Source organism: Marmota flaviventris, chromosome 4, assembly GCF_047511675.1.
Source record: "Marmota flaviventris isolate mMarFla1 chromosome 4, mMarFla1.hap1, whole genome shotgun sequence".
Taxonomy (NCBI): domain Eukaryota; kingdom Metazoa; phylum Chordata; class Mammalia; order Rodentia; family Sciuridae; genus Marmota; species Marmota flaviventris.
Window position 1 is genome coordinate 33,345,690 of NC_092501.1, and position 72,089 is coordinate 33,417,778.

Genomic DNA, 72,089 nt, shown 5'->3' on the forward strand with positions numbered 1-72,089 from the left:
TCTTTACTTGGACTAATGAAACCCTCCATGAGGCAGATGAGACACTCTGAAAGTTCCTTTTTTTTGCTCTTCAGTTGGACAAAAGAGTTTCTTAGAATCCTTTTTGCATACTTTCTGAGAGTTGCCTGATATACCCTGATTAATTCAATAGAAAGAAAGAGGGGGGGCATGGCCCAAAGAGAATTGTGGGTGCTACTTTGGCACATAAAATACATTAGAATCACATATTTATAGAAACCTGACCTGAATTTTTTTTTTTTTTTTTTTTTTTTTTTTTTTTTTTTTGGTGTTGGGGATTGAACTCAGGACATCACAATGCTATGCATGTGATCTATTACTGAGCTACATCCTTAACCCAGACCATTTTTTTGAGTTGAGTTGTGCCAATTTGCTAAGTACTCCATGTTCTCTTTTAGTTGGTAGATTCATATTTTTTCTGGAAAATCCTCTTATTTTCTTTAAAAAAATTAATTTAAAAAATATTCAATTTACATAAATAAAATTACCCATTTTAGTATATAGTTCAATAAAACTTTACCAGACATGTGCACTCATACCATCACCACAATCAACATAAAGTTCATCTTCTAAAAATATTCCTTCATGCCCCTTTGTTGTCATTTCCTGTACCCAAGCAATCCCTGCTAAGCTTCTGGCTGCTGTAGATTAGATTTACCCTTTGTAGAATTTCTTATAAATGAATTATAGAGTATGCTCTTGTTTGGGTCTGGCATCTCTGACTCAGAATAACCTTTGTGAGGTTCATCCTTGCAGGGTCATTGGTGTATTTTTATGCCACAATCTATTAATTCACTTTTTTTAACCTTTATTTTATTTATTTATTTTTTAAAATGTGGTGCTGAGGATCAAACCCAGTGCCTCACACATGTCAGGCAAGTGCTGTACCATTGAGCCACAACCTCAGTCCTCAATTCACTTTTTTAATTTTTTAGTTGTAGTTGGACACAATACCTTTATTTTATTTATGTGGTGCTGAGAATTGAAACCAGGGCCCCGCACAAGCTAGGGGAGCACTCTACCACTGAGCCACGACCCCAGCCCCCCCTCAATTCACTTTTGATGGATATTGGTTTGTTTCTAAATTTATACTATTATGAATAAAGTTCTATGAGAATTTGTTTTTAAGTCTTTTACATTTGTATATAATGTTTTCATTTTCCTTGAGTAAAACATAAGAGAGTGATTGCTGGATTGTATGATGAATGCGTGTTCACCTTTGTAAAGAAACAAACTATTTTCCAAAGTGATTGTACCATTTGACAGTCTCAAAGTAACAGTTCCAGTTGCTTCACATCCTTGCCAGAACTCAGCATCGTTGGTTTTTCAAAAATTTGCCATTCTTGTGCATTGTGGGTTTACTTTACATCTTCCTAGGACTAATAATGTTGAATGTATTTTCATGTGCCTATTAGACATTTATTGTTTTCCTTTGCAAAATATTCAAACATAATGCCAATTCTTAACATTGGGTAGTCTACCTTCTTATTTATTGAGTAGTAATAGTTCTTTGTATATTCTGAATGTAATCTTTGGTTCTATGTATGTATTGTGACTATTTTCTTCCATTATATTACTTGAATATTCCTTTTTTAAATGAGGTTTTTGAAATAGCAGTTTCTAAATTTGAAATCCAAATTGTTGATTTTCTGTTTTGTTTGCTTATCCCAGGACCATAAATATTTGTTGCTATGCTTTTTTTTAGAACAAGCTTTATGTCTTTAATGTTATATTAAGGATTATTCGTCTATTTATTTTGGTACTGGGAACTGAACCCAGGGAAACTTAACTACTGAGCCACATCCCCAGGCCTTTTTATTTTTTATTTTGCTTAGGGCCTCGTTAAGTTCCTGAGGATGGCTTTGAACTTGCAATCCTCCTGCCTCAGCCTCCTGAGCTACTAGGATTACAGGCATGTGCCACCATGCCCAACTTATGATTTATTTTAACTAAATTTTTGTACATCATGTAAAGTAAGAGTTGGGGCTCATTCTTTTCATGTGGAGATTCAGTTAGTCTTTCTAACATCTTTTGTTGAAAACACTATTATTCAATTGCCTTGGTACCTTTATAAAAACTTAATTAACCATTTATGTGCAGATACTTTGTTCCACTAATCAATTCTTAGGCCAATCCTTATACCAATACCACTATTTCTTGATTACTGGTCACTTTATTGTAACTCTTGAAATCAAGTAATACAGCCCTATGATTCTGCTGTTTATTTTGAATTTGTTTTGGTTCTTCTAGGCTCTTTGTATTTCTATGTAAATTTTAGAAATAGCTCACCTATTTCTACAGTAAATTTTTTTTTTGAGTTTTTGACTTGAAATGAGTCAAATTTATAGTTCAATTTGGGGAGAATTGACATCTCAACAATATTGTCTTTCAGTATACAAACATGGTGCAGTTCTCCACTGTAGGATAATAAGATTTAAATATGAGTTTTATTTCATTACTTGATGTCTTCTTAGGGATTTCCGTGATTGGTATCTTTAATTTTCTTTGCTTATCTTCCATTTTAACCACTTTATCTTTGAACCTTTTAACTTCTTTCTTTAGTCCATGTTTACTTTCCTGCCTCTCCTCTTTATTAAAATTTTATTTGGGTCTATTCTCCATGGGATACTTGTAATTTAGCCTTCGTTCCTAAGTAGATTTTGTCCCCCACTTTGGAGTTTAATCAATCAATCAATCAGTTTATCTCCTGTTGCTTTGTCCACATCTGTCTTTGCTTTTGACTTTTCAAGAAGAATTTTACTAAATAAAATGCTTTGATTTTCTCCTTTAAAGCGTGCTTTATAAGGATTTAGGAGCTTCGTTTCAATGCATTGCATTTCATTTTCATAGAATTTACCATTCCTAGTTCAAGATCACCCTCTTCTGTCAGTGTAGCAAAGTACAGTTCCTAAGGGACAATTTTTTTTTTTAAGTTGTAGGGTGAATAGGGGTTTGAGGCCATAAGTCCCCTCTCATGGCCTTGAAGAAGGGAGAAAGACCACTGGCGCCTGTGTAAACAAACATTATTACAAACTTCTTTATCTCCATTTCGATCTCTAAAACCCTGTGTCTTCCTAAGCTAAGGAAGTCTGTTCTCACTGGAGCCTTTTCTCCCTCTTCCTGTCCCTTACCATGTGTATAAACCCCAAATTCTAACACACTTTGAGCAAGCACATCATTTACTGAGCGCTCCTAGACCTGCCCACTGCATTCTTAAGTAAACTTTTGCCAATCTGTATTTTGTAAGTTTAAATTTTTAGGCCCCTAGTCAGAGGGTGAAAAAAATTTTCCCTACTTAATACCATGATAGAACTCAGCTTTGGACACTGATCCTGAGCAGAGGGAGCATTTCTGCCGGGGTCTAGGTGTGTGGAGGGAGCTCTGACACCCACTACTCTGGGAGGATGGCTCCTGTTGGCAGGAGACGCATTCCTTCCTCCCTAGGGGGTTTCTCACTCCAGCCTGTTGGCCTGTTTCCAGGCTGTTTGTCCTGTGGTTTTACATTTTGCTTATTGTGTAAGTTTTTAAAAACATTTTTTATTTGTTCCTTTTGGTACAACACCTTTATTTTATTTATTTATATTTATGTGGTACTGAGGATCAAACCCAGGGCCTCACATGTGCTAGGCAAGCACCCTACCGCTGAGCTACAGCCCCAGCCCTTATTGTTCTGCTCTGTTTTGAGCCACTGAAATTTTCTTATTATATTTTGAAAAAAGCATATAAATGTGTATTTAATATCCTACCTCACATTCCTATAAATTTAGAATGCAGGAAAAAGGTTTATGAAATCATTATTCTGAAACTTTTATCCTGAGGTTTTTCAAGTCTTTCAAAAAGTAAGGATGACACTATTTAAACTCAAAACATGTTCTTTGATCTGGTAATTCTGCCTCTGAAAATCTTACTTGAGGAAGTAAAGTAAAAAGTAAGGGGAAAAGGCTTCATGAACGAAGATGTTCATGGAAGTATTATTTTTGCTTATAAAGATTTGAATATATTATAAATACTTCCCACTTCCCAACAATAGAAATACTTATCAAATATATTCACACAGTGTGATATTATATAGCTATAAAATAATATTTTACAAAGAATGTATAATATAAAAATGCTTATTATAATGTGAAGGAGAAAATTGTTCTTTGCTTTTATTTTGGCGCTTGGGATTGAACCCAGGGCCTCTTGCATGTTAGGCAAGTGCTGTACCAATGAGCCATATCCCCAGCCCCCTTAGCCATTTTTTGTTGTTGTTGTTGCACACAACTGTGATTTTTTAAAAGGTCATGGAAGAAAAATATGTATAAATTTTTTTAAAAACTCACCAAATTGCTAAAAATTGTTGTCTCTTGGTGATTTTTTTTTTACTTTTTTCTTTACATTTTATTTATTTTTCAAAATTTCATTATGTGTAGGGATCCCTTTGATAATAGGAAAAGATCTAGATAAATACGTTGCCAAAAATCTGTCTGGTAGGAGAATGAAATTTTAAGATTAGGCATGTTTTCAATGATTCTGGAGAGCGGGTTGGCACGCTACACAGTGAGAGGCCACAAATGCCAGAGGAAGCTTTTATGTTATAGGCTTATTTGTGCTTAGATGGCATTTCAGCATCAGGGCAACCATGGCAGCAGTTTAGACATACAGGGCAAGGAGGCAGGGCTAGAAGTGACAGATGGCAAGAAGCTGCAGTCTGCAGGGAAATGGGCAGGAGCCAGGATCAGATGAGGAAGGAAGGGCAAGCCAGGATACGGGGCGAGGAGACCCTTGGCAGAGAGCATGATGGGAGCCAACAATTAATGAGAAGTTGCTGAGTTTGTTCCAGGCACTGTTGGGGACCTTGAGAAAAAATATGAGAAGACTGACACAGATCTTGCCTTCATGAGACTTACAGTCCAGGAAGGGGATTCAAGCTGTTTGTTTAAGTAGACAGAGTCCCGATGATGGTAAGGAGAAAGAGAGGAGAGAAAGAAAGAATGGAGAATTGATGGATAATTAGAAAAAATGACCATTTGCGGTTCAGGTCTTCCCTCCCTCCCTCCCTTCCTTCCTTTCTTTTTAAAATATGCAGAAGATGAGATAATAAGAAGAAATTTAACCAGTATGTGCTACTTTATTAGGGTTGTCATGGAACAAACACACACAACATCAGTATCCATTGTTCAGCTAATATTCAGATTCCACAGGGCACCCTGTGTGCTTATTTGCTAAATCTGCCCATCCCCCCAGCCATGGCTTTGCTTTTGCAGCATCAGCATCAGCAGGGAAATCTTCACTTGCTAATTGGGGACAGCTGCCACAAGGGGGCAGCCCGGTGTCATGGTCGATGAGATGAGGGTGGTCATGATTCTGGGGAGCTCTGGCCACCCTCCTCCTGCAAATCTCCTGATCACCCCCACCTCCCCGCCCACCCCCACTTCTAACCACAACTTTCCACTGCTCATTCATGATCTTGCTTTATTAAAATAGCTAAGCTCTAAAGACACATTTAAACTCCCTTTTAAATGGAAAAGGAATCCATAATATGCCATGCAGGCTGCCTTCCTATTAATTGCAGCTATAAATTAATTCTTCTTCCTTTAAAAGCCTGAATTTAGCTTCAACTACTCATAACTCCTGCCGTTTATCCCCTTGACCGGTGTCCCCTCCCCTCCCTGTTTCTCCCCTGTCCTCTATCTGTACCACCCTTTGCTTCCTCCCTCTCCGCCCCGCAAATCCATCACTATGGTTACGTGGGGACCTGTTTCTGTGGTGCTGTCTTCCATAGCCTGCTTCTGAGGTAATTTCCCCAGTGAATTCCGACTCTTCTCAGTTATCTCTGCCCTTATCCTCCATCAATGGAGAAAAAAATCAGAGAGAGGAAGAGGGAAAAGCGGGGGAGGGGGAGAGAGAGAGAGAGAGAGAGAGAGAGAGAGAGAGAAATATATGAATGTGAACATCCTAGCAGCTCAGATGTCAAAATTCTGTTTCCAGGAGACTTTCTATAGCTAAGGCTTCCTCTTTGTGTTTTCATTCTTTATGAAGAAAAGCTGCTCCTGACCCTGTGTCTCTTAATCTGGTGTGAACCTAAATCTACTTGTAATACTTACTAAGTAAACACCTCTTGGCTTTGTGGCTGTCATAACACTAAGCAACTATTTTATTTTTTAAGTGCTTTCTGGAAGTTAAAAGACTCCTTTTAGGACAGAAAAATGAACTGAACTAAGAACAGATTTTGTCCTAAGGGGGAGACATCAACATAGAAATTGTCTACCAAGTCAGTTCAGGCTACAGAGAGAGGTTAGAGGACAGCTTGGAGCCATATGACAAGACAAGGAACTTTCTCAGAGAGATGATGAGCAAGAATCGCCAACATTTTTCAAACAGCAAAGATGATTCTGGAAAGCTTTTGTTGCAATAACATGGATGCAAAGGTCAGAAACGTCAGTATCTTGGTTTATTTGGTTTCCGGTAACTTAATATTTGTGAGTTAGGTAGTTTTCCATGCTTCTGTTGAGGTATAAGGTGACCTGCTCAAATTATGCAAATGCTCATTCAAAGGAAGCAGCAGAATTATGTTAAACTCTTCCATAATTGAAACTATGATTCATAGGGTCCATTCTCAAAGAAGAGTTGCAAGAGATGAGTCCAGTCCAGCAACATTTGCTTAATGTCATAAAAGGGCTGTAAACCACAGAAACACGTCTTAAAATCCCCAGGTCCTCTTTCATCCTCTCTCCTTACAAGCCTCCTTCTGGGTCTCAGAAAACACGACTGACACCATCCTCCAGCCTAACCTGTGATTTACTTTGTGTTGTTCTTCACCCTCTTTTCTGGTTCTGCTCCACAGAAGTCCCTAAATAGAACTCTGCTGGGAGGGGTCCCAGAGAGGAAGATATTGAGAAGGAAGAGCCAGATCTTTAACTCAGAGGGCCCTGGAAGGGCTGGGAATACATTGACAGCAACAATTTGGCCTTGTTAGACCTGCATTTTGGGTGACAAAACTAGTCATAGTTTTCTTTAAGCACTGAGCATCTGTCTAGGCCAGTTGGGACAGTCATCTCAACTAGTGATGACCCTTGCTGTGTTTGAGGACAGTAAATTCAACCACATTCAGTCTCGGCCATAACCAAAGAAGAAAGGAAGGCATTTTAAGTTGACATATGAAGGGGCTCTCTCGTTTCATGTCCCAGGCTCACCATTACCTCAGCCAGAACATTCCCTTTCCTAACAGGAGGATGGAAGTCAGAGACCCGTGGGGAAGATGAGGACAAAGTTTTACATCATCCCCCTTATCGTGGACAGTGTGTACATTGGTGACCCCGATGATGACACAATGCATAGGCTGTGGCATGCAGGAGAGGCTGGGTGGCTGTTTCAGGCTGAATTGAACTAATTGTTCATATCTTGGCTGAGTCACGAGGAGCCTCTTCCAGTCTTCAGCTCTGTATGATTCAGATTGGATCCAAATCCAATCTCTCAAGTGGCAGGCCAGTGATGGATTTCAGAGAAGAACCTAAGCTTCAAAAGGGACTGAATAAGGGTGCTATGTTCCCATTGAGGAAAGCTGACAGAATAGCAAAGCAACTGGCTATTTAAATATTTTTTTCAGTCTCGTGTTCTACCTCGGGCCCCCACTGCCTTCCTTATCATGTTGGCAAGCCTCACTCAGCAAAACCAACTCTCATTCTAGTTCTTGAACTGTGGTAGCCCAACACTCTTCTTGGGGTCTCCAGAATTGTCCACTGGCCACTCCATGGGAAGGAAATCTCTTTCCTTAAACCTCCTCACCCATATTAGACAAACCTTTTCTGGGGTCCACCCTTTGTGGTCCCAGTTTCTGGGAGACATGGCCATCCACAGCAGCTGCCACATGGTCACTGTGGCCACCTGCAGGGACAGGCTCACTCTGCAGCTCTCTGCTGCATACAATGGACTCATTCTGCTTGTTAACCCTTGGATCATACCCCTCTCCCCAAAAGGCTGTGGTTCCTGCCCTGTGACTCTCCTTCTTCATGATTCCTTAACAGGTACCAAACCCTTCGATTTTATTAAGAAACATGGCACGAAGCCATGCTGCAGCTTCCAGGTAGAGTTTATCTGACACGCCTGGATGAGTGATTCTGGCATTTATCATAAGGGATAATGGGTTGTTTCTGGGAAGGGCAGAAATATGGGCAGAAAATGTCTGAGCTCATCAACTCTGCCCTGATTCTCATTTGATCTGTTATCAGCTAATAGAATCTCTTGACCTTATCCCCACATATTATGGTAGCTCCTATTTGGGGGCCTCTAAACACAAAGTCACTTGTTATAGCCTGACAATAACTGTTATTATCATGATCTCCTGCTCTAGCATCCTTAAAGTAGAAGCTGGGAATTGCAGAAATCTCGAACATCAGAATTAGATGAACTTTAAGCTGAAATAAAAAGATTTGGAAGATGCTGATGGGGGTGCATTTGGGCATTCTGAAGGTAAAGGAGACTGGGTTGAGATACCCAATGTGGTAGGTTATTAGACAACAGTTATACATGTCAAATTTTATTTTATGATGAACATCTCCTTGGAGTCTAATGTGGGTTGGTACATGGGGTCCAGAGTATACTTTTTTGGAAGGTCCACTTCTTCTTTGCCCTGGAAGAGCCTTTTAGCAGGTTAATATGATGCAAGTAATCTGTATAAGGTAAGAGTAAATATTACAAACATCAATATCTGGGCTCATATCGCTAATGACTTCAGGGCCTACTGACCTCAGTTTAGGAGGGTGAAACAGCAAAATCCTCCTCATTAAATCCCCAGGAAATGGTTGGCATGGGATGGGGAAGGGATTGTAGTCCCTTTTAATCTCTAGTGTGGGGAAATTTCTATTTTAAAAAGTTATCCAAGTATTACATAAAAATCATCTTTAAAAGTTAACAAAGGAATTTCAGGAATAACAGTAGTCCCTTGCCTCACCTCTCTCTAGTCTCATTTCCCAGGGACAAACACTCTGAGCTACTTTAGCTATTTCTAATAACATGTATTTCTGTATTCTGAATGGAGCAGTATGCACAGGCTAACATTTCTTGCTTTATCTGTTCTAGATATGCATCTGTTGATTTATTGTTAGGATGTATGAGGATTTAGCTTTTTTCCTGTTTTTATTTATTTATTTGTTCTAATTTGTTATACATGATAGCAGAATGCATTTTGATTCAGAGTACATTTTAGCTTTTTTTTCCCCTCCCCATAAATCTTCTACCTGAATCTCCAATTTCTCCTCTCTTCCACAGGGCTAGAGTGTGAGGTGGCATATTATAAACAGCAGGTGTTCCAGATCCAGACTGCTTAGGTTTGAATTCCAGCTGTGTGACCTTGGACCAAGTGCTTAAGCTGTCTGTTCTTTAGTTTCCTGTCTTTAAAATAGAACATTGACAATAATAGAACATAGGTTGAGAGGATGATTGGGTGAGACAGGCCATGGCACATAGTAAGTGCTCCATAAGTGTTAGCTTTTAATTAGAAATTTTTGGCTAATTCAAAATTCCATGTTTAAATTAACATAAATACATAAATGATATTCCCTGATGATAATTCTCACTTTTTCCTTCTTGTACAACTTCTGTTTTCCTGACTTTAATCACTGCATGGCTTTTTCACTTGCTTAGTTTTCTGGGTACCTATTAGAAATTCTCAATTTCTCCAAAAGCCTCTCAGTACAAAACCATGTCAAGTAATCTGTCACCTCTATTTTTCCCTACTGGGAACTCCTTCTAGAAAGTTTCCATCTGCCTGTGTCTTGTGATCCTCATGCTTTCTTTGCTAGAGACATAGCAATCATCTTAGAACTACTCTCCACAGCATAGTCACAATTCCTCTGCTTCTCATCCCTGTTGAATTCCATTTTCTCACTTCTATGTCTTCCTATTTCTTGTCTTACTCCCTCATTTTGGTGGAGTACATCCTATAGTGTGTTCCAGAGAAAGGCTCATGGAAGAAAATTTATGAGATTTTGTAAGCTGAAAAATGTCAACTATTACTCAACAGCAGGTTAGAAAAGAGAACTGGGGATTCCACTATTTGTTTTGCAGGGTTTTAGAAAAACCACTTGTTTTAAGATTTGTACTTTATGCTGATCTCTACTATGCTTTGCATTCTCAGGCCTGGAATCTTCTTCAATTCTTTCTCTGGAAAGTATAGCTAATAATAGCATCATTGTAAGAATTAAATGATTAAATGCATGTAAAATATTCAGTAGGTGTCCTGCACATAGTGAAATTCAACTCAGAAAATGCTATTATAATTTCTTTCAATCCTTAGCATTGAGTATAACTCAAGTCATCTACAGACAGGAAGAAGATATAAGAGCCAGCAGAATTATTGCACTAACTGGAATATTGCTTTTTAGGAGACAAAAAAAAAAAAAAAAAAAAAAAGAAAAGAAAAGCTACCTGGGAAGTTGAGATGGGGGATTGCAAGTTTGAGCCCAGCCTGGAAAACATAGTGAGATCCTATTGAAAGAAAGAAAGAGTGTAAGCAAATAAATAAGTAAATTAGTTCTTCAGACCTTGAGGTGAGAATGAGTGCACAAATGACTATCTTGTAATAGTGGATATTTGTGTTTTTTAATAGAGTGTCTCTGCTTATTCACATCATTCAGAATGTTAGTCCCTTTTTCCTAAATCTTTGGTGAATTCTGTGCTAAAAATACTCCTTTCCCATTTGGTGCAGTGAAATGTCATATCCATTAAACACCAACATACCAAATGCTGCGTGCAGATCCTCAACCCAGCATACCCAAATCAACAGGAAATTGTGATCTTCTTCAGCTTGTTTGTCCTGCACATCTCAACAGATTAGTCTGAGGGGTAATTTAAATTTTAATTGTTATCTTAGAGCTACCTTATAATATATGAGGACAAAGAACTCATCTTCTATAAAGAAGGGTCAAGATCTCCAAACTTTGAAGTTGGAGTTTTTCCCTTATTGCAATAGAGAGCTACAGAATTTTCAGAGCTGAAAAGGGCCTTTGGGGCAATCTGATCTATTTCCAATGTTTTATAGAAAATTGGGCCCAAAGAAATTCAAATGTCTTACCTACAGTAATAGTTAACACTAGTATGTCCTGAACCTTTGGCCAAATTTTTCTAACCAAAGGCTTGATGCCTTGACACATCACCTGTCAGTCTAATGTAATTGCTTATGCCAGAGGCTCCCAAATCTCAGTTATTGGGCTGGTGATGGATTATCAACTCCAGAATAAGTTAAAAAATAAAAGTTTCTGGGTCTCATTCTTTGAAGATTCAGGGGCCCCAACAATCTGTTCATGTAGTTAGCATTGTGATTCTGGAAGGCACCCAGATTGGGGAGCCAATATTAACAGAAGTCAATGTTTTACGTGTACTATTTTCTGCTGAGATTGTCCTATCATGATTTACAGCTAATGCCTAGACACCTGCAGTCAATCTAAATCAGAAGAAGTCCTGGGCCACTAAGGAGCCTCTAAGAGTCTAATCTGCAAAGCCAACCTCAAGGTGATGAGAGCAAAAAGCGGGGTAGCTGGGCCACTATTGCCAGATGGAGATTGATCTGAAATGGAAGCAAGTCCAGGAAGAGAACAGAAAATCATCTAGGAACACTGGGTCTCTTGTCTCCCAGGCATGGAAGACCACTAAATTAGAATTGGCAGCTTGACTTTACTTGGGAAAACATCATTTTGAAACAAAGGCTATCAGTTTAAATATTTTAAAACAGAATATTTGAGAGAATACAATTTTAAAATGTATATAGAAAATGTAACAGTGAATCATCATGAATAATAGACCAAGACAGGAGATTGCATTTTGTCATGTTTTGCAAAATAAGAGCTGGAAGGGATCTTTGAAACCTTTTAGTGAAGGGATTTTAGATGCATCTAGGGGTGTGGCCCTTCCTGAGTAACTCTAGCTCTCTGATAGAGGTTGTCAATAGAGACCAGAACTCCTGCAGATGACATCTGTTGTTTTGTTTAGCATTCTTTTTTTTAAAAAAATATAGTGCTATAGTTTTTACTTTAGGGAATCACTCTTACCTCACTCTACTGAAGTGAGACAGTTCTCTTATTTGGTTCCCATCCATGGGTTCCAGAAGTAGGCAGGGGGCGCTAAAGGTGATCAATCAGAATTTTCTATCCTTAGCCACAACAATTGTAGCAGGGCTAGGTGCTGGGCCAACAAGCATCAGCCCTGAACTTTTGCTAGGAAAAACTGGAAAAGAGTAGTTTCCAGTCTTTCTGCAGGGTATGGCTAACTGGTAGGACTAATGTTGGAGCTGTTAGTGGGCATCTTTCCACCATGGAAAGGGAGACTGACTAGGAGGAAGTCAACACCGAGGAAAGAGCTAAGAGTTAGAGAATGACAGAACGGAAATATAGTGTGAGTCTCCAGGCCAGTACCTCTAAAGGTATATGCACTATATATTTCAATTAGTACAGTTAAGTTTTAGTAACTTACCACCAAAAGAACCTTGACCACCATGACTCCTCAGGGATCAGAACCTGGGGTAGAGAAATGGTCATGTGTTTTGGGGAAAATCCTGATAATTATAATACATCCATGAAGAATGGACAGGGCTTGGGAACAAGAAATAGGAATATGTTTTTTTCCCACTGGAACATTTCTAGTTGAGAATAACATAAGCTAGTCTAGGGAAGTCGGCCAAAGTCACATGTGTAGAACATACTAAAATTCTTCTGAGTTCAATTCTGTCTTCTTTTAGAAAAAAAATGTTCAATTAATTTTTTTTTTAAGTTAACAGGACTGGGGATGTGGCTCATTGGTAGAGCACTGGCCTCGCATGTGCAAGGCCCCAGGTTTGAGCCCCAGTGTGTGTCTCCCCCAGCCCCTGCTGCAAAAGTTAAGGTACACATCACTTGTTAATACAACTTTGCTAATGGATACAGTGTGGTAGGATTGCTTTATTTTATCTTTCAGGAACATCTGGCTTTTATTGACACAAAAGTCAGACAGAAATTTGAAGAGCCTGTTATTCACATTGTTCCCTCCTCTGATATAAACACTGACCACATTTCAATAAAAGCAAGTCTTATTAAAATATAGGTGATTTTCTAGAGGCTGAAGTCCCTCCATTGTTTCTCAGTAAGAACGTGCGCCTTCCGTAGCACCTGACTCCTGCCATCTTCCTTCTGTGTTGGAGCACAGACACACAGCTGGATGGTCTGTTCACTTGACCCTGGACACCTACCTGCCCCTCTTTTTGTGGAGTAGCTTTGTCTACTGATGGAACCACCTGGGGTTTTGCTCCACTTCTTCTTCGAGAAGTCCACAGGCATCCTCAACTCTCATAGAGATGCATGCACAGTATACAGCAGTCTCCTTCATAGAACTTGGATGCAGGCTCTCAGTCAGACTGGCTTAACTGTGTGTATGAGGGTAAATAATTAACCTCATCAGTAAAATGGAGGTATTTGAAGTAACCACCTTCTGGGATAGTTGTGAGGCTTAGCAGGATAGTTGTGCCTGCTCTATGACTCATTATTCACATTTTACAGAATGACTTTGATTAACTTGCCCAAGGTCATAAAGCAAGTAAGTGATCAAACTGAAAGGCAAAGCCAGACTGACACTAAAGCACATGACACTACTATGTCTGCTGACCCAGAGAGAAATACTGGGGGTGCCAACAGGATCCATCTATAGGCAAAATCATGGATCATGATGTTATACCCCTATAGAATAGACTTTGCCTCTTTAAAGCCCATGTTTTGCATGTTTTTTATCTTCAATGCAATTGAGTTTCTTGTGTCAATAGGTACAAATACCCACCAGTGGCCCTATGCTACTAGAGACACTTCAGGCTCCAGAGTGGGGTTTCTGTCTACCTGGCAGTGTACACAGTTTTGAACTTTTAAAATATATTTGTCATTAGGCACAAATGTCAGGTGCCACTGACAGAAAACCATCAAAATGAATCTTTTTTTGCTTCTTAACGGGCTACACAATTATGGATCAGTTATTTTAGCTTTCTCATCTGTAAAATAATATTATTGTCATAGAATTATACAGGAAAGGGTAACAATACAGAGAAAGCACTTAGTATAGTGATTGGCTTATAATAAATGCTCAGTAAATGTCATTTATTATGCTTAAAATATTATAGGATATGTCCTCTTAAAGATATTTTATTTAATGTTAATTAGATATATATGGATATATAGGATCAAGGGAATGAAAGATATAGGACCCAGTGCCTGGGATCTGTTACTATTAAAAGGACTGATTTCTGGGACACAGTTTTGCTGGGAATTATTGTTTAAAGCCTCAGTCAGGGAGGATGCTCCCCCTGGGGCATCTCTGAGCAGTGCTGACTGTGATAGATCTGCATTCTTCTCTGGGGATAAACATTTCAAAGGGCATAGACTTTCTGAAAGTGCTGGTGCTAAGTTTCTTGCCCTTTTATTTTTTATTTTTAGGTGGACACAATATCTTTATTTTTTATTTTTATGTGGTGTTGAGGATCAAATCCAGTGCCTCATGCATGCTAGGCGAGCACTCTACCACTGAGCCACAACCTCAGCCCATTTCTTGCCCTTTTTGATCTCCTCATAGTCATTAAGTTAGTTTCCATTCTTAGGTAATCCATATCCAGGATTCTTTGTAGGGCTAGGAACTTCTGGTAGAGGATGTGACTGCTTCTCAGGAATGTTGAAGCTGCTGGGCTTTAGCTATTTGATTTACATCACTCCTATGGACCCTCTACAAGGTAGGACTGTTCAGAAACTTTGCAGTCTGTGGAATAGAAGAGTCATTAATTTATGTCTAGGACACAGTCCTGACCCTCAAGTGTATGTCCCAGCAAAAGAGATGGACATCAATAACCAGCCACAATACAAGGCAGAATGAGTTATGAGCCTTGCTCAATGTAAAAACAACAGGCTGGGAAAGCTGGAAGAGAAATCACATCTAATTGGCTGGATGAGGAATCAAACTTCAAAACATAGAAAAGTAGGGGGAGGGCATTAAAGGTGGTGGAGCAGCCTGGGCCTAGGAGCATGTAGGTTCTTGGATGATCAGGGACTAGCAAACTACAAGGGTAACTACACTGTGGGCAGAGTGGAGGATGTTGGAGTAGAAGGGCCATTTAAGTCTTCAAAATGTGGCATCCCTGGAGGCCTAGATGCCTTTGGCACCAGTCATATTAAAATGCCTTTACAATCTACATTATGAGTGACATATGAAAGCTGAGTTGAATGCACTGAGTTGTAATTAGCTAGTTCACTGCATGCATAGATATGGTCCTCGACCAATGCCAATCCAGGAAGAGTTTGGAATCAACTTGTGCCGAGATAAATATAGAACTTGAGACATTGTCACCACAACTAAGCATATAATCATTTACCTAGTTATTCCTTCTTATTTTAATTTCAAAACTATTGGTTCACAACACAATCAGAAATACGTTAACCCAAAATATATCAGATATCTTTTAATTTCCATAGTTCAAAACTTTTTTTTAATACACTGGAGTTTTTTTTTTTAATTGAGAAGCTCTGATCTGGTTGAAATAATATGTTTAGAAAAAATTCTAGGTTGAGATAGAGAAAAGAGTAAACTTGAAGATGAAGCAATAGAAAGGAGTCTAAAAACTGCAGACAAAAAAAAAGAGAGATTGAAATAGCTAACACATACCGTCATATCTATAATACAGTAAATTGGGCTTAAACTTTCTGACTTGGAGATAGTTTTTAAATTTTTTTGGAAATGTTATTTATTTTATTTTTAATTCATGAGTGCATTTAAATCACAGAGCATAATGGTTTTCATTGTGGCATATTTGTATATGCATATCACATACTTTGCCCATATCCACTCCCGCCACCCCCCAACCTTCCCTTACCCCCACTCCATTCCCCACTTGAAGATAATTCTTTGGCAAGTATAGCTTCTCCTCTTTTTTATCTTCCAACCCTATACCCCGCCCTCTCTCTCTGCCCCTCTGTGATGGATGTGTTGCACTGCCCAGGTCCCCATTTAGGAATAAGGGTTATCTTCCCAGCTGCTGGGAGTGCTGCCAGAAGATGGTCCTCGGCGTTCTGCCATCTTTGAGGATTGCCTTGGCTAACACCCACCTCACACAAGGCCATGCTTCTTTCCAGGGACAAGTTGCAGCTGATGACTAACCAACAAGAGGGTTAGGTATCTATGAAGGCTGGTCTCCTTGCTCTAACTTGGGGTATCTGGGAAGAGACCTCCCAGTTCCAGAGCTCCTTTCAGGGTTTCCTGAGGCTCCAGTTGGAATTGTGTCACAGCTGAGCTTCTCCCTCTGCCCAGTCCTGCTTCCCACTCCTCCTTCCCGGATGTGGACCTCAAGAATGCTTCCTAGAGAGCCACCCCCTCCCCCTGCGCCCGGCAAGGTAGAGGGAATTGTGACCACCCACAGAGCAGGCCCAGCGGCCTGCTGAGGGGCAGAGCCGCCCCCCACCCTCGCGCCTGCCAGGTAGGTGGAACTGTGACCACTGACAGAAAAGGCCCAGTGGCCCGCAGCGGGACAGAGCTTCCAATCACTCCTGCAAGGTAGGCGGGCCTGCGACCCACCGGCAGAAGAGGAGCAGCAGCCTGCTGAGAGGCAGAGCCGCCCCCTCCCCCCGCGCCTGCAAGGTAGACGGAACTGTGACCACCATCAGAACAGGCCAGACCTGCAACCGACAGACAGAACAGGCCCAGTGGCCTGAGGAAGGGTAGAGCCGCCCCCCCCCCCCGCGCCTGCAAGGTAGGCGGACCTGCGACCCACTGGCAGAACAGCCCCAGAGGCCTGCAGAGGGGCAGTGCCGCTGCCTGCGCCTGCAAAGTAGGCAGAACTGCGACCACCGACAGAACAAGCCTAGCGGCCCGCAGAGGGACAGAGCCGCCGCCCGCGCCTGCAAGATAGGCGGACCTGCTACCGACCGGCAGAGCAGGCCCAGCGGCCTGCCGGCGTGGTAGGCACATTGCCCCAATTGGAGGAGGGGCAGAGCCGCCGCCCGCGCCTGCGAGGGAGACTTTGCAACTATACAAGACCAATATAAATATATAGGGGGAAAATTCAATAGCACAACAGTTTCACCAAGTAGAAAGGAACGCGAACAGTATGAAGAGACAAGGAAAAAAAGGACCACAAGCAATGCAGGTCAACTCAACGTTAGAAGAGGTAATAGCTGCAGCAGATGGAATGTCAGATAAAGAATTCAGGATATACATGCTTCAGATGATCAGGAGTCTCAAGGAAGACATCAGACAGCAAAATCAGACAATGAAAGATCACTTCAACAATGAATTACATAAACAAATCCAAGAAGCAAAAGATCAACTATACAGGGAGATAGAGGTCATAAAAAACAAACAAACAGAAATCCTAGAAATGCAGGAAGCAATAAACCAACTTAAAAACTCAATTGAGAATACTACCAGCAGAGTAGAACACTTAGAAGATAGAACATCAGACAATGAAGATAAAGTATTTCAACTTGAAAAGAACATAGACAGCTCAGCAAGACCGTTAAGAAACCATGAGCAGAACATCCAAGAAATATGGGATAACATCAAGAGACCAAATTTAAGAGTCATTGGGATACAGGAAGGGACAGAGTTTCAAACCAAAGAAATGAGCAATCTATTCAATGAAATAATATGAGAAAACTTCCCAGACTTGAAGAATGAGACAGAATCCCAAATCCTAGAAGCCTACAGGACGCCGAATGTGCAAAATCATAAGAGACCCACACCTAGACACATTATAATGAAGATGCCCAACATACAGAATAAGGAGAGAATTTTAAAAGCTACAAGAGAAAGGAAGCAGATCACATTTAGGGGTAAGCCAATCAGGATAACAGTTGATCTTTCAACACAGACTCTGAAAGCTAGAAGATCCTGGAATAACATATTTCAAACACTGAAAGAAAATGGGTTCCAACCAAGAATTGTGTTTCCAGCGAAATTAAGCTTCAGGATGGAAGATGAAATTAAAACCTTCCATGATAAACAAAAGTTAAAAGAATTTGCAGCTAGAAAACCATCTCTTCAAAACATCCTTGGCAAAACATTACAGGAAGAGGAAATGGAAAATAACAATGAAAACCAACAGTGGGAGGTAGGACAGTAAAGGGGGGAAAAATAATCAAAGAGGAAAACAAACCATGTTTAGTAACATAAATAAACAAATATGGCTGGAAGAACAACCCATATCTCAATAATAACCCTAAATGTTAATGGCTTAAACTCACCAATCAAGAGACACAGGCTAGTAGAATGGATCACAAAACAAGACCCAACAATATGCTGCCTACAGGAGACGCATTTGATAGGAAAAGACATACATAGGCTGAAGGTGAAAGGTTGGGAAAAATCATATCACTCATATGGACTTCGGAAACAAGCAGGAGTGTCCATACTCATATCAAATAAAATAGATTTCAAGCCAAAGTTAATCAAAAGGGATAAAGAGGGACACTACATACTGCTTAAGGGAACCATACACCAACAAGACATAACAATCATAAATATATATGCCCCAAACAATGGTGCAGCTATGTTCATCAAACAAACTCTTCTCAAGTTCAAGAGTCTAATAGACCACCATACAATAATCATGGGAGACTTCAACACACCTCTCTCGCCACCAGACAGATCTTCCAAACAAAAGTTGAATAAGGAAACTATAGAACTCAATAACACAGTTAATAACCTAGACTTAATTGACATATATAGAATATACCACCCAACAATAAGCAGTTACACTTTTTTCTCAGCAGCACATGGATCCTTCTCAAAAATAGATCATATATTATGTCACAGGGAAACTCTTAGACAATACAAAGGAGTAGAGATAATACCATGCATCCTATCTGATCATAATGGAATGGAACTGAAAATCAACGATAAAAGAAGGAAGGAAAAAGAATACATCACTTGGAGAATGAACAATAGGTTACTGAATGATCAATGGGTTATAGAAGACATCAAGGAGGAAATTAAAAAATTCTTAGAGATTAATGAAAACACTGACAAAACATATCGGAATCTATGGGACACATTGAAAGCAGTTCTAAGAGGAAAATTCATTGCTTGGAGTTCATTCCTTAAAAAAAGAAAAAACCAACAAATAAATGATCTCATACTTCATCTCAAAATCCTAGAAAAAGAAGAGCAAAACAACAGCAAAAGAAGTAGAAGGCAAGAAATAATTAAAATCAGAGCTGAAATTAATGAAATCGAAACAAAAGAAACAATTGAAAAAATTGACAAAACTAAAAGTTGGTTCTTTGAAAAAATAAACAAAATCGACAGACCCTTAGCCATGCTAGCGAAGAGAAGAAGAGAGAGAACTCAAATTACTAGCATACGGGATGAAAAAGGCAATATCACAACAGACACTTCAGATATACAAAAGATAATCAAAAATTATTTTGAATCCTTATACTCCAATAAATTAGAAGATAGTGAAGGCATCGATAAATTTCTTAAGTCATATGATCTGCCTAGATTGAGTCAGGAGGATATAGACAACCTAAACAGACCAATATCAATTGAGGAAATAGAAGAAACCATCAAAAGACTACCAACTAAGAAAAGCCCAGGACCGGATGGGTATACAGCAGAGTTTTACAAAACCTTTAAAGAGGAACTAATACCAATACTTTTCAAGCTACTTCAGGAAATAGAAAAAGAGGGAGAACTTCCAAATTCATTCTACGAGGCCAACATCACCCTGATACCTAAACCAGACAAAGACACTTCAAAGAAAGAAAACTACAGACCAATATCTCTAATGAACCTAGATGCAAAAATCCTCAATAAAATTCTGGCGAATCGGATACAAAAACATATCAAAAAAATTGTACACCATGATCAAGTAGGATTCATCCCTGGGATGCAAGGCTGGTTCAATATACGGAAATCAATAAATGTTATTCACCACATCAATAGACTTAAAAATAAGAACCATATGATCATCTCAATAGATGCAGAAAAAGCATTCGACAAAGTACAGCATCCCTTTATGTTCAAAACTCTAGAAAAACTAGGGATAACAGGAACATACCTCAATATTGTAAAAGCAATCTATGCTAAGCCTCAGGCTAGCATCATTCTGAATGGAGAAAAACTGAAGGCATTCCCTCTAAAATCTGGAACTAGACAGGGATGCCCTCTCTCTCCACTTCTGTTCAACATAGTCTGATAGAAGAAAAAGTTGGCTACGATCTACAGTCGGTGGGGTCGGGCTCCAAATTCCTCAATAGGACACCCATAGCACAAAAGTTAATAACTAGAATCAACAAATGGGACTTACTCAAACTAAAAAGTTTTTTCTCAGCAAAAGAAACAATAAGAGAGGTAAATAGAGAGCCTACATCCTGGGAACAAATCTTTACTCCTCACACTTCAGATAGAGCCCTAATATCCAGAGTATACAAAGAACTCAAAAAATTAGACAATAAGAGAACAAACAACCCAATCAACAAATGGGACAAGGACCTAAACAGACACTTCTCAGAGGAGGACATACAATCAATCAACAAGTACATGAAAAAATGCTCACCATCTCTAGCAGTCAGAGAAATGCAAATCAAAACCACCCTAAGATACCATCTCACTCCAGTTAGATTGGCAGCCATTATGAAGTCAAACAACAACAAGTGCTGGCGAGGATGTGGGGAAAAGGGTACACTTGTACATTGCTGGTGGGACTGCAAATTGGTGCAGCCAATTTGGAAAGCAGTATGGAGATTTCTTGGAAAGCTGGGAATGGAGCCACCATTTGACCCAGCTATTCCCCTTCTCGGTCTATTCCCTAAAGACCTAAAAAGAGCATGCTACAGGGACACTGCTACATCGATGTTCATAGCAGCACAATTCACAATAGCAAGACTGTGGAACCAACCTAGATGCCCTTCAATAGATGAATGGATAAAAAAAATGTGGCATTTATACACAATGGAGTATTACTCTGCATTAAAAAATGACAAAATCATAGAATTTACAGGGAAATGGATGGCATTAGAGCAGATTATGCTAAGTGAAGCTAGCCAATCCCTAAAAAACAAATGCCGAATGTCTTCTTTGATATAAGGAGAGTAACTAAGAACAGAGTAGGGTCGAAGAGCATGAGAAGAAGATTAACATTAAACAGGGATGAGAGGTGGGAGGGAAAGGGAGAGAGAAGGGAAATTGCATGGAAATGGAAGGAGACCCTCAGAGTTATACAAAAGTACATACAAGAGGAAATGAGGGGAAAGGGAAAAATAATACAAGGGCGACAAATGAATGTCAGTAGAGGGGGCAGAGAGAGAAGAGGGGAGGGGAGGGGAGGGGAGGGGGATAGTAGAGGATGGGAAAGGCAGCAGAACACAACAGACACTAGTATGGCAATATGTAAATCAATGGATGTGTAACTGATGTGATTCTGCAATCTGTATATGGGGTAAAAATGGGAGCTCATAACCCACTTGAATCAAAGTGTGAAATATGATATATCAAGAACTATGTAATGTTTTGAACAGCCAACAATAAAAAATTCAAAAAAAAAAAAAGAATGCTTCCTAATGAATGTTTGTACATTAACGTCTCAGAATCTGGCTCTCAAGCAGCCCAACCTGGAACACCACACCCCCAGTCTTCCTATCACAGTCCCTCCCTGCTTGCCTCTCCTTCCTTCGTGTTCTCCCTTCTCCTGTTCCTTCTTTCCACTTACTCCTTCCTTCCTTTCTTTCTGTTCTCTCTCTTAGACTATGTCGTTTCTCACCTGGGCTTCTTTCTCAGCTTCTACATCAGATTCTTCTCACTTTTCCTACCAGTTTCCTCTGCTTCTGCAGCACATGTCCACCATGGCTGCTCCAAAATGGTGTCTTCAGCTCCTCGGTCACCATCATAGTAGCATATGCTCTTGGCACCCCACCCAGATGCCCTTTTCTGGGCTGGGTACTCATCCTGCAGCTATTATGGGTATTGGTCAATGACAGTTCATGTGCACCCTTCTCTGGAGGATTGTCTCCCCTGGAGCTGCCTGGGAGGTTATGCCCTGCACCCTTTGTTTGGCCAGGGATGGTCCGATGAGGGGGTACACCAGACCATCCTCCATTCTTAATGTGGGACACACTCTGTGGTCCAATTCATGCTCAAGTCTCCTTAGGATCAGTCTAAGACCAGCCTTTTCCTGACTGTTCAGCATCTTCCCCTGCCCCATTCAGTTCTCACTCCCTTATGGCTCTATCCTGAGAGTATTCCCTCAACAAACCCCTCTGCTTTTAGGGAGGCTGATTTAAGATCAACACCTTTCAAATCTGGTACCTGGCTAATTGACCCAGCCTCTGCTGGCCTAATTTTAAATATCCAGGAGAGAGAACTAGTGGGGTTCAGGTTAACGCAGCCCAACTTCTTGACTGAATATCTGGACTAGGAGTTCACTCCAGCTCCAGTCATTTGCAGCTAGAGTGGGGAATGGAGTTATAAGACAGGGTGGATGGAGGAAAGGGAGAGGGGGCAACTCATAGAAAAGGGTGGCCAATTCATATGAAAGCTGACCTACCACATGCCATCTTCTTCAGTCTGCCTTAGCTCTGTTTTCTCTGTTTGTCTCCTCACTTTTCCTCTCTCTACTTGTCTATAGTGCCATGTTGGGGTTGGAGAATGACTTTTCAAAAGGTAGCACTGTGTGATGGAGCGAGAACTGGGCTGAGAATCAGGCTGAGAATCAGAAGGCCTAAATGATAGGCCTAACTCAACCAGCAGCTCTGGGCCTCAGGATTTCGGTAAATTAGAGTCAGTTTGCTGAATTCGATGTTAATGCTTCTCTGAAAACTTAACAGGGTAGAATATACGTTTTAATCTCTGGATCCCTAAATTCGGCACAATGCCTGGTACAGGGTAAGAACACTGATATATTGTTAAGGAGTTACCCTTTAAAATGAAATGAATTACATTAAAACATAAGGTACAGTGTGACCCAGAAGTGCAATATTCTAGATGTGGAGACAATTAGCAGTAACCATCACTTGATGAGTACTCACATGTACCAGTTCTCTGGTAAACATTTTATGTGCTTTTTTACTGCTATTGTGTAACAAATCACCACAAAACTTAGCCATTTAAAGCAACCATTTTATTATGCTCATAGAGTCTATGGTCAGGAATTTGGACAGGGTACCATGGGGATGGCTTGTCTCTGCTCCATAATGTTTGTGGCCTCAGTTGGGAATGTCTAAGTAGGATCTTGATGTTGGGGGTAGGGGATGCTGGAATCAGGAGGTATCCACTCTCAGGACTGGTGGTCCATGATGTCTGTTGGCCGAGACATCAGCTGGGACAATAGACCAAAGCACCAACATGTGATTTCTCCATGGGGCTTGAGCTTCCACAAAGAATGGTGGCCCCAGGCGAGAAGGACTTCTTACATAGCTGCTCAGGGCTCCATAAGCAAGTGTCCCAGTTTACCAGGCAGACGCTTCATTATTTTATGACCTACTCTCAAGATTCAAACTGTATCATTTCCAGCACATTGTACAGATTGGAAGCAAACCTCAAACCCATGCAGATTGAGAACAGGTGAATTAGGCCACACCTCGCAAGATCCTCACAGAGCTTGGGTGAGAGACATATTTGAAAATACAATCTACTGCACATATACTTGCTCATTTAACCTCTCCCTTGTCCTCAGAAATAGGTATTATTGTCCTTCTTTCAAAATAAAGAAACAGGCTCAGATGGGTTAAGTAGCTTGTTGGTGGACAAAACCAGAACATGGCACAGCTGGACTTAAACCCACTCTTTACAAATCAAGGGTTCCTCCATGGAACAGAATGAATTAAGACATTCCAAGGCCAGTTCTCCCTAAGTGCAGGATCAGGAATGGGTAAGTATTCCCCTCTATAACTCTGATATCAGAACTCATGTCCAGTCTATATGGATGAAGGAATCTGGTCTTGTGTGTACCTTTCCAGGGTGTTGCTTCCAGAGGCTGTGTAATTATTTTGTTGACCCTCGATGCCTCAGCCTGCAAGATACATGCAAAGCAGAGGAGATGCTCCCTGACGGCTCCTACCTGGTAATATGACTAAAGAGTCTGAGGAACAATGAGCAGAATCAGGTTCTGATGCCCTCCATAAAGACAGCATGCACACAACCAGTTTGTGCCAGGAGTGTCTTCTCTGCCATGACCACCCCTCATCATTTTTTTTTTTTTTGTACTAGGGTGCTTTATCATTGAGCTACGTGCCCAGCACTCCCCTCCTTTTTTTGATATAAGGACTCATTAAGTTACTTAAGGCCTCACTAAATTGCTGAGGCTGGCTGTGAACTTGCAATCTTCCTGCCTTATCCTCCCAAATCAGTGGGATCACAGGAAAAAAGCACCATGCCCAGGCACAATCCTCTTTTGAAATCACATCTTCTCTTTAATTTCAAACAAGGACTACATCTTCCCAAAAGACATCCTTGATGCTCCTATAATACTTAATCTGGAATGTTCAAATACTTCTTGGCACTCACTGCTTGCTCTGCAGTCTTCTCAGGCCCCAGAGGATTAGGACTGTACCCTACCCTTCCTTAGTAGCTGCCCCCACCAACCATATTCCATTCTTAAAAAGTACTCAAGAAATGCTGACCGATTAAGTCGAAGGGCCTTATAAAGTTTATAATAAGAGGAGGACCCACATGCTTCTTCAAAAGTGTTTTTGAGAGCCTACACAGGCATTATGCTAGGTGTTAATAACTCATGTAATCCAAAAGCAGGAATTTAGAAAATCAAATATGAGCCTTCCGGGCACTGTGCAGCAGGTCGGTAAGATCAAAATTAGTTTCTAGAAGCAAAGCATCCTTGATATTAAGAGGGCTTCCTAGCAGGTACATTTGAAGCAAGTGCTATAAGGTTACAATCTCTTTCAGCAGTCAGATGATTCTGAGTCAAATATTTAGAAAGTCCCTGAATAGGGATTTTTAAATCCTAAATATTAATTTTAATTTCTCTATAAATTGCCTGAGTAGTGTTCTTAGCTGGGGCTAACAGACAGGAAAGGATTTATTTCAAATTATTTTTCTTATAACAGGTAACACTTCTCTATTTTTCTTTTAATTTGTCACCATGTCACCTCAAAGTGTCCCTAAAAGCCATGACCTCTGGAAACACCTTTGACTATTCAGAATCAGCCAATACAGCCGCAGACAAACATGTTCATAAATTACGGGTATTCAATTTCCATGTTTTATCTTCATTCATTATTCATACCATAAATCCTCCATCCAAATATAATCCTATTGTATAAAACTACTTCCTCAATATACCATCAACAAGAATAAAACGACTCCTGTAAATAATTACCTTTGGGATATGAAAGAAAATGTAAACATTTTATTTGGCAGTTGTTTCTGAACACATGAATAAATAAATGGAAAAGTACATATTAATATTTCTTTTTGGAGTAACAGATACCATTAAATGCTTATTTACACATCTTCACTGCAAAGAACAGTTACACAATTTAAGTTTTGTCTTATAAAAGGTAACTTCCCACACCACTGGACTGGACAGTTAAGGATGGAGATACTGATAGTGCTTGGTTCTAGCAGTCTCAATGTTTGAAAGGCATTCATTTGCGAGAGTGATAAGAGTCATCATGCATTGCGTTCATCCAGATCATGTACTGTAGAAAGTTTCTGATGGCAGCCACAGGATTTGGTGTCTCATGCGCTTAAGTCAACTATGACATGTTTGTAAATCTGCGTATTTCCCTTAAAACTGGAAGCAAAAAGAAAATTACGCTTATTAATGGACACGTGTGTGAATGATCTTGGTGCCTGAACGTTTAATTCCTGAAATTTCACAAATTTGGCTTTCTCTGCATCCCAGTTATACACTTGAGTAAAGGAGTAATCACTTCCAAGAATGGCATATTGGTAATTATTTATCTGAAGAGGCTGGAACACCATGGATCCTCGAGACGGCATTCTCTGAATATCCTGGAAGGAGGAGCCTCCCCATTTCATGACTTTGGAGTCACCAATGAACCTTGTCAAGCAGATGTACACGTCACCTTTCACTGAGAAGTGCTTGACAGCATATACATCCTCCATGTTAGGGATGTCAGTCTGGTTAGTGAATAGTTGTGTTGCTTTGTTCCACTGATAAATTACAGGACGCTGGGAACTACTGGACAGGATTAGATGAGGCGTTCTGAGGGTCAGAGGTGTTCTGGCAATTTCTAGGTATTCCACATCGGTGTCCCTGTACCACGCATGTAAGGATTGATGGGAGTAGAATCCATTTCCATTCCATTTATAAATGGTAGTAAAACCAGCTTTTGAGCTGTCAGCAACGACAAAGTACCAGTTGTTTTCGATCTTGAATGTTTCAATGTCATTGGGTTTTCGAATTTTGAGAATTTCAATATCCTGGATTTTTATGAATTTGTTTGCAAAACCATCTCGCTTATAGATATGAGAGCCACCAAACAGCTGGGCCACAATAACATAGAGCTGAGTTTCAATGACTATAGGCTTGCACACTACAGTGGACGTGCCTGGGAAAAGATAAGCAAGAGATTAGTTGTGTGGCCATCCTCTTTGGAACGTGTTGCTGAGGCTGGCCTTGAACTTTCAATTCTCCTGCAGGCTGGGGCCATACAACAAAATCAGCCTAAAACAAGAGATTTCCTTGGCTGATTAAGCAAGACCAGTCTCCAAGGCCAATGTCCCCAGTGTTCTGGAATTCTGTACCTTTTCACCTCACAGGGCTGTGTTCCCAGCAGCAAAACTGTCATGTCACATCTAGCCTGCTCTAGATGTTCAGGACACACAGGTATAGTCTGAGTTTTTTCCTCTTACCTCTTACAGAACAGAACTATTGTTTTCCTGGACATGTCAGAAGTTAAGCAGAGTAATTCTAATTAAAAACCGCCATTTATTGAGAGTTTAACTGTGCTTTATCAAATCATATCATTACATTTTCCTAACAACCTTAAGAGAAAAATTTCATCTTCCTTTTCCAGATGAGAAAACTGAAGCTTAGAGTAGCTAAGTCCTACTACCACAAGGGAGAATTGGAATTCAAACCAAGTCCCACCAGTAGATTCCCAGTCCCTCCCCGACACCTATTACCTCAACTCCTGAATGAGGGTTTATTTCCCAAATACTTTTTTGGGGGGAGAGAGCATTGGGGATTGAACCCTGGGTACTCTACTACTGAACTACACCCCCAGCCTTTTTATTTTATTTTGACACAAGGTCTCACTAAGTTGCTGAGGCTGGCCTTGAACTTGCAATTCTCCTGACTCAGCCTTCCAAGTCAATGGGATTATAGGCTATGCCAACTGTGACTGCCTAACCCAATTTGAAGCCAGGTTAGCTGTTTCAGGACTTATAACTTGGGCTAGGATTCCTCAAGGTTCCAGAACTACTCTACAAAGCCTAGAGCAATGGTTTGGTCAAACCCCAGCTCTACCTGTAATTGGTTTGCTTTAAATGTGAACTGCTCCCTGCTCTAGAAAAACTGCTTCATGCTCTAGAATCCCCCAAGGAAGGAGGGAGATGATAATCGTAACTTTTTTGGAGCTTTAGGTCACTGGTTGCAGGAGAGAAAAGGAAGAATCCTTGAGAAAGTGAAAGAGGGATACCATCTCTAGTGAGGCTCCTGAAAGTTATTTTGGGAAAGGTAAGGAGACATATCTTATTAACAACCCTGTATGTTAGGTACTATTCTCAGTTTACAAGTGAAGGAATTAAGTCTTGGAGGATAATTCTTAGTTATCTAATAAAAGGTAGCGTTGAGATTTGAATGACTCTGGCCCTGCTCAGAGCCTGCCCTCATACCTCTCATCTTCTCCTGTTACCCTTGGCTAAAGCAGTTTAACTTCCCGTTCAAATTTTTATTAGGGTTTTCATACCTGTAATATTGTCATAATTCCGGAAGGTCTTTTCTACATGGTCCCATTCAAGGAAAATGCATTTTCCAGTAAAAGGCTGAGCAATCACCACATATTCATCATTCATATAAGAAAAAGTATCTATGGACAGTGATTGATAAGGCAGGTCTTGAGACTTTGCAAATTCTGCAAAAATAGGAAATGATGATGAGTAACGGTAACTTAATAGTAATACTTCTTTCCTTGGCTAAATCTCAAATATCCATAAGAAATACTGTTATTTTAGAAAAACAGCAAAATGACAATTTTACTTTGCTTTTAAGCACATGAAGTTTTAATGGCTCATAGTTTAAATTGCTCAAGTGGTTTTTTTAAGATGTAAAAATATGAGTTCTTGTACATTAAAAAACCACAGCGCTTATTTTAATTTTATGATGCAAAATAATTTTGCATATATTACCTGTAATGATGCAATCAAAATCTTTGGAGGAGAGGCTATTGATTTTGCGTTTCTTGTATTCTGGGGGGCCTTCGCAGTAGATGTCTTCCACAGTTGCATTGGTGTGGCCGAGCCATTCCACCAGCCACTTCAGTTTACAGTCACAGTTAAATGAATTCCCTCTCAGGTCCCTGAAAGACAAACCTCTGCTACTTTTGCAGTACAAAGGCCCTACTTGGCATGACATATGCCCCATGATCTGCCTTGAACTTGCCTGACCATTCAATTTGGGCTCAGAGAATGACCACAGAGCAGCCTTAAAGGCCACCCCAGTCAATGGAACCTCATCACTTGCTCTCTTTTGGATTTAAAGGTAGCTTAGACTACAGCAGTGCTGTCAATAGAAATAGTATATGAACCACACACGTAGCTTAATTTTTTAAGAGCCGCACTTAAAAAAGTAAAAAGAAACAGGTATAATCAATTTTAATAGTATGTTTTATTTAATCCAATACATTGAAAAATATTATCATTCAGGCATGCAGTCAATATAAATATTATTGAGATATCCTGCAGTCTTGTTTATACTAAATCTTTGGAAGGCCACTGTGTATTTTATGCTTATAGTATATCTCAATTCAGATGCTAAATTCTCATTAGAAACGTGTGATCTGTATTTAGATTTTATAAAATTTGCAGTTGAAAAAATAGTTTCACATACTCAAGTGTTCCAAATGTACTTAAAAGTCTTCCTAATACTGGAACTGAGAAATAGTTTTTACACTTTTTTTTCCCCCAGTTTTGGGAATCAAACCCAGAATTTTGTGCTGAGTAAGCACTACACCACTGAGCTATGTCCCTGGCCAACAGTCTTTAAATTTAAACTTGAAAAAATTAAGGGACTTGGAGTGGAGTACCTCAGTGGTAGAGGAATTACTTAGCATATTCAAAGCCCTGGCTTTAATCTCCACACCAAAAAAAAAAAAAAGAAGTAAAATTTTTAAATTCAGTTCTTCAATTACTCTAGCAGCACATTTTAAGTGCTCAGTAACACAAGTGTCTAGCAGACACCATATTGGACAGCACAGGTCTAGAGGATAAAACGTAGGACAGAATTAAATTGAGTAAGCTGTCTGCTTTTCTTCTTTCTCATAGACATAATTAATCCTGATCCTATTCCATAGTCTATAAATTCAGTTTTAATAGGAAATGACTGTGCCACAGCTGAGTTAATGCAGACATACAATAGCTCATGCCTGTAATCACTTAAATTTCCACATGTGACCCTAATTAACCAAGGTCTTTGTTTATTTGTACTGCTTCTGTTCAGGAATTCCATTTCCTTTTTTGATCACATAGAATTTCAAGATAGGTGCTGTCTACTCTTCATGCAACATAAATAAATAAAGGCTTCATGCCAAGCATTTTAAAAATGCTTTTTAGGGGATACATTCAAGAAACCAAGAAATTCACTAAAAGGTAGGTTGGCATGGATCCTTGGATTTCTAAGATAATTCTTGATTTGGACGTATCAGACTAGGTCCAAAAGACCAAACACATTATGGAATTCCCTAGAGAGACTAAGACAATTTCAAGTGTTAGAGTAACACAAGGATGGTACAGAGGACCCCGCCCCCCAAACATGAGCTACATCTCAATTCTGCCAGGGAGCATCATCCAACTTTCAAGACCTTCCCAGAACCGACCTCATATCTTCAAGAGCATTTTGACCCAGAATAATGAGTGTCAACCCTTCTGACCTATTGTAAACCAGAGCAGATAACTGATCTGTCCAGCACGTTCTTGGAAGTGACTTGATTCTGTCCCTCTCTTGGAAATAAACCATCATTCAGGAATTAGGGTAATGGTGTGGAGGAGGGGCTGGGGCCTACTGCAAGGAACAAAGAAAGTTTTTCATGAGCTTCCTGACCTGAAGTTAAATACTGGGCTTAGAAGAAAATATTTCACTCAGATTTTTTTTGTTATTGAAGAAAAGTTGTTTTGAATATATATTCTATGGCAAAGTACCTGAACAGTAAAAAATCGTTTATTTTCACATATCCTTTCATTTGTCCCTATATTTTTATCTTATGACATTTAAATACCCTGCTAATGTTATGGAAGGCACTTAATGAAACTAAATTGCTTTTGAGAGGGTTAGGCATATAGTACTCGCTTTGCTTACAGCAAAATATACAAATTCCTTGCAAAGATCTTTCACTCTGAGGCTTAAAAGTCAAAGTTTGAAAGCTCTTTTGTTTGAAAAGGGGTCAAAAATAATTAAGTTCATTCCCTTCCTGGGGCTTAAGCCAAATTCCTGGGGATTAAGCCTAGAGTTGTTGTTCTGTCTAATGAGAGAAAAGGCAAATGTTCCTCCCTTCCCCCATTTCCTGCTCCATTTCTCTGTTGACTGACCAACCCATGGGTGTAACCTTTCATCTTACTCTGTCAGTTTCCCAGACTCCTTTATGTTTTTTCTTTGCAGCTGCATTTCCTGGATCTCATAAGAAAAAAACAAAAGGGATCTTGAAATTTCTATCTGGGTCTCTTCTTCCCACCCACTCGAAGACATTTATCAGTACTCTTCTTAGAAAGACACATGCTGTCAAAGTAATGCCTGGGTACTGTGGATTCAGAATTGCCAATAGTAAATACCTTAGAAGATTCATTTGCTAGTCTATATAAGTTTAAAATTAAAATCTTATAATTTTCATTTAATTTCAAAGCCAGTTAAAAATTTTAGTAACCAATATCTGGTTTCCTTTTAATTACTCCAAATGAATTGATTAATCATTGACTTCTTAGGTCCTCTTACACATTTGTTAAAGAATCCAGGCCTTTGAAAATATCTTTTGGGAGTGTCTGAAGATTGTTGTTTGCAAGGCTCCTGGAAAAAAAAAAAAGAGTGATATAAACTGTAGTGATACATAAATGCATTTAATGATACAGCTTGGTTATAAATCATGTCTACCACTAAATTACTTCAGTACTTTTTTTTTTCTTTTTCCTTCTAGGGCATCCCTCAGATCCCTGCTGTTGTATTTTCAATTGCTGACCACCCACTCAGTATTTAGGTAACATTTTGTGTTGCTTCAAGGCAACAACAACAAGGAATTAACAACAGGGCACCACTCATTGCATCCAGAGCAGAGCAGGAGATTCACACCCTCAGATGCTTGGTCTAGGAGATATATCTCAACTGATGGTTCCCTAAACTGGCGATGGTGACCATCTCCAATGCCCTCTCTCCTCTCGCTCAGGCTTTTTCTTCTTTTCTCCTCCTCATGACTTGCTCCACAGCTCAGCAGAGCCTCCAATCAACAGTACCAACAACTCTGTCTCTTGGCCAGTACATCCTTTCTTTTCTCTAGAGTATGTCTTCTTTTTCTGTGTTTTAAAAAAAACCTTTTAGTCTCATACATTCTATCTCAGAAAAAAAATTTTTTTTTTCTCACAAATACCCATCCAACCATCTTCTTTAATTATTTTGGTGGGTGCTTGCCCTATCATGGGAATTGTTTTCCCTTTCTCGTTATTCTTCCCTGGATCACTACAATGATTCTAATCAAGGTTAATGAAGAGGTAGGAGTCCCAATAGTATCAAAGAGAGAGAAATGTGTACATATTCCCAAAATGCAGACATAATAAAGTGCTGCTGTTGTATGATCATCAAAGGGCACCAGGTACTGGAATTTTGCATTTTTAGTCAGGACATGTTATATTTTTTTCTATTTTTCCCCTCACAAGCAAAATAAAAGAGTCTGTGCTGTTGGTCTCCAAAGCCCTTGACAAAACTCTCAACTTTCTTTTAAAAACACTTACTTTAATGAAAAACTGACACATCTAGCTGCTTTTAAAGGAGGGAAGGGGAGGGATCATGGGGGTAAGAAAGGTGTTGGAATGAGATGGACATCGTTACCCTAGGTACCCATATGAGTGCACGTGTGTAACTCTACATCGTGTACAACCAGAAAAATGAAAAGTTGTGCTTCATTTGTGTACAATAAATCGAAATGCATTCTGCTATCATGTATAACTAATTAGAACAAATGAAATTTTTTTTTTAAAAAAAAAGGAGATAGGATGCGCCGGCTGGGGTTATGGCTCAGCGGTAGAGCGCTTGCCTCGCAGGTGCAAGGCTCTCAGCACCACATAAAAATGAATAAATAAATAAAATAAAATTATTTTAAAAAGTAGAACGTGTGTTTAAAAAAAAGGAGATAGGATGCACCTTCATGTCTAGATTTGATGAATGGCTGGCCTGAGAAGGATATCAATAAAGAAACAGAAATAAGAGGAATTAAAGACCCAGGAATGAAAAGGAGGTTTCCCCAGTGCCTAAGGCCTGGGAATTGAAGTCAGCTGGCTTATGGAACTCTCAGGGAGGCCCCAGTGACATCAGGTCACATTTGGATAGATGGAAAGCAGGCAGAGGGACTTGGGTAGAGAATGACTTAGGGAAGCAATACCAAGTGTTGGAATTATTCTGCAAAAAAAAAAAAAAAACTAATTACCAGGGCCCTGAAATAAAGCAACCTTCTAGTGCAAGCTGACTGGGGGGGTTGAAGGATGCCTCCAACATATGGAAGGGGATCAGCAGAATCTGCAAAGGTAAGATGAGAAATACAAAATGGCCCTAGAGAGAAGGAACTCTATCTTAGCTATAGTCAGTTCAGAGTGCTTACAGTTCCTGAGCGAGGAGAAATTGGAAATATTATCCACCCAGTGCCTACGTGGGAAAAGTGATTTGTTCTAGTATTGTCTATAGCAGCAAAGAATTGGAAATAACTTAGGTGTCCACTAATGAGAGATTGTGTAATAAATAATGGTTCATACTTAATGTGGAATATTTTGTAGACTTTTTTAAAAAATGAGGTAGAACTCTATGATTTAACATGAAGTGGTGCCTAGGTAAAAAGAGATAGGGAGAAGATTATGTAGAGTGCAATCCCCTGGAGGAGAGAAGATACACATCTGTAGATACATGAAGCTCTGCATCTTTATATATAAAAAACTGTTAAATGAGGTCGCACAACAAAGTGGGTTTACTGGAATCATTCACTTTGCTATGGTAACTATCTGGGCTGTGAGAAGTTTTACTAGAAAGCACGTATTATTATTTTATCATCAAAAGAAATAAAGAATGAGGTTGACTTTTTAGAAAGACCCTATTGCTCTGTGTGTGTGTGTTCTGTCCAGTGAGGATTCAGTCCTTCTAAATCAATCATTCAGCTGCATTCATCAGGTTCCAAAACTTTGCAGCTATCCTGGGAATAACCGTGATGGTCAGCATTGGGGGCCTGAGTGGTCAGATCATGCAAATGTTTTTCACGAGACCTCCTGCAGGATGAAACTGGCTTGTTTCTTCCAAAATTCCCACACATTTCAGGCCCTCTCTGTCTCTGGGGAGGTTTGGGACTACTGTCAACTCAGGCTCACAGTCACTGTTATGAATTCCCTGCACTGGGTCAAACCAGCAGTCTGGGAGGCCAGGAGCCTCCCAAATCCATCATGAGCATGGAGGGCTTTGGGAAGATTCTCCACAGGAAGAGATGCTAAGGGCCAGAGTTACCAGGAAGCAAAAGGCTTCAGGAAGGCTGCTCAGCGTTACCAAAAGGGTGATAAGAAGGAGACCTGGAGCCTGCTAGTTGCTCCAATGGCTAGAGATAGTGACACAGCACTTTGAGGTTAAGATTAGGATTACTTTAGTTTTGGTATTTGGATGATTCGATTCTTCAAATTCCAACTCTGCCTTGAGTTTTGCCACCATAAAGCAAAATATCTGGAATGAATTTTCTTAGTTTCCTCCTCCTACTCCTCTACTTCCAGCCTCACAGAGCAAAACAATATTATTATTCCCTTTCCTCAATAGAAGCTCTGTGTGAAGTCCGTGCTCTATCTTTGGTAAACTGCTTGTGGTTGTTCTCTTCTCCATCACTTCGTGTGGTGAAGTGCAGTGAAGCTGCCAGCTTTGTCAGGGATGCAACTTGAACTTCATTGCTCTGGGGTCGTGTGCACTTAACCCACTTAATTTAGTAGAGAGAAGTCTGTGCCTTGGTCCGTCCTCTCTTTTACTAGCACATGCATGTGCCACATATACACATATATCTACTACTACATGTGCACACACATAATCATAATTATTATTTCTCTACTTCAAGAAAATCTGAAGGGGCTGGGGATGTGGCTCAAGCGGTAGCATGCTTGCCTGGCAGGTGCGGAGCGCTGGGTTCGATCCTCGGCATCACATAAAAATAAAATAAAGATGTTGTGTCCACCGAAAAACTAAAAAATAAATATTAAAAATTCTCTCTCTCTCTCTCAAAAAAAAAGTTAAAAAAAAGAAAATTTGAAAATACAAAAATTATTTTTCTTTTTTAAAGGAAAAAATGACAATCATCCTGGTAGAAGTCACCACTATTAAGATTTGGTCACATCTTCTTCCAGTCATTAATACAGAGCCAATCAAGAGAAAGTGGTTTTGGAGAGCCATGTCACTGTTCCTGGTCCCCAGGTCTCTCATCCTTCTCTCTTCTCAAGATGTGATGGCACAGCTGGGTGTGGGGGCCCATGCCTGTAATTCTAGCAGCTCAGGAGGCTGAGGTAAGAGGATCACAAGTTCAAAGCCAGCCTCAGAAATGGTGAGATGCTAAGCAATCAGTGAGACCCTGTCTTTTAAAAAAAAATACAAAATAGGGCTAGGGAAGTGGCTCAGTGGTTGAGTGCCCCTGAGTTCAATCTCTGGTACTCCCCTTCTAAAAAAAGAAGAAAGAAGAAAGAAGAAGGAAGAAGAAGGAAGAAGAAGGAAGAAGAAGGAAGAAGAAGGAAGAAGAAGGAAGAAGAAGAAGAAGAAGAAGAAGAAGAAGAAGAAGAAGAAGAAGAAGAAGAAGAAGAAGGAGAAAAAGATGTGGTACCCATGAGGGAGGTGTAAATATAAGAATTCCTCATTGTTAGGAGTAAGAGAAGAGAAATGAGAAGGATGAAGGAGGAAAGGTCAAGGTGTCTGAGAGGTCATGGTATGGCTGAAGGAAAGCCAGGCTGCTGCTGGGCCCAAGACAACCCCTCATGTATCAGACTTGCCCTAGGGCTCCCTGAATCAGCCATAGGAAACATGGGAATGGCGTGGGTCAGGAAGGGGAGATCTGGGTTTGAGCTTTTGGGTGTTTCCTTTTCCATAAAGCGAATGATCACTTGGTCAGAATGATCTCTATGTTCTATTCTTGTCCTTAAATCATGCCTTTATAACTTTCACTGTGAGAGGCTATGGCTTCATGTTTAGTAATCATATGACACCAGGAAATCCTTTAGGAGCCAATACAGTTGATGACGGGTTTCTCTGGGAGTAAAGAGCGCACTGGAATATCCAACAGGGACAGGGTAGAGCTGATTGAAGGCAAGGGCAGAAAGAGGTTTGAGGAAATGTTTTATTACTGTGAATTCCTTCTAGGAGGATTCTGCCACAGTACTGGAAGAATGCTTTTTCTTTCCACTATATCCCCAGTGCCTAGCACAGTGCCTGGCACAAAGTAGGCCCTCAGTAGATACTTTTGAACTGAATGAAAAAATAAGGCAGACTGGAGTGGATGAGAGGAAGGGCACCAATCTCGTTAAAGAGCAGCAGGTGCTTCTCTCAGGCCCCTGTGCCAAGAGACCGCATTAGGGAGAAAGTGCGTAGCCCTGTCAATCAACCTGGCAGATCACCTCATCATGTGAACCTGCTCTCACAGAGTGCCCTGCTTCTCCTCAGCCTCACTGTGGTGATAATTCACAGCCATATGGAGGCTCTTGAAATATCCTTTAAACACCCAGGAAAACTGGGTGTGGTGGCATATGTCTGTAGTGTCAGCAATTGGGAAGACTGAGACAGGAGGATACAAGTTTGAAGCCAGCCTCATCAACTTTGCGAGACCCTGAGTTACTTACTGAGACCCTGTCTCAAAAAAATCAATACATAAAAAAGGACTGGGGATATAGATCAGTGCTACAGTATCCCTGCATTCACTCCCCAGTACCCAAAATAAATAAATAAAAGTAAAAATTAAATTACACACCCAGGGTATCGCCCAATGGAATATCTAGTTGCCTTGAAACTCCGGAGTGGAGTCAAGCATTTTCCAACACAGCCAGCCAGCCACTCCTTTCCAGCAGTTCTGACAAAGCAGAACACCATTCCACTTTGGTGTTTGCTGGTTTACCTGAGAAAACCTCTGATGATGACTATGGAACCTACTGGAAAGTCTTCTCTCCAAGGCAGACCACACTGGCTCAGACAGCACGTTTGTTTCAGTGCCATGGGGCTGTGCTGCTAAGAAAGCAACGCCCACAGCCATCTGGGGTGCTCCCAGCCCCCCTGCAATGCGGATTCTCAGCTTGGGTTTGTGTCTCACTGAACCTGCAGCACTTCAAGTGCAGTTATTTTAACTTCACAGGAAATGTTTAAAGGGGATAAGTACACTGCGGCACTTGAAATCCTGATGTAGGACTAATAGAGGTTAGATGGTGAATTTGAGTTTCTTCCTGTACAATGGTGCTTACTGCACACCAGGCTCTTCTCTAGGCATTTTGTAGATATTAACTCATTTAATCTCAAAACAACCCTAGGAGCCTGATGCTCCTGTGTACCTTGTTATCCCTCACCTTCATTTTAACAGATTATGATCACCTTTCCTTTTACACATCAGCAATCTGAGGCACAATAAGGCTAAATTACCTGGGCAAGGTCTCCTAGGCTTTGAACCCAGGCAGTCTGGTGACTGAGAATCCTCTGACAGCCACTACCTCTTTATACATGCACGTCAATGTGAAAGCTAAAATGAAGACATCCTGCCTACCTAACAGGGGATACACAGGCCTCCTGAGTTTTGGGACTGTTACCTATGGTCTTTGCAACCACAGAGGTGAGCAATAGTTGCTACCCCACAACATGGAAAGATTGAGGGCAATTTTCCCTCAAATATTATGCATTCATGCAAACACTCCTGGCTCCACGGGGCCTTAGTCACAGTGACACTTATGTGGTACCCAAGGGGAAAAAGCTCGGTAAGTATAATGGAAATCAATAATAATGTTTAGAGATTTTGTCATCATTGGCCATAAACTAGTTTTTATTGATTTTTTTCCCTGATAAAAAAAATGTAATACATAGTCATCAGAAAAACTAATTCAAACATTAAACTATTAAAACATTAAAATTAAATATGCTGCTATGGTTTGTCCCAGAACTCATGAAGGAGTTTAATTCTCAAAATCATAGACTGTTGGTATTAAGAAGATGGAAACTTAATCAGACAATGGTGTTTGGAGACAGGGCCTTTAGGTGAGGTCATTAGGGTGAAGCCCCCATGATTGATTCCTGGTGGCTTTATAGGAAGAGAGACAGATACCAGACACAGACATGCATGCTCCCAGTGTCTTGCCATGTGATGCCATGTGCTACCTCAGGACTCTGCCAGCAAGAAGGCCAACACCAGAACTAAGCCAATGCCAGTACCACACAGTTGAACCTTCCAAAACTGAGTTAAACAAATCTCTTTTCCTTACAAAGTTAGCCTTCTTCAGGTAATTCACTATAGTAATGAAAAACTGACTAATACACAAACATGGTATTAGGACAGTGATTCACAATAAAGGAATTGAGAGAGGGTCCTAGGATTTCATACATTTTATAGGGACTTTATAGAAAACTCAAGGGCAGGTCTCTTATCTTCAGGTTTGATTTTTTTTCTGTCATATTCATTCCTCAAATCATACCCCATGGAAGGATCCAGTGAGTTCAATGAGAACTTTCTGGTACTGCTCTACCTGAAGTGGTAGAGATATCTCAAGATATCTTGCTGAAGACCTTGGGAAATTTCTGGCTTTGGTGCTCCTATCTGGGAAGTAGCTTCAACTGAACACATTCCCCCATGTTCACATTCACTGGGGGAGGGTAGTGTTACTGTCTCATTAGGTCATCAGGAGACTGCAACAATTCAAGAATATGAAATAGCTTTGCAAACTCTTTGCAGCAGGTTCAGGTCGGAGGGCAAGGTGTTAAATCCTTGCTGTTTGAATATTTGCCTTTCAGTGGGGAAGACTTGGCCAAAAGTAGAGAAAAGTGTATTTTTGAGGCCTAAAATCTTAAAAAGGAAGTTAAAGGCTCAAGCCAGATTTATTTATAAGCAGTTAAATAGTGGAAAGTGAACTTGCAGGCAGAGGGACATTTGGAATTCAAATGCTACCTACTCATCTCTCCTTAAAAGGAAGAAAGGAAGGAAGAAAATATACCTTGAAGAACAATATAATAATAATAAGAAGAAGAAAGCTTGGAGACAAAGGCATTTGTTGAGAAAATATTTGTTTTGTCTAATTTCTCTTGCTAGAATGAGCTCCTCTAGGGTGGGACTGGATCTTGTTTTTCTTTGTGGCTCATACCTCTTGTAAAGTATAAGTCACATCCTAAAAACTGTTTAGAACTAACCATATGGCACTCTATTCTTCTAGATCCTGACAGTGTAATACTGGAAATGGCATGAGTCAACCTCCTACATGTTAGATAAAGACCTGAGGGTCATCCTGGTTCAGTCAAGCATTCCCCCCTAACCTGTTACCACACCTCCTTCCCACCTGCAGCACTAGCTTAGATCAAGACTTCCATTTCACTTGTATTCACATGACCCTTGAGATTCATGCGCCTTTCTTGGGAGGCTGCCCCCTTGGTGTTCCCTTGAGCTTAAAAGTTCCTAGATAGTAAATTCACTGCTCTTTTTTTCTTTTTTTTTTGGTACTGGGGGTTGAATCCAGGGGTATTAGGTTCAATCCTCACTAACTTAGCTGCTTAGTGGTACTAAATTATATCCCCTTTTTATTTTTTATTTTGAGACAGGGTCTCAATAAGTCGCCCAGGCTGGCCTTGAACTTGTGATCCTCCTGCCTCAGTGTACAGAGTAGCTGGGATTACAGGCATGAGCCACTATGCCCAGCCAATTTCCCTTATAGTTTCTATACCATCATAAAAGCGTTTTGATCATCACCCAAATATAAATTTTCACCTCGTCTGATAGATACAATAGCTTCTGGTCAAGCAAAATGTGTATCCAATATGGTGTTATACAGACTTTTCTCCTTCTTCCCTCCTCTTCTTTCCTTCTTGGTGAGGGAGGGAGAATATTTTCTCTGTTCCAAGTGAAGGTCTAGGTCTTTAGGCTGAAGAGGAGATGCACCTGGGCAAACTCATCTCAGGTTGCTAGAGAGGTCACTGGGTTTATTTCTCTCCTGCAGCGCCCCTACTCCCATGTTGACCATGGGCATGGGCTGTGTTGAATAGTATTTATGTGAATCAAGTGGATCTCAATTTGAAGTCATGAATTTCCATTTCTCCTTCCACAAATTTGTTTTTTATTTATTTTTGTCTGAAAATGAAGTTTGGAAAAGTTGAACTCTGATACAATTGCATAACATTCATTCTGTTTCCCAGCCATTTTTGCATCGTATCATTGACATGAACAGCAGCATTACAGAGGCTGTTTTTATTGTTATCACTATATATGGACATGATTTTATAAAATAAATCTGGCTGGGCACAGTGGCGCACGCCTGTAATTCCAGCTCCTCAGGAGACCAAGGCTGGAGGATCACGAGTTTGAGACCTGCCTTGGTAACTGAACAAGACCCTGTCTCAAAACAAAAAAAATAATAAGGGCCAGGGATGGAGCTCAGAGGCAGAGTGCCCTTGAGTTCAATTCTAGGTACCAATAAACAAAAAACTAACAAAATCTGGCCATCAATACTCTCTTGCTGCAAACCAAACTGCAGGAAAGAATGGCTCCTGGTACCAAGAAGACCACACAGACAAACTAGAAAGCAGAGGCAAAGAGCAGGCATTTTTATCTGCTTTGTTCTTGCTACCCCCAGGGCCTAGAACAGAAGTGGAATTGAGGTGCTATGAGGGAACAGGTTAAGGATGACAGGATGACATTTACACATGTATCTCTTGCATCTTTACCTAAAACTGATAAGACACATACTGGAATGACTTGAGAATCAGTCATGGAAAGGATGAATAGCCAGGGCAATTCAACTGTTGAGTTAATGTTCTTATAACTGTACAACTAAACCGTCCACTAGTCATATACACCCTTCAAGACTCAGTTCCTTCATCTCTAAATGGAGATTATTATGCTTATTTGGCAGGATTATCGACCGGGCTCAGTGAAAAATGTTGTAAAGCATATTAACTGACACAATAAATGTTAATGCCTTTTCCTCCTATGCTCTACTAGTTTCCTTAAAAATATGTCTGTGTGTGTCTGTGTGCGTGTGTGCGTGTATGTGTGCGCACATGTGTAGAAGTGCACAAGTGTAGAAGATGGAAGAAGCTAGAAGAAACAAGTTGTATAATTTGTTGTTCAGTGTTTCACAACCTCCCCACTCTGTCATTTTAGGCCAATAATTCTTGGCTCGGGGGACTGTCCTTTGCACTGTAGATTGTTTAGGACCAACCCTGCCCTCTATCCATCAGATTTCAATTACATCCCCTACTCGTGACCAGCAAGCATATCTCTAGATGTTGCTAAATGTTCCCTGGAAGAAAAAATTGCTCCCTATTAAGAATGACTGCTCTAGACCTATGGAATAACTACTTCATATGTAAACAAGTTGCTCAGGTACTCTGTAGACATTGCCTATGGCTATATTAGGTTTAAATGAATATAAAGTCAGAGCTTATGCAGAAAAAGAAAAATAGCCAATATCAAATTAAAGTACATAGTCAACCCATAATTATTCATGAAGTGAGTAATGATGTAGATAATAATAAAGTTATTTTAGTCATGTAATTTCTCTGCATTAGACCACTTTTCTAATTATGGTCGATTTAGGCTAGAAATATTAACAGTAATCAATTTCCTGAACACTTGCTGACAGATGACAGAGAGATGGCAAGTGTGCATAGAGGGAGATCATTTGGGTTCTTAAATTTTCATGGACGCTCATAAAGTGGGTGCTTTAACCACAAGGGATTGACTGCAATGTCCATCAGCAAGCTTAAAAAGTAACAGCAACATTCATACTTACAGGTGAATTAAAGATTTTAGTCCCCGGAAGGTATGTCTTGAAATAGACTTGATGTTGTTGTTTTCTATGAATCTGCAATAGGTTACAAAATTTTTGGTCAGATAGCTACGGGAACTTGAGAGTTCTTGTCCTGCATCATCATGTGAGAGAACATTTTTTTTTTTTTTTTTACTTACAAATACTCTAGATGTGGAAGACCAATAAAAGCATCATCACTGATCACATCAAAGGAGTTCGATGTGAATAGCCTGCCCAGAAAAAGCACACAATGAAAAGAGTTTAACTGACAGATTGTCAATCTTTGCTGCTTTTATCTCCCAGAGAGAAATGAGTGGTGTTTGTACACAGAGAAACATCTAGATGTTTGTCTTCTACAGTTTTATTTATGCGGATAACCTTCACAGCTTTTCTTACTCTTAATTGTCTCCTCATCAAATGCTCATGGAAGGGGTGCTTTGTGTCCCACTCCTCACAACGACGACTGTCACTTGCCCTGGGTAACATATTGAGATACAAGCAGAGCAGGTATGACAACAGATGCAGCCAAGTCAACATTTTGCACATTTCCATCACAAAGACACTGAAAATCTTTTGCACTTGCTCTGTAAACCTTTGGAACTCTCTGATGGCTCAAAACAATGGTGGTTTGGTGTTTTAATCATAGGAAACTTAGAAAAATTAATGTCTATACTCAGCGATGCTGTGATATCTCATGGCAGCCAGGCCACTGACACTGAATTGATGAACAGCCTTATTTGAAAATAGGACAGGCTGAAAGTGGGAGAAGGGAGGCTTAGAAAAGTTAGACCATTTTATGATTAAATAGTTGGAAGAAACAATTTCACTTGAATGAATTTATTTGCAATTTTAAAATCCATGGGGATCTGGTTTGGAAATCACTGATGAAGAAGGACTTCAGTCCACTGACCCCACCCCTGAAGAACTTTTTTGGAAAGTTTGCTTTCAGTTTTCTGAACAAAGGGCTTTTAAGAGGTATGTTTTGGCCAAATAATAGGATTGTGCATTGCACAACATAACAATAATACAATGTATAATCATTACGCTGTTAGTAAACCTGGTGATATTTACTTTTGGATATTTAGGGATTAAAAATAAGTGTCACTAATTCATTAAGTGACTTCAACTCTGAGTTTGTTAACCAAAGGGGTTCGAATTAAGAGAGCTCACTTTCTGAACATTCATGAGTAATTTATCTAGGCATTAAATTATCTAAGCATCTAGCATTGCTTCAAAATAATCAGAGGAAAAGGACAGCAGGAAGTTAGAAATGAACTGGGCACATGTTTATCATTTTTGAAGCTGAAAGGTGGTCCATGGCATTTACTGCTCCCTCTGCTTCTATATGAACTTGAAATTTTCCATAAAGATGGGAAACAAAATGAAATGCTCACTTGCATTTCTTCCTAAACTGTCAATCCTGGGGTGGTGTTGGATTCTCTTCTAATCCCTTCTTCTGATGTCACAACTTTTATGCTCAAATAATTTGCTAGGTTCTGAAAAGTAAATATGAATCAATTGGATGTATATTGCAGCCTACAGTTATCAAACAAATCTGAAGGTTTAGTACCCATCACTACTTTGGTAATTGTCTCTTCTCAATTTATGGTTCTGAAAAACAACATGACTGATGTTCAGCCTTGCTCCAAAGTGAGCTAACATCTCAAGGCTTTCACAGCCTCCAGGTCTTTGTTGTGTCCCATATAAACAGCACCAGAGATGTGGACAATGGAACAAAGCAGAAGGAGGTCTAGGGAAGTGCCTTCCACACTCAGGGGTCTGCAAAGGGCCGGCCGTGTGGTTGACCAAAGATTTCATCATCGCCTGCCCCAAGTTGCCAGAATAAACAGCTTTCATCGCTCCTTTCCCCTTATGTTAAATTGGGTGAAAGACAGTGGGAAAGGATGTTAGTGGGCATAACTTGCCCACACATGTCAGTGAAATAAAAGAGAGGATTTCCACTAGAATTTTTGTCTGCTTGTTCACTGCTTGTCCCTGGCACCTGTGATAGTGCCTGCCCATGGCAGATACTGAACAAATATTTGTGGAACAAAGAGGATTTCACTTTACATTAAATTCCGATCATTACTAGATTACTAGATTGAATGTTCTTTAGAGCGGGGACTTACCCTTATTTATTTTTGTGTCCCTAGCTCGGAGCACAGTTCCTGGTTGAAAAAATGTTTGTTGATCTAGATTTCAAACTAAAACCTCTGGCTTAAACTACAACTTTTTGCTAAAAAAAAAAGGAAAGAAGCCAGAAGACAAAGAAGTTCATTGTTCATGATTGCAATTACATATAGAACAAAAACTAAAAAATTAAATTATGCTGGTAGAAGTCAAGACAGTGATTAAACTTGGAGGCCAGTTGTAACTGGAAGATCATCATTGGTGTCTTTGGGATAATGATAATGTTTCTTGATCTGGGTACTGGTTACAAATCATTGAGAAGTACACTTGTGATATATATATATATATATATATATATATATATATATATATATATATATATATATATATGCTTTTCTTTATGCAGATTATACTTTAATTAAAAAAATTCCTTGTAAAAGCTAAAAACAATCCCTCTGCTAAGATGAGAATCATAGTTCTTTAATTCTAAATTCAATGGTAGTTTCTATGGATAAGGATGTGTAAAATTATATAGGCATTCCAAATATAATTGAGTAAGCTATCCATTTTATTATCCTACACATACTTGAAAAGACTCATAATGTCATGTTCTATAAAGAGGATAAAATGCTAATCCTTAATTTTTTAATGGATTCCAGGAAATATGTTTGATTATGATTTGTAATTGAGACAGCTATGTTCAAGCATTGTAGTTCCTATTGAGTCCCACCTAGTACCTATCCCAGTCCCACCCCACATTCACATACAGCAGACCTGGGGCAGACCCAGGTGGCTGTATTCTTTATGATACAACCCCCATCCCTTCCAATGGATCAATAGGGCAAGAGAGCTCAGCTCTTCCACCTGAGTAGCCAATCCCTAGGTCAGGCGGTATCTCATGGCCCGCAGTGAGTTGAGCTAAGATGGTACCTTTCTTGGAGATGTGGAATAGCAAGCTAAAAATGGAGCCAACCTGCAGAGAAGCTGGAGGAGAAAGGATGCCTTAGGGCTCAGTTGGATCCACAGCAGGGAAGAGGTGCGGTCCAGGAACACTTCAAAGTGATCAGATGTGGAGGAGACCTCACAAAGGGAAATGTGTTGGTGGCAGGGAGATGCCTAGAACTGGATCAGATCCTAAGCCAGAGTTTCTTGTTCTCTGTTGCACTTGAAATCACCTGGAGAGCTTTAAAAATACTGGACACCTGATTCCCAGTTGCAAGGACTCTGGTTAAATTCTGCACCTGGAGTGTGGCCCAGGCTATTTAAAAGCTCCCCAGGTGACATATACAGCCAGGGTGCATATGGTAAGCTTTCCAGGTCACTTAAATACCTCCCCCGCTTTGCCTGTGGTGGCAGAGGAGGTAGGCTCCTTGCAGCAGTCTGACTGCAGCCGTTGCTGTGGGACATGGAGATGCTGCGGGTTTTCTTATTCCCTAACCACACAGAGCAAGAGTCTGCAATAACGCAGGTCTGATGGATTAACTATGTTCACAACAGCAGAGTCACAGAGGGGCTTGTAGGGACCAATGCATACTCTGAATGACCTTGTTCCCTAAGCAGAGATCAGAGATCTGGACCCAATAGATTTATCAAGAGACCTCCCATGTTTATGCAGAGATCAAGTAGAATTTGTCCTCTGCCTTGGTCCCATGGGAACATGTCAAGTCTCTGTCACTTCCTCCTCTGGGAAGAAGCCAGGCATTTCCCCCTAGGGTGGAGGTAGACAGGGATGTGCTGTGACCTATCTGAATCTTCCGGCAAGGGCTATGCACTTTTAAATTCAGTAAAGAAAAGGGGCCGTGGGAGAATTGGGGAGGATTTTTGTGTTCTGCAGCCATGTATGTTTCCTCATCAGGAGGGAAATTTAGAAAGACCGTATATATCAACTATCGATGCCAGGCTGGCACTAGCTCATCTTTAAATGATGGTTAGTGCCACCCAATAGCCTACATTTCATAGCCTCCTCCCTGGATGATCTCACTTGGGCTTTGGAACAATTCTGAAAGTGGCAGAGCCAGTGTTGGTATCTATTTGACAGGAGGCCACTACTAAGGGCTTTGCCAAGGTCAAGTGGCCCCAGGCCCCTAGTTCAGTACCCTCTTCACATAATGGGTGGCCTTTCAGCATAGGGCCCAGGTCACATAATGACATAATGTCTCCATGTGGTGAACAGCCACAACACTGTTCAGCTCATATAAATTCAAGACATGCAATTAAATAATTATTCCTTTTTGAAAGAAATTAATCAATATGAGTAGTCCCAAAGTCACATGGAAGTCCCAAGTCACATCATATCAATCTGTATTTTGTAAGTAAAATATTTAAAAACCTTGAATGCTGGTCGTGGAAGTTCTGGAAAATACAGAAAGGCTTAAATAGTAAAATAAAGAGTATCATTATCAACTACCCACAGGCACTTATACGCATATACATAAGACAGATAAAGTACATACATGGGGATATTTATAGAGGGTTTTTTTTGTGTGTGTGATACTGGGGATGGAACTCAGGGGCTCATGCCTGTTAAGCAAGTGCTCTTTTACTAAGCTATGTCCCCTGTCCAAGTTGAGATAATTTTTAAAATATTATTTTGTGTCCTTTACATTTGCTAATTTTATCATTGAATAATGTCTCAATAATGGAGTTTTAACAGATATAGCTTTAGTAATTTTGGATTTTAATACATCATGATTTAACTTTCTTATTGCTGATTCCAGCCTTCACTATCATAAACACTACCATAATCATCCTCATATAAAAATACTTTTCCTATCTCTATTTCCTTAGGATAAACCCAAGATAGATTCTAAAAGTAACACAATTGGATTAGAGATGTTTTTAAGTCTTCAGTTCTTTATTGCTAACTTTATCAAATTACATGCCCAGGGGCTATGGCTGTGGTTCAGTGGCAGACCGCTTGCCTAGCATGCCTGAGGCACTGGGTTTATCCTCAGCACCACATAACAATAAACAAATAAAATAAAGGCATTCTGTCCATCTACAGCTACACAAAAAAATTTTTTTTTAAATTACATGCCCAACTCTTGAGTATGGAAATGCCTATCTGATCACATTCTCACCAACATTTAGTATTATCATTTTTTTTTTCCAGTTCTGGGGATGGAAGGAACCCAGGATCTCATACATGCTAGGCAAGTACTCTAGTACTAAGCTATTTCACAGTCCTAGAATAATATTTTTAAAATTTCCTATTGTGTATATTTTAAAAAAAAACTTTGTTAATTTTATCATTCATATTACATTGTGAACAGAGGATGCAACTTGTAAAACGTCTGTTAACCCCAACTCCAGTTACTCCTTCCAGCGTCTATATCCCATGTCCTGTGGGGGTGGCTCTCCTCTCTTCATCAATAACAACATCTCAGCAACAAGCCCATAAGGGTATTAGGGGTTCCTGGTTAGATGAAAGCCAGGACCAGAAGAATCTATTTTAAAAGGAAGAGAAAAGCAGGCAGCATGGTTTGCGAGGAGTTCGGAGGAAGTCTGGAGTCAGCAGCAGAGATGTGAATGAGGGAGCAGAGGGTCTAAGGAGGATCTGGCTATAGGGCTCAAGGCCAAGGCTTTCCCAGGGGCAGCTGAGAGGCCAAAGACAGGGTCCACAAGAGCACAGGGAATGGGCAGGCCCAAGTGTCAGTGCCAAGCCTAATATGGGCCCGTGAAGTGGTTTCTTGGCCTGGCTTCTCACCTCTTATGGTCTCGAGCTTGCCACTTCTCCTCCTTGTATTGTAAAATGAAGGGGAGAAACTAGATGATTTTGAATTCCCTTTCATTCCAAAGACATGTGATTCTGGGCTTAGAGCATTGCCGGCTTCATTCATGGAAGAGCAGGCATGGCGTTTCCCGACGGGTCAAAGAGTCTGCTCTGCAGATGGCTGAGTGGTGAGGAGAGTGTGATCCCTGCTGAGAAAAATCTCCCATTGTCTCAAACCAGGCTGCTCATCCAGCCCTGTGCCAGGTTCTCTGGCTCTAATACGACTCCTTCGGACCCTCTCCATTCACCTGTAACATCTTGACTAGCATCAGAATTGTCATTGGCCTATGAAAAGCCTGCGCCCCATCTTCCACTAGAGCAGGTTCTCCTGGCTATGGAGGGGAGATGATTCAGGGGACTCTCCCTTAATCCCTCAACCCCCACTCCACGAAAACTACTCTGGACGAAGACGAGAATAGTAAACAGTCAACATCTTGTCATTTGCAGACTGCATTGATTGGATGTGGAATAGAGAACTGACCATTGAAGCTTGTAGCTGCTACTTATTTTATGTGAACACATTAAGCAGGTGAATCTATTCTATTGGGGATTAAAATGGAAATTATAATTACAAAAAGACTTCCTGGAGGATTCTACGAAGTCTGCATGATAATGTATATGAGTATGTCTCCAGTGCTTCTGTGAAGACAAGCAAAGAACACAGATGTAAAACGTCAGCCCTGGGAGAGCCGTTAGAGCTAGCAAAAGATCTTAGTCGTATCACTAAGGAAACTGAGGCCCAGTGACGTCATCATTTGATCAAGAAGACTTTGATGTGCATTATCTAGGGTATTTGGCTGCCGTGGGTAGTGTGTATAAACATGAATGTGCACAAACACTAGTGTGCACACACCCAGATCCATGGGTGTGGGTATATGTATGTGTATATATAAGTGAAAGAGCACAAAATTCACAGGTTACAGTTGTGGGAGGATATGGGGCACACCTGGAGGAGCTGGCTCACTTGTTTAGCACTGGCCTTGCTTAAATGATTCAGACACCCTGGTTGTTACTAATATTCTCCTTTATCCAAAAGAATGGGCCTGGTTGAAAGATAATTAATAATAGCTGATGATTCACTTTAGTTAAATGCACATATTCTGAGTGCATGTAGCATGTGAGTAATTTACATTTGAATATTTTTAAATATGCTCTTAAGATAGGAAAGCATTGAAATGGGAAGCATCATACAAGGACATTATTTGACAGTTATTTTTGACTCTTATCCTTGACAAACATTTTCAGTATAATTTGGCTGATCCTTAAGCAGACTGCCACCACTTCAATCTGGATTGATTGGAATTAACCTTAATTTGGCTCTACATAAATCTTCAGAGAGATGTAGTTTAAATTCTATTTTCACAGAAGAGTAAACAGAAGGCCAGCAGAGGTTAGGTGACTTGACCAAGGTCACTTCTTTTGTCAGTGGTGGGCCATGATTAGAATTTACAGGATTATCTATGGTATGGACCCACCTCTTGGTTTTATAGAACAGTACTTATTCTCAAGACAGTCAAAACTCTTTCTTTCTAGGAGTTGGTACAACTTTCCAACACTCACATTCCCCATATCTTTACAAAAATCACCCTCTCTCTCTGGTCCTGAGACATCAAGTAGAAGGGACTTATATTTTATCTAAAGCCTGTTCTGTGCCAGGCCTCGTCTTTAGCAGCTTGACATCTCATTTTATTCCTCAAAGGAACACTATAATGTAGGTTTTATAATCTTTACTTAAAACATAAAGAAAACCAAGGCGAGACACGTAATTTCAAGTTTGTAAGTGGCAGGGCTGGATCCTAGGTTCAGACATGGTTTTCTCACCAGGACTAGTTAGTAGCCATGAGTGAAGCCACGATCCTCATTGTAGTCCCCTCAGCTCTGACCACTACCTGTTGCAAATCCAGAAAAGCCTTGCCCAATATTTCCCAGAACATGGCCCTGGAATACAAGATATTTAAGGGGTGAAAGATTCACATGCAGAAAAAACGGTGGATACATTTAGGAAGAATATGTTAAAGAAATGAATCGGGATTCTTAGGTATGCAAGTCTTCTGTGTCTTTGAGTAAATTGAGATTTTCACGAGGTAATTAAATATGCAGGTTCCCAATCTTATTGATAACGGGACCCTTTAATCATTGTGCTGTACACTAACAAACATTCCATGGATCATACCCAGGGAAATAATGGGTTACCACTTCCAAAGGAAGCTTCCTTCAGATAAAGAGTCTACATTTAAGCTTGGAAGATTCTTCCTTTGGAATGAGCTGTAAATGATCATAAACTTCCTCCAAAAGATGGAGTATCTACTGAGAGTTCCCTGTGAAAGAAGTGTGTGCCAAGGAACTTAAAAAGGTGGTGGTGAGGCCCAACTTCCAGATATCACATCAATGAATCCACATTAACAAAACGCTTCAAGTTGCTCCTTATATGGAGACAGGTGGTTTAATGTCTGCATCAGGATGGGATTCTTTCTACCTGCCTGTGCTTGGCTATCTAGCCTCTCTAGGTCAACGTTGAGTATAAATAATTAAGATAATAAATAAAATGAACATCACATTATCTATTTCCAGAGTATCTTCCATAAAACCAATAATCTATGGAAGGGAAGAAAAGTGGAATAATTTTACATAATTACAGAGATTGTTCTATGCCAAAGCACGTTGTAAATAGCCGTGCAGGGACTGAAAGTGCAGCTTCCCTAATTAATTTGAGCACAGACCTCTATGCTTTCAGGACAACTGTTCTCCTGGACAAGTTTAGAGAACATTGATCTAAGGTGTAACTTTAAAATAAACAAGCTCTTTTTCTTTTGCTCTTTCCTTTTCTGTCTGTCTCTCTCTTTTTAAGCAAGGAGACCAGAGCTTACACATACAAATGAGAGCTGAAACCTAGGGAAACTAGATGTTCTAGCCAGAAACGCTGCCACTCTTTCAAAGGGCTTTTGAAACTTCTTTTCAGTCTTTGTCTCCAGGAATCAGGACACATTCCCCTGAATACCCTTGTTAATGGCAGAGGTTGACCCTTTGAGAGGGGATTTGATTTGGAGAACAAAACTATGCAAAGTCAAGCCCTCTGATTTGCATTCAGGAGGAAATAAACAGAAGTGGTTAGAAATGAGGACCATGGTTTCAACTCCATCTCTGCTACTTATTAGGGATGTGACATTGAGGAGGTAACGTAATCCTTTCGGGACTCAGTGCTTTATTTGTAAAATGGAATAATCATACACATCTCAAAAGATCATCATGATAATGAAATTTTAAAAATGAGATGCATAAAATACCTAGCAGTAGGCAATACAAAAGTGACCAGTACCTATAACCAAACTTTGCCTGGTCTGATTGCAAGGCTTATAAACTAGAAGCAGAGATGATACTCAAATAAGGGGCCCAGAAATCTTAGCCATGGAAGCACAGCTGGGGAGACTCTATGGTTCTTCACAAGGAATTCTCTCTAAGTCAAGGGTTGCTTGTATGTATACATTTTAGGTTGTAGTTTTTAGATATTTATTGCTTTTCAATTGTATTTATTCTGGCAAAAACCTGTCATCTTGCTACGTAAATGGGCCAAACCATCCCTTTCCAATCCTAGCCCAAAAAGACAGATACTGAAACATTGTTTTATCATTAGCAATCATAGAGTTCCTTTGGACTGTATAAAATTGGAAACTTCATTATTATAATAATACTTATTTTCTTTCTTTGAAGTACTAAGGACTGAGCCCATAGGTCCTCTACAACTGAGCCACAAACTTCGCCCTTTTTATTTTATTTTGCAACAAGATCTAAGTTGCTGAGGCTAGCCTCAAACCTGCAATCCTCCTGCCTCAGCCTCCTGAGTTGTTGGGATTACAGGTGTGCACCATCAGGCCCAGCTAACAATAACTTTTTTGTTTTGTTTTGTACCAGGGATTTAACCCAGGGACACTTAACCATTGAGCCACATCCTCATCCTTTTTTTTTTTTTTTTTGTATTTTATTTAGAGACAGGGTCTCACTGAGTTGCTGAAGCAGACTTTGAACTTGTGATTCTTCTGTCTCAGCCTCCCCAGTTGTTGGGATTATAGGCATGCACCACTGCATCCAGCCAGCTAACAATAATTTTATAACAGAATTTTATAACAGTCAATTCTGTGTTAGAGGCTCTTTCAATTACCAATCTAATTTAATAGTTTGCTAGAATTGATAAAATATTTTTGTCCATTTCTTTAACAAGGCCATTTTCTACATTATATTAAAGCAACCCTGTTTGTAGAATAAAATATAATGCAATAGAATTTTAAGATAGGAAGAGATCTTTAGATATAATTGAATGTGAATCTTCCCAAATGCCAACTGATGTTGTGTTTGGTCTTCATCCTGTTTGAAAATATGCTTCCAAATTTCTCCCTTCCCTTGAAAAGTAGGAAGATAATGGTCCTGTACGTAGGCACTACATTCTCCTCCTCAATAATCAGCTGGACCTAGGACATCATTTTGAGCTATGACGTATCTTCTTTGGTTTACCTCAATCACTCCTTATTGTCTCCTATCCAACTGCTTCCTTCTTTATCTAGGATTTGAGTTTGAGAACCATAATTTACTCTATCTATGGTATTTTATGGATATAAAACCCGAGGCCCCGGGTTATTTTGTGACCTACCCTATGTGCACAGCCCGTTGGTTGTCAAACTGGATTTTAGATCCACATCTCCTAACTTCTAGTTCATGCCTCTTTCCATCCTACCAGAGGACCACTCATCTGAAGACTGACCATTATTAATTATTTTAAACAAAATCTGACACATTTTACAAAATGTGGTGCCAGTTATTTTTTTCATGAGGAAGAAAGGAAAGGGTTACACTAAAAAGGCAGGCAGGGGGGTGGGGAACAGCTCAGGTTTCCTGTGAGTAGTATTAGAAGGAAAGATTTTTTTTAGCAGGTTCTGCTAGAGAACAGTGTGTAGAACCAAAAAACTTTAAAGCTGGGATTATAGGCAAACCCAGATTATATAGGCAGACACTAATCTGATGTTATGGAGCTCAAATTAAAGTGATTTTTCAGCTACTATAATAAACACTAATGTTTATTGAGTTTCAGGAACTGTGTCTTCATTTGATCCTGACTATAATTCTGTGTAATGGTACAATGATTATTCCCCATTTTGTACAGATATTAAAACTTAACTAAACTTGCCCCAAGACACACAACTAGTAAGCAGCAGAGCGGGGACTGGATCCCATATCTATCTGACCACAAAGCCCACGTGTTCTTCGCCACTTGCCACATTGCTAACCCCCCTGGGACAGCCATACTGGTGTCAAAAAGCCCCTACAGTTGCTCCATAGCCCATATTAGCCACAGCATCAACAACTGCTAAGCACCACTATTATCGCCAATCAACTGAATATCATTTTGAACACAGGGCATCAAATAAAGGCAAAATATAATGTACCGTTTTAGGAATCACCACCAGCTTGGAGCTGCAGGACCAGGGTGGGGAGTGACAGTGTGTCACTTCCTCACAAAGCCCAACACTGTACCTGCTGCACAGTAGAACCCCAAAGTGTGTTTGCTAAAGTGGGAAGCTCTGCCTTCATTTTGCTACAACTTGCAACTACACAGTAAATAAATACTTGTTTTAACTGAGTTGATGCAAATAAGTCAACAAGGAAGTTATCTTTGTGTTAATAAATTTGTTTCATCTTGAGGCTTAACTAATATTTCCTTTGGATGTCCCATTGGGCAAGATAAAAGGGAACATTCACCCCTTTTAGGAGAGAGGCTAGTTAGCCTCCAGAGCCAAACTTAGAACACAGGAGGCTAAAGGTGAAGTTGGGGTAGGTAAAAAGAGAATCGAGCAGTGGATCTCAGGAAAGACTGAGATGCTTTGCCTTTGAAGTTCTGGAACTCTCTGCTGAGGAAGTTTGAAGCCAGAAAATAACAGGCCTCCACCCTGTCAGTCCATGTGAAATCAGGTAGGAATATATAGGAAACCATGTCCAGGCTTATAATGTCTAGTTGTATCACTAGGCCACAACCTACTGAGGATCCTCCATGACAGACACAGGACAGAAGCAGGAATGGAATGGCATGAATGGCAGAGAGTACAGAGACCTCAGTGAAGTCTTCAGAATATGAAAAAAACAGGTCACAGAGTGAGATATTCAGTCTGATAAGAATGGATGGAGCTTGTGTATATGGCAGGTGGGGTTTAGTGTAGATGTTGGGAGTGATTAACTCTGGACAGATAGGATGGAGCTGAATGCTATTAACACCAACTCCTGTATTCAGACTCTCCCTGTTCCCAGGGAACCATTAAAGACTTCCAAGCACAAGAGCCATGAATGAATTAGAAGGTAATGCTAATGGAGATGACTGGGGTGGGAACCGAAAGCACAGGGGTGGTGTGGACATTGTGAATGCTGTATAGCGCCAGGGAAAAGAGGAGCAGGCAGATTCTCATGCTGTTCAGGAGGGGATTTGTTCAGTTGGAAGTGGATCATGAGGGAGAAGGGACTGGTAACTGTTAGTTTTTTTTTTTTTTTTGCCTGAATAATAGGGAGGATGAAACATTCTATCAGAGAAAACACAGCTAGTTCACACAGTTACATGAATTAGTTAATGAGTGGTGGCATATGCCTGTATCCCAGAGACATAGGAAGCTGAGGCAGGAGGATAGAAAGTTCAAGGTCAGCCTGGGTGATTTAGTAAGACCCTGTTTCAAAGATATAAAATAAAATTAAAAAGGGACTGGGGATGTGGCTCAATGATAGAGCACCCTTGGGTTCAATCTCAATACTTAAAAAAAAAAAAAAGTTGATCAATCTATGGATCACTGGGCAAAATGTAGACAAAACAGTCTTCATGACTGAAATTTTCTTTTGCAATCCACCGTTATGAGGACCTCAGCTGGGCACAAACCCAAATGTGCTCATCTATATATAAACCAGCTAATAATTCCTCTAATACCCTCATAGGTGTTAAGCTTGGCTTGAGTGGTCATTGAAGATTACCAAATTTTTCTTATACTTGCAATGCAAGAGGAATAGAAAAAGATAGTAGTTGCTATAAAGGTAAGAGAGGTCATGGATATTTTTCTCTAATCAAGGAATATTTTGAAGGATCCAATGATTAAAGCCTAATAAAGATGGACTTATTATTTCTCTTGTTCATGTTGTTTGATTTTCGATTTGTTATTAATTTTTAATTTCTTATGTATTCATTGTGGATTAATTTTCTAAAACAATACTATTTTCCCCTTAGAAAGATCAATTCTGTGTTTCAAACAAGACCAGAATTTCTTTCTGACAATATCCATATTGAATTCCTACAGATTTTTTTAAAAAAATGTGATAGTAAAACTAATCCTGGAATTCGCTTCATGCAAATAGAACCCTCTTAGGGGCTTCTGGGGCTTACTTCATTAAAATATGTTATAAACAAATGGCAACATGGCCACATTTTAGCTCATAAATTTGAATCTTACTTCTGACGTGAGCCTGCTTCACTGGGGATTTCAATCTGTAGTTGAGAAGGAACAGGGCTGTAATGTGTGAAAACACATTTCTCTAAATTGCATTCACTGAAAGTACCACTCTTTCTCTAAGAGCAAACTAGAATGCATAATCATTCTCATTGGTGAGGTTTCAAAACTGGCCATATGAAAAATATGAATAAAATTGCATTTGCTTCAGAAACGTTTTTTTAAATTGTTTTCTAAACCATAAATGAGATTTTGAAAAGGGAGTTTTGTACAATTAATCTGATGAGTTTTTATTGGATCATTTTATTCTTTCTCTTCTTCTTTCAGAGTGTTTTTTTTTTTTTTTCTTGTTCTCCAACAGAAACTGCCAGTCATGGCCTACCAGGATTTTTTCCCAAACACTGAGTGGAACTTGAGGTATCGTGTCTGTTTTCCTTAATATCCAAGGTTGACATTTCAAAAAAAAGTACTTCTCATCATGTCTTCTACAGAAGGTCTGAAAAAGCATTTTAGGGCCATAATAAGGTGGGTGATAGAAATGGGGCATATCTTTTTCCTTTCCAAAAGAGTAAGAAATCAACATCCTTTGAACATTCATGAAGCAGAATTGATTCTGAAGTTCATCTCTTTACAGGATATGATGGGACCCTTTGGTGATCCATGGTCACAAGAACCATTAGAACTCATTAGGCCTGATCTGGTGGCCCCTGGTCTTCATGTTCCAATATCAGGTTGATAGCCCATGTGGCATTTTCAGGGCACTGGATAGTGCTATCCCACAGAAGGACACTTTCTGTGATCTATGTATCGCCACAATTGTTATGAGCATGGTACAGCTCACGTTTATTTCCTACTCAGTGAAAATGGGCTTTTCAACCTTCTCTTAAGGGCAGGACAAAGCAGAGAACATTGGGCAGGAAGGATGGAGAACACAGTCCTTAGATCTCACTGGCCACTACCAGAAACAAACTTTGACCCCTGAGAGTTCTGCCCAAGATCAGCATGGCACGAGCCTACCGCGGTGACGTTAGCCAATGTGAGTTAACTGAGGACGTACAGGGCAAGATTACTCGCCCTTTTGTTATTTCTGAAACCTGAACTGCTTTTAGAAATAAGGGCTGGAATGTTCCATAGGAACTCAGAGCATGGGACAGAGGGGCATGGCACACACTCGGTGTGGGCTATTTAAAACCAGTGACTTGGCTTCCCTCTGTGATTCTAAATGCGTGTAAGCACATTACCCTGCAGCAGCCGGTAACTATTTCTATAACACTGTCCAGCATCTGTGCTTGTGTTGACTGGACTCTCCCGACAAAAACAAAGTGGAGAGGTGGTAGCTGATTAGGCTGATCAACCCAGGCTTTCTGTGTCACCACTAATGTCCCCCCTGTATGTCAGAGTGCGAGAAACTGTGTGACTGAGACTTCTCAATAAGGCGAGGGAGATGCCTTAGTACATCAAAAAGAAGCATTTTAAATGAGCCAGGTATTTACTCAACCACTGAGCAACATAAGCACAATTTATCACTTTCTCAGGCACAGTGAATTCTTATCTTAGGAAAGGATCTCAGCATTAGAGATTTTGTCCCTCTCTGTACTAAAAAGAGTCTTATCTTTTTGGATTGGTTTGATATGTTAACATTTCCCCTAAGCACACAGTTGGCCATCAGTCAAACAGATAAACCCTTAAGGAATACTCAACTGTTAATCACTCAAAGACATTAGCCAGGGGAAGGACATTAGCCAACCTTGTTACATAATGTAAGAACACCTGATCAAGTTTATAAATTCGATGAAATGATCAAACCAGTTTGAGGATTTCAGACAAAATAATAGGTCGAGTGACTTTTAGCTCTTTAGTTTTATGTAAAATTTTGAAACTCTACCATTTTTAAAACTTGTAAACATTTGCCATACCCTATGCCAAGAGTTCTGTCTACTTGAATCTTATTCATCTCTGTTAACACTCCTTCAAAGTATGTTTTATTATCTCCATTTTACAGGTAGAGAGACTAAGGCTCAGTGAGATTCAGTGATTTTCAAAAGACTACATGTCTAGGTTCTTGTGAGTAGTGGGGTGAGATTTAAATATAGGGCTTTCCAATTCAATTCCATGCTGTTTTCCCGTGTGTACCTAATCTCAAACAGCCAAAGTAGCCAAGTAAGGCAAGAAAACAAATAGCACGCCCCCACATACAAAAGCAAAAATCTTGGGTCCCAAATCATGCAGTTAATAGACCACAAACTCAGTGGATCGGCAATTGACTAATTCTCCCTTGTAACCACCTCGCTACCAACTCAAGTCTGTTGCCTGATACCTGAGCACTAGGAGACCTCTTGACCCCCTCGTGATACTGCTCTAAGAACTAGAACTCCAATTGCCAAATATTACACATCAGAACAAATTATACATGTTACGTTATGCCTGTGAAGAGATCTGATTTCTTAGTCAAATATTATTTTTTGGGATATTTTCAGGCATAGGCTGAATATGTGGCTCCCTTGTGACCAACTCAAAACATATAGCATAGAATAATCTTTTGCACAATCCTATGTTAATATTTTCTTTCCCTCCTTTTAGGGACACTAGTTATAAATTAGATGAGATTAGAAAGCAGTCCCTCAAGAATGGATGTTTTAAGGAATTACCTAGAAAGAACCAAGTTTTTTCCCCCACATGGTAAATCATACAGAGTAGCAGCCTGCCCCAGATCCCCGGGAGACAACATCTTGAGCGCATATGGTATGCTGGGCTCTGTATTGACAAATGCAAGAACTCTAGGGCAAAATAACCAAAGTTCCCAAGTTAAAAATGAAAGTAAAATAGTGGAATGGAATTGGGATCCTTGTTGCAACATTCTAGTAACTTCATAAATAGACATTAAAGCACACAGTATTACAGGTTAGCAAATTTACCATTGCAAGAATCAACCTGCACTATTGGTGTGAAGTTGCAAACAAACCCATCTACCCCTCACTTTACTGATATTCTCTTTCTTTTCAGAAATATCATCACATGCAACAAAATTAATATCGAACTCATTTTACTAGAAGGCTTATCCAAATATATGCCATATTAAAAATAGTCATGATATAAATATTTCTCACAAGAGCTGCAGCGATGGTGTGAATAAAAAACTCCCTTCTGAGATTTCAGTAAAACCAGATCTCACAAAGGATCTGAAAGAAAACACAAAAAACAAACAGACACACAAAGACACACACACACACATACACACACAGAACAAACCTTATGTTAATCCAGTTTAACATAACAGGCACTATTTTAACACTATTTTATGAAGTATGATTGTGTTCCTTCCCAGCTGAAGTAAGAGAGATGAATCTGCTACAGGTTTCTCATATTAATATTCAGGGCTGGGAGGTGGGGGGAACAGCTCTAAGCATGTCCAGTAGCAGCTAATAAAAATCAAAAATTTGAAATGCAGCAAAATGTTAGCACTGTCAAATGGCCAAGCAAGCAAGAGAAACCTCTCTCTCCATGCCCTCCTACCAATACAGACAAAACCCCAAATATACTGGCTGGAATTTTAAAATCGTAAATTAGATATCAAAATGCTTACGGGCCTTACAATGAGATAACATCAGGAGGAACGGTGCGTGGAATGGATCTGGCATTCTCACATAAAGCGTTATCTTTGGTACAAGTGCACACAGCAGGGCATTTTGGCTTCGCTGGTTTCTTCCCCTCAGTCAGCAAAAGCGCAGATAAGAGACATAGGCAATAAGCAATTCTTTTCAGGGGGATGCAAGCATTTCCCATCCTTTTGCTTCTTTCTGATTCCATGCAGTCGAAAAAATATCCCCACACATGAACAGGGCTTCTGGAATTCAGCTGGTGATTGTCTTGCTCTAAGAACAGGTCACATAGGAGTCCACCCTTTTCCTCTGCCTCTGTATCTCTGCTTTTCAAAACAGGGACCTGCGGCTGATTCGTGAGCTGCTCCTGGCTCGAGCAGTGCACTGCTCGGGGGAAGAGACCTGAGAGGTGCTGTGAGATGGGAGCGATCCAACTGCTGGAGGAAGAGAGCCGACTTGCATCACCAGCAAACACTGAGCACAGACCAGCCTTCGAAGGCAAAGCGAAGTGATGTAACAGAAAATAAACAGCTTTCTGCTTTCACCGGGAGGCCCTTTAATTGTTACCAAAAATAGGACGGCATTATGTCTTATTAGTGGGTGGGTGGGCGGGTGGGTGGGAGCAGTCATCTTGCATAGGATGTCGGCAATCTCGGGAACCTCTGGGAATTGGCTTTTCATGTAGCAAACAACCTAGTAAGAAAAACTAGCTTCAGAGCCAAGCCCTGGCTGGAAAAAAAAAAAATGAAGTTAAATGAAACTCTCCGCTGCATTCGGCTAAAACCTTGATATTTCTTGCTGAGTCCACCTGGTTGGTGGCACTGTTGAAAGACAAATTTGAACACATGGAGAATGTGACTTTCATGGGGATGAAGGTGGGTAAATACTTTTCTGACACGGATCAACTGTCATGAATTATTGATTTTCATAATTCCTCCCTACCCCCCAGGCGTAATCCATTCCCTCTTTCCACGATAAGGGAGTGAAATAGAAGCATAGCCTGCCTCCGCGTATAATCCACCCTCCTCACTTCTCGCACCCTCCCTTCTTTGGCAGGAGCATCAGAGGCCTGGAAGGAACTCCCTGCCAGCAGGAGGCAGCCAACCTTGGCTTCCTGGGGCTTGAAAAAGGCCTGGCTCAGCCCAGGAGGCTGTGATATCGTGGGGGAAACGCTGGACTAAGAACCGGGAGATCTGGCTCAGAGATGCCAGTTCTGCTGGGATTTCGCTGATTCTACAGATAAGGAAACAGTTGAATCTATTCCCCTGTCTGCAAATGTGGGTGGTAGGACAGACACCCCATAATTATTATGAAAATGGTGGGCTGTGTTACTGGTGTACATCATGGCAAGAAAGATGCACCTTTGAAAATGGAAATCCATTTAAAGGAGGAAAAATTAAAAAGCTCTGGCCAAGGGTGGGATAGTCTAGTCTAAGAGGGTGGAAGACCCTTAAGGTGTTAAAAGAGAAGAAAAACCGTCCCTGGTCCTCTTACTTGCTGAAGGCAGACATCAGGTCACTGCCTTTCTCCTCCTGCTTGTTAGACTGAACTTATTAAAAGGACTGTTTTAGAAAATGTGTGATTATGGAATAAGCTCATCCTTATCAGAGCATGATGTGTTGCTATTCTACCCTTCCCCTCCACCTCCAATCCCTCCTTTTCCTCTCTATATGCTCTGAGGGCTGGGCAGTGGCAGGCCTGTTCATTCTCTATCTGACCACTGTCCCTTTACCCCAGAGGTCTGAAAGCTCCATGAAGGTAGAGACATTGCTGGGAACCAGGGCCTGGAGAGAACTGTGCACACAGACAGTAGGCGACCAGCAGGCCTGGGAATGCAACAGTAGCACCTCAGTCTATTCCTGGTAACCACCTGCTCTTCCAAATCCATTGAAACTGCACCTCTGAGTTATAATAAAGAGATTTGACTAGTTAAGGAAGTGAGGATCATCCCCCAAAGAAGCAATGATTGGTTCCACACTTTAGTTCTTGTAAATTGAGCTGCTTATAAACATTGATGTGGCTGCATTACTATAATATGCTGTTTTTTAAGTCCTTCGGATATAGACCGAGGAGTGGGATAGCTGGGGCAAATGGTGGTTCCATTCCAAGTTTTCTAAGGAATCTTCATACTGTTTTCCAGAGTGGTTGCACCAATTTGCAGACCCACCAGCAATGGGTGTGTCTTCTCCCCACATCCTCACCAACACTTGTTATTGTTTGTGTTCTTGATAACTGCCATTCTGACTGGAGTGAGATGAAATCTTAGAGTAGTTTTGATTAGCACTTCTATAATTACTAGAGATGTTGAACATTTTTTTCATATATTTGTTGATCAATTGTATATCTTCTTCTGAGAAGTGTCTGTTCAGCTTCTTAACCCATTTATCAATTGGGTTTTTTTTTTTTTTTGGTGTTAACTTTCTAAGTTTTTTATATATTTGGAGATTAATGCTCTATCTGAAGAGTATGTGGCAAAAATATGCTCCCAAAATGTAGGCTCTCTCTTCACCTCATTGATTGTTTCTTTTACTCAAGAGATGAATGGATAAAGAAACTGTGGTAAATATACACAATGGAATATTACTCAGTATTAAAAGAGAATGAAATTATGGCATTTGCAGGTAAATGGAAGGAGCTGGAGAATATCATGCTAAGCAAAGTAAGCCAGTCCCAAACGTTCTCTCTGATAAGTGGATGCTGATCCATAATGGGATAATGGGGGGTGGGCATGGGGAAAATGGAGGAACAGTGATTGGGCCAAGAGGAGGAGACATGAGGACAGGAAAGATGGTGGAATGAGATGGACATCATTACCCTAGAACATGTGAGACTGCACACATGGTGCGATGCTACATATTATACAACTAGAGAAAGGAAAAGTTGTGCTGCAATTGTATACAATGACTCAAAATGCATTCTGCTGTCATATAGATCCAATTAGAATAAATAAATTAATTAATTTTAAAAAAAGAAGCAATGATTGAACTAAGTTCCCAGCTAAGGAGGAATGAAAGGGGGTGATGAGAACACTTCAGGTGGTGGACATGGCACATGCAAAGGCCGCCCGTGATCTTCAAGCAATGGGAAGCCTCTGCAGAGTTCTAGGAAGAGTATTGATAGCTGATATATGTTTCAAAAGTAGATTTTTATCACTGAGCCAGTCCCCTCCCCCCCCTCTGTGGGAGGTTGTAAACATGTTTTTTTGTTTTTGTTTTTGTTTTTTATGGAGAAATAGAAGAAAATCCTCATCCCAAAAGAAGTCATGATTTAAAAATGGGTTCTACTACTTTTTCCATTGTCAAAGTTTCTGTGGAGGAAAGAATATATGATAGTGATTTTAGACATCATTACCTATGGGCAAACCTCACTTTAAACAGTAAAAGTGTAAAGTTGGCCACAAATCAGACTTTTTGGTAAATTGAACCCTGCTGCAAGTGCACAGTGGAAACTTGTTCCATAAAGTAATTGCATGGTGAATATTTTATGGGGGGTGTTTTTAGTCACATTGTCACCCCTTCAATTATTGGATTTAAAATGATGTTTTTGTGACTATACAACAAAGACCCCAAGAACTTTCAGGGACCTCTGAGACCTTGGATTCAATCCCTGCATATTACATATGGGGAAACTTAGGCACATAATACTTAATGGCGGATCCACCACCCTGCAGGAAACAATGGCAGATGCTTGGTTAATAATACAAATGGTGGAGTCAAACGGGATCATTCACTCTTTGTGTTTCACTTTCAAATACCTTTGAAGCCCTTGACTTGTGCTGATGTAGACACAGTAAAACAGTTTTCATTTTTGACTCGGTAAAGCTGAAAGGGCAATGAATGAGGGAAAGAAATCATATCCACACTACTCACTTTGCAGCTGTATTTATCTGGCAGTTCAGTCTGTCAGTTCAAGTGGGAAAAGGATCATTGGGGAGGAGGGGGACTCCAAGGACAAATCACAATGGGCATTCTGAAAAGACAGTAACTTGTTCTTTTTCTATGGCATTTAAAGCCCAGAATTGAATTCTTTATTCAGTTAAAACACCCACCAAGATGAGGCAAAATTTTAACCATGTAAGGCAGGATGCTGGTGGCCTTCCTGGGAACAGGCTCCAGAATGAACGTGAGGAAGGGGTTAGAGTGAGGACGGCGATTGCTTCACCACAGGCTGGGGAGGTCTGGGGTTGGCTCCTGGAGGAGAATCTACTGCTGACAACACCTCCCATCCTGCCCCTTCGGGAAGCCCAGGGGAGAGCGCAGAGGGTGCAAGCCTAGAGGTTTCCGTCAACTTGGAGGCCTTCGGATAAGGTTGGCAACCTACCTGTAGAGGCTGCCCTGGGGAAAGGGGTGGAGACAGGATGAAAGCAGCGCTGGAAGAAGCCCAGGGAAGTTGGGAGGCCTGGCCTAGACTGGCTCAATGCCCAGTTGAAGCCGTAGAGGAGGAGCTGAGCAGGCTCCAGGACTGGCTCTGCACTTTGCCAGCCGTGTGACCATGGACCTATTCCATTTTCCTAAGCCACAATTTTCTCCTCTGCAAAGTGAGGATAGTAATAGTACATAACACATACAGTTGTTGAAAGAATTAAGTAAGATAGTATATCTGAAGTGCTTAGTATGGGGTCTGATACATGGGAGAGGTTCACCACCATCACCACCATGATCATCCTCACAATTCCAACTTGAATTCTTTTTTTTTGGTACTGGGGATTGAACCCAGGGGTACTTGACCACTAAGCCACATCCCCATCCCTATTTTGTATTTTATTTAGAAACAGGGCCTCACTGAGTTGCTTAGTACTTCACTTTTACTGAAGCTGGCTTTGAACTCTAGATCCTCCTGCCTCAGCCTCCTGAGCTGCTGGGATTATAAGTGTGCACCACCGCACCCGGCCCAACTTGAATTCTGAACGTGTGACTCCTGGTATTTGGAAAACAAAACTCTCAAATAGAAATGAGGTTAGCTGGTGTCTATATTCACTCTAGGGAGTAGGCACTTCTGGGCAGGATGACAGACTGGCAACATCAAGAGACTGGCCATATGAAGGAACCAAGATGCCTCCCGGGAAAGAAAGAACTTGCCACTTTAGGTGAGAGTAACAGCACCCATGCTTGGCCCAATGACAAAGCCCAAAACTGGAGATAGAAAGAGTGGTTGTGAATATAAGATGAAGATTCTTTTCAGCCCACTGCACTTGAACATGTATAATGTTTGAGGGGAGTAAAAGGAACCAACTTAGGATACCTGTAACAAGAGGTGGGTTCTCTCTGGTTGCAGCACCTTTGAGTTGCATGTGGGGACTATGCAGAACACAGTGGTACCTGCAGTCATTGTAGAGAGGTGAGACAAAGTGTCCTCATCTAGCCTGAGGCTCAGACATCTCCAGGAGCAGCTTGACCTTAGTGGCCCAAGAAGCAGTGACAGACCCTTAGACATCAGAGGAATTGGCAAATGATCCCAACAGGCAGCCAGAGCAAAAGACAAGGAAAATAAGGGACATGGTGGGATGTTTGGGAGCATGTATGCAATGTTCCCTGACCATCTTCAGAAAGACTGGAAGAGGGTCCTAGGGGGGCGGTGTGTGCTGACAGTTCTGGGAGAGCCAATGAAAGCAACAAGAGAGGAACAGCCTGTGCCGTGGGTATGATCCCAGTTTTCCCCTCAGGCTGGTGTGGCCTAGGAAACACACATTGTGCAAGTAAACAAATCATTATTAGGAGCCTTAAAAGATCAAGCCTGGCCCTGCCTCCTTTTGCAAAAACTTGGACTAGCAAACTAGTGTCATTTTAAGCAGCTTTCTTAATAAAGCAGGGTTTTTGAAGTTGCGAGTCAGATGCAATAGTTGGTTGGGGAATCAATCTAATGAGTACAAGCAGAATTTTAAAAAATAGATGCTTTTGAATACAAAACTGAAGTATATTTTTCTCACAAGGATTGCCTTCTGAAGTCTTCGTTTCCTTTCTTTTTGGATGTTGTATGTATGAGTATGGTGGTGATATAAACTGTTACAAATGATTTGTAATAAAAAATAAGGAAGGAAGGAAGGAAGGAAGGAAGGAGAAGGAAGGAAGGAGAAGGAAAGAAGGAAGGAAGGAAGGAGAAGGAAGGGGAAGGAAGGAAGGAGAAGGAAGGAAGGAAGGAAGGAAGGAAGGAAGGAAGGAAGGAAGGAAGGAAGGAAGGAAGGAAGGAAAAGAAAACTGCATTAGAAGCTGCTAAGTATCTTCACCCACCCCTGAAGTCTGTGAAATAGCAGGAAAATGATATAAATTCCAATAAATTTCATTTACTGATTGAGGGCATCACTAGCCCTTTTGGAATATTGTTCTGTGCAACATGGAGCAAGTTGCTTAGCTTCTTTGTGCCTTGTTTTTCACATTGGTAAAGTAGTAATAATACCATTTTTGCACTATTGATATTAGATTAATAATGCAGATGAAAGGCACGTCACAAAGAAGGCATTCAAGTACTGTTAGTGTTAGTTCCACCAGAATTATGAGGGAAGAGGGATGAGGGCAGTAAGCAAAGGGCCAGACCTTTAAGGTTACTTAGAAGTAGTGTCACTTAGGACTTTGGTAGCAAGTGACACTGACTCTGCCAACCTAAGTATAAAAGAACCTATTGCCATGGAGATTGAATGACACCAAAATCCAAGGAAGGGCTGACCAAACAGGCTTTAGAAATGGGGGAACTTTTGAGAGCTTAGGGACCTGGGTGGTGGGAGCACAATGTTCTCAGGTGAGTCCAGTTCAACCAGTTCTTACCTTCATGTTCCTCCCCAAAGGAGAGCATCTTACTGCTGAGCTTGTGTCAGGTGCCCATGCATTTGCCATGGAAAAGCAGGTACCTTGACTGGCATTCCCTCCAAGAGGGCTCAGGATGGGAGAGGGGCGGTTCCCAAAGGAAAGTTTGGTGCTGCTACCAGGAGAGAGAATGGACTCTGGGCAAGCAAAACCAGGAGATGCTCACCTTGGAGTGTGTCAGGATCACTAGCCTATACCATTTGCCTATTTCCCACCCAAACTCAACTCCATGATTTTAAAGAGAAACAGCAAGAAGACAATTTAGACAAACAGCTATAGATAATTTCTCATAGGACAGTGAAACTCTGATGCCCCAACTATGAAATCAAGGAAGGGGTTTTTACGTCTTCTGGTTTGAGAGAATGCACTTGATTGGCCCTGGGGATGTTGGGAAGGTAATGACGATGAAAGCTGACACTTATTCAATGCCCCTTCAGTGCCAGCTGCCATTTATGTATATTTTATGTATATTAACTTTATGTATATTAACTTACTTAGTCCTCATAACAATCCCATGGGATAGATACTATTATTCCCCCTGTAGTTATAGAAAAGAACACAGAAGCTCAGGAGTTTAGGAGGCTTGCTTAGGATCCTGCTGCTGCTGAAAGGTGGGCTGAGATTTATCCCAGGTTCTGGGACTCTGGCCTCTGCAGGATTAGCTGCTGCTGGACAAGCCTCTCAGTCAGGCTGTGTGGAATGGGAGACGCTGTGTTGCTTTGGAGACCAATAGCGCCTCCCTGGCCAGGCACTACATTTGAACTACAATTCCCAGCATGCAACTGGGCTACATATTAACCCTTTTTTGCCAGAATTCCTCACCGTCTTGAGTAAATCCTTTTTCAATGGCAAAATCTATTCTCCCAAAAGGATAACTATGTAAGTGAAGTATGAATGCAGATGTAAGTGGCAGGAGATAGAGGAGCGGGTGAAATTCTAGGTTAAAATATCCTCTGCAATTTTTGTTCAAAGTAGGCATTAGCGACTACTACAGTAAAGATTTTTTTTAACTTAGAAATGTGTACTGTGAAAATATCAATAAAGGTGTTTTAAAGCACCCATTCTCAAACTTGTGGAATCACTTGAGGCATTTAAAAAAAAAAATATTTGATGCCGAGGTCCCATTCCTAGAGGGTCTGATTTAATCAGTCTGGGATGTGCCTTTTCAAGGTCCCAGTAAAATTCTAAAGAGTTCCCCAGGAGTATAAAACAGGAGGTACAGCATGCAATGCAGAGGACTCACGTGGGGAAGCATCAGGTTTGGTTAGGAGGCAGGCAGAGTGCAAGAAAAATGTGACCAAGAGCCTTTATTGGAAAGGAACAGCTGAAGCAAGTGAGCAGGTTTAGGATAGAGCCTAGGGGCTGTCCCTGGCTGTCTGGTACCTGGCCCTGGGATAATTAGGGATGGGGGATAGTGCACTGGAGGGTGGAAGAGGTGTGTGCGGGTATGGATCTGGATTAGTTGACTTGTATAAGAAAGGTGTTTTCACTTTCCTGTCATTTACTATCTCTAGGAATTGACTCACCTGGGAGAGGCAGTCCGCTCAGGATCAGCATGGCCCAATATATTCTTCCACCCATCCTCATTAGAAAGCAACTGACCAGATTCTAAGGGCACTAGGAAGAGTGTGGAAGACCAGAGACCACCCAAGGAGGAGGGGTAGTTTACAAGAAAGGGAGTAGGAAGGCAGTAAATCCAGGAGGACTTTGGCCCTGTGCCTTCTTCCATCACAGAGTGAAATCCAGGAAAATGGAAAGAAAGACAGTTCTACTGCACCAATAAAACTCTTTGAAAGGCTGCACTCACAGTTTATTTACCTGTTTACCCTTGGTCATTCACACGGAGTAATAGCTAAAATGGTTCCATAGAAAAGTTAACTGAGAGGTGTAAGCTGGAACTTTTCCTTACTTTTAAAAAGAGTAAACTTTGTTTTGCTGAATTTTTATTACCAAAGTGTGCCAAATTTATATATTTTCATCTATCTTCAAAGTTGGGTAGAAAGTAAATTAGCCATGGATTAGGGGTTATTGCTTATGTTGCCCCCACCCCCATACCTCTTCTGACTCATGCAGGTTTCTTTCCCTGGTTTAAATCCTGAGGAACAAAAAACAATATAATTGTTGATGATGACAACAACAAGGATGACCACAACAAGGAGGGCAGCCACAAGGAAACTTTGACTCGTGCTTATAGTGTGCCTGGCACTTTTTCAGGTGCTTTAGAACTATTGTCTCATTGAGTTGTCATAACACAGTTTGGTTGTTATTGGCCCCCAATTTGAAATGAGGCAAGTGAGGCATAAAGAGGCTAGGTAGCTTGCCCAAGAGGAGAGATCAAGCTGGCTTAAAACTGAAGCATGTAGACATTGAGTCCATGTTCTTTATCTCTTCATAGCATCTTTCATCAGCATGGTTTCCTGGAGCGAAGGCCCTCTTACCTTATTCACACAGGAGCAGGCAATAGGTGCGTGAGAGCTATGAGATCGTGGGTGCTGGGCTTTTGTGCCAGTCTGGCTGTGTAATCAGGGTTGACCCTTGGAAAAGCGGTGGCTTATGGGAAGTTTTTCTCTGAGCTGTGGAGGAAGGATAATGGACCAAGATCTCGTTCCACTAAGAATCAGCCGTGTGACTTTGGGCACAACTCTTAACACCTATGCTCTGGCTTTCCAAGGAGATTCTTGGGCAGAGTGATCTCTGAAGATGCTGTGCATGACCTACCCCTGCTGGCAATCCTACTGGAGATTGATTGTTGAAAAGTCAAGGAAAATGTTGAGCAGGTTCTTGCACATCCCAAAGTAAGTAGCTGGCAGCTGAGTAGCTGTGCTAAAGAGTTCTGAAAACACTGGGCCTAGTTGCCTCTTTCTTCATCTTGCCCCATATGCCTGAAGTTAGTTAATGGGTGAATATCACTCATGGCTATTCCTGGATGCTCAGGGAACTTCCAAAAGAAGAAAGGAATGATTGTTTCATGAGGAAGGAATTATAAAGTTCCTGGGAAGGGAAGGGTAGGGAGGAGGTTGAGGACTTCTCAATTGTTTTGATCCCAGAATTCCCGTTTGCACTATGGGTATCAAGTTCCTAGGAGGTGTTTGAAAAGGCATGAGGGAATTTCCTTTGTTACTCTAGCGAGGAAGTGCTACTTGCATTTGTTGGACTGAAAATGCTAACATCCTGCAACTCTTGGGACCTTCACACACAATGAAGGATTGTCTTGCTCCAAAAGTTCTTAGAGCTCCCACTGAGGGAGGTTCTCATCATGGAGAACACAGCATACCTCTTAGTGCATTTTTTTTATTATTATTAGTTGTTGAAAACATTACAAAGCTCTTGATATATCATATTTCATACATTTGATTCAAGCAGATTATGAACTCCCATATTACCCCGTATAAGTGCATTTTTTTGAACAGTAATCAATAATCCAGGGAAGCTGAATTCTTTTTTTTTTTTTGGTGCTGGGGATTGAACCCATAGCCTTAAGCCTGGGAGGCAAGCACTCCGCCAACTGAGCTATATCCCCAGCCCCAGCGAATTCTTCATACAGAATCCAGAACACATTGACAGATATCCTCTAGCAAGAACTGTAGAGAGACTGTGTGGTCTCGGACTGGCATTTTCTTTCCTTGGGCCTCAGTTTCTCCATTTTTATAGCGTTAACATTCTATGACTTCCTAATTTCTCTCTCCAGCAAAGGGAAATTCCTTGTAAAAACAGAGTTTGGAGATTCTTTGTTTTCCCATTTTGTGTGGTTGATACAGGCCATTAACTAATACACACATAATAAAGTTTAAACCAAAAGTGTATGGAATCAGATGATCCCAGTATGTCTTTTATAAAGTATGATTTTAACAATTTGGTATTTTCTCTGGAAATATATTTGAATTTTATCAGAACTAAGCACCCAAAACTCAAGAATGATCATAAAAGGTCGCCCTTCCCATGGGCTAGACTTGAACAAAACATATTATTCGGAAAACATTAGGGAACAGGATAATGTAATTCTAAATCATGGGCAAAGTGAAAATAATTTAGCTGAAATATATATTTTGGGATGGTACTAATGAAAAGCAGTGACTCTGAGAGGTGTTGCCACAGAGTGAGGCTTAGCTATTAAAATATGAAGTAAAAAATGTGATTATACTCTTTCTCCTATTTTATGTCTCAGTTACTCCCAAGATAGTTCTCAGTGGTCATTAAAAAAAAAAAAAAAAGAGGTACTCACTCCTTCAGTCTTTCAAGGAGATCTTTAAGTGCCTTGTTTTGTTTTTTTAATTTTGTGTTTGTTTTTTGGCTTGAGATTCTGAAATTAAAAGGAAAATCATGCACCTAGACTTTCATGCTTTGGAAACTTGAACTTCATGATGTTGGATTTCAGCCTTTTGTCTTTATCCCTTTAGAAGCATTCTGTTTTGTTTTGTTTGGCTGTATATTCTCATTCTGGAAGAACAAGAGACTTCCATTGCGGCCTGTGATTCACGGCATCAGTTTCAGTAGAAATGTGATTCAAGAAGGTCGGAATTTGACCCCAGAAAATAGCAAGAGAATGACAGAACTGGTTCTGACCATGGGATTTGTGCTCTGCGGGCACAGGGTAGGAATGGGTGTTAATGGCAGGGAAGCACCAGGATTCTACACCAGCTTTATGGCTGGCCCTGTATGTGGCACTGCCTATCACTCCCAGCCTTGAAGCCAGGGAGTTGGAGGCAGGCAGGCCTGAGGGGCCTCCTAAGGGCCAAGCACTTTCTGTGCATCATCTCAACTGATCCTTTCATCCACCTGGTAAGCAAGGCATTACTCTGCCCACAGCACAGATGAGTAAACAGGAGCTTAGGGAAGTTAAATAACATGCCCAAGACCATTTTTTTTTTGTCTTCAAACTGACTTGTGTTTATTTCCAAAATACTTACCATGGGATTTCTTCATTATATATGTGTGATATTGCAGACAGTTCTCCAGTGCTTATCTGTGGGAAACAAGAATTATACAAAACAGCTGAAAAGTATTGTTTGACTTTATGATGGTTGAAGCAAGAAAATGACTAAGTCAGACCCCACCTGGCCCCAGAGGCTCTTGGGGATGCCTGGGGCATCCTTGAGTTATCCCTGTGCAGTAGGGTGCAGTCTAGTGTGGCACCCAGGCTTTGCTGTCCTTGGGTAACTTTTTATATTATGCTTCCTCATCAATGGCTTGGGGTCTGCTAGTGCCTTCCCAGGACAGTGGTGATGAGAAGTGAGATAGTGGAAGAAAGTGCTTAGCACAGAACAAGCCATTCTTATTCCAGTCATCCTCCCACTCTCCATTGTTCCCCTTCCTATAAAACCCCCTCCTGAAACTGGCAGAATGACAGAGGAACTTGGGTGAGAGATGAAACTAGGCCTGAGGAGCCGTGAGAACCCACTTAGAATGGGGGCCTCTCTGGCCAAGACTACACCCCTGAGGCCCAGGCCTGTGTAAGAGGTGCTCTAATTCTACTGCAAGAGGAAATCCCAGACCCCTGAGGGATCACAGCCCAGGGGCAGCATTTCCTTCAGTCCCTGTTCTGGAGGAGAGACAGCTTCAGAGATCACTCAAATGAGCAGCAGTACTCTCATGGGTGAGAGTCTTGCCAGGAAAACCTCTCCTTTCGTTGTTATTTGGGGTCTGTGTGAGAGTCAGTTATGATAGATGTGTTACCCACCTAACATTTAACCATAAGAGCTAAGTAAGTCTGAATTTGAGTTTCGTTTATATTTTTAGTTTTTTATTTTTATTTTTTAAAATTATGAATAAACAAATCTTATTTCTTGCACAGCATAGTCATCTCAGTTCATTCATTCAACATGTGCTGTGTGTGTGTGTGTGTGTGTGTGTGTGTGTGTCCTCCATGTGAGTCAGCCTAGCACTGAACATTCAGAAGGGAGCAAAGCCCACAGAGTCTCTGCCTTCAAGGCCCACATGGTGCAGTGGAGCAGGCAAGCAGGACACAAAGTGGGGGAAGGGACATTCAGGCTGGGGCAGCAGCAACAGCTGCGCAAAATCTTGACTAAGGTGTCAGGAAAGTTTACACTAAACACAAAGGGCTCTGTCCCTGCCATGGTCCATCAGGGAAGCCTCCCCAGGGCCCACTTCCCTGCACACATCAGGCAACCACAAGAGTCAGGTGACTGTGCAGCGGATAGTATTCCATGTTCTGCCCCTGAAGGGAGCCGGGAAACTTCCTTCCTCCTTCACTTCCAAATTCTCACAAAGATGACCAAGGGTTTTGAGACATAATCTCTAGGGAACAAAGAGAATAATGACAAATATGAAATAAAGTGGAAGAAGAGCAAGGTGTCATGACTCACTGGGCCATGTCCACACATGGTGCTAAGAATAAGCCACACATGTCCATCAAGCATGGTGCTAAGAATCTTTACATTTGTGTATTTCACTGTGTCATTTATTTCTCATGACAATTCTTTGAGATCGGTATAATTGCTATGCCAGTAAGAAAAGAAATGAAATAAATAGTTCATAAACCTACCTGATGGCAGGTCTAGGATTTGAACCCAAGAAACTACAATTGGTCATTTGATCATTTCTTATTAAGAGTAATTATTTTTCTTTTTTCTTTTCCAGGAGTGAGAGACACTATTATTCCCAGAAAGGAGACTTTGGGTGGAATAGAGAAGGAGATCCTTGGTAAGAGCTTAAATCCTCCAGCACCTGGTAGTGCTGGCTGCAGAGGAGCTCAGTAGGTCAGTTGATATGGAGTCAGGCACTGAGGGAAGAGTGTGAGAAGGGCATGAGGGAGAGAGAGAAGCCCCTCAGTTTCTCCAGCTTATCAGAATCCAATTTACCAGATCTACTTGTCCCACCAATCCCAGCCACAGGCCAGCTGCCTGTCCCCTCTTCTCTTCCACCTTGCTACTTCAAGGAATTGGGACAGCAGAGTGGTAGATTTCCACCACTCTCTCTGGTCTCTGGAACCTTC

At 40.7% G+C, this 72,089-nt stretch overlaps 1 protein-coding gene across 4 annotated transcripts; it reads right to left on the reverse strand.

Annotated features, from left to right (window-relative positions):
• Window positions 1-25,686: 25,686 nt before the first annotated feature.
• Window positions 25,687-58,548, reverse strand: Lgi1 (leucine rich glioma inactivated 1). Of its 4 annotated transcripts, none has more exons than XM_027939973.2 (8): window positions 58,334-58,548; window positions 57,849-57,920; window positions 41,532-41,603; window positions 41,356-41,427; window positions 31,118-31,189; window positions 28,324-28,493; window positions 27,885-28,049; window positions 25,687-26,522 (listed from the first exon to the last, which is right to left on the reverse strand). In XM_027939973.2, exons 1-8 carry the CDS (start codon window positions 58,546-58,548, stop codon window positions 25,687-25,689), a joined length of 1,674 nt encoding a protein of 557 aa, XP_027795774.1. The 4 variants fall into 4 exon arrangements, with proteins under 4 accessions (XP_027795774.1, XP_027795775.1, XP_027795776.1 ...); XM_027939976.2 differs by having other exon boundaries at window positions 25,704-25,741; XM_027939974.2 differs by lacking the exon at window positions 57,849-57,920.
• Window positions 58,549-72,089: the final 13,541 nt, after the last annotated feature.

What these genes read in the sequence shown, in the direction of transcription:
- Lgi1 (XM_027939973.2), bottom strand. Translation starts at nt 58,548, where the DNA reads ATGGAATCAGAAAGAAGCAAAAGGATGGGAAATGCTTGCATCCCCCTG. An exon ending in CCTCCTGATGTTATCTCATT is followed by an intron (nt 57,921 to 58,333) that starts GTAAGGCCCGTA and finishes GTTTTCTTTCAG; the next exon opens with ATCCTTTGTGAGATCTGGTT. An exon ending in GAATTATGACAATATTACAG is followed by an intron (nt 26,523 to 27,884) that starts GTATGAAAACCC and finishes ATCTTTTCCCAG; the next exon opens with GCACGTCCACTGTAGTGTGC.